This window comes from Dermacentor andersoni, chromosome 9, assembly GCF_023375885.2.
Source record: "Dermacentor andersoni chromosome 9, qqDerAnde1_hic_scaffold, whole genome shotgun sequence".
Lineage (NCBI taxonomy): Eukaryota > Metazoa > Arthropoda > Arachnida > Ixodida > Ixodidae > Dermacentor > Dermacentor andersoni.
Window position 1 is genome coordinate 2,928,145 of NC_092822.1, and position 72,089 is coordinate 3,000,233.

Here is a 72,089-nt window from a genome sequence, read left to right on the forward strand (position 1 = left end):
TTTTATCATTTTTTTCAGAGCGCTTACAGAAAGTCATTTAAACGCAAAACAAGAAAAGCCAAGAAAGCAAGGAAACCTCGGATTACTGACAGTACGTTGAAGCTGATCAAACAAAAAGATGCTCTTTTCAAGCAATTCCTAGGTACAAGGGATGCAACAGATTTAGCAGAGTTCAAAAAATTCCGGAATAAAGTTAATGGTACTCTAAGGGCAGCAAAAGCGCAATATTTCGAGAAATTATTTAATCAAGAAACGATAAAGCGAACCGATATCACCTGGAAAAAACTAAACAGTTTACTTCGTGTAAACAATCAGCCAGAAAATGCAGAAGAGTTAAAAATAAATAATCAGCCGACATCAGGCACGGCATTGGCTGACGCTTTTAACAATCACTTTTGTATCGCTGGTGAATAGTTCCTGCGATCCTCGTTGCACAGAATACGTAAAACCAAAAGTCGTCGAAAGTGCATTCCTAAGCCCCACTAACACTCGTGAAAACTACAGCACGTTTCTCAGCCTTCGACATAGCAAAAGTCGCGATATAGATCATTTGCAGATTCGCCCAGCTAAGCATGTTCTAGACCTAATCTTCCCTGTCTTAGAGCACGTGTACAATCTTTCATTGGTGAATGGTATATTTCCTCGGCGCATGCAAATAGCGAAGGTAACAGCACTTTTCAAATCTGGCAACAGAAACGAGCTCTCAAATTATAGGCCGATATCGATCCTGCCTATTTTTTCTAAATGTCTCGAGAAATTGATTAATACAAGAGTAACCTCTTTTTGTAAAAAGCACAATGTAATTACAGATTACCAGTATGGGTTTAGAAAAGGTTGTTCAACAGAAATAGCTTTACTGATGCAAAAAGAGATAATCTTGCGAGGCTTTGAAGACAATTTACTTACTCTCGGTGTCTTTATTGATTTTTCGAAGGCTTTTGACACCCTTAATCACGATACTCTACTAACAAAACTTGACATTTATGGCTTTAGGGGAACTTTCCTGAACTTAATTAGAAGTTATTTGCAGTACAGGTATCAGACCGTTGTCGTAGGTAACAACTGTTCAAAAAATTTGTCTATATTCGCTGGAGTTCCTCAAGGAAGCATACTAGGACCACTATTGTTTACCCTGTATATAAATGACATAACTATCAATACCAACGCCCAATTTGTTATCTATGCCGACGACACTAGTTGGTTCATAACTTCTAAGGACGTGAAAGAATTGCTATGTGTTGTTAATGATACACTAGCCCAAATAAAAAAGTGGAGCTTATTCAACTTATTAACTATTGATACTACCAAAACAAAAGGCGTGCTTTTCCAGCCAAAAAACAAAAGGCACAATATTGACGGACATCTAAAAATAGGTACTTCTTTCATAGACATAGTACCATCGGTTAAAAGCTTAGGTGTCATATTCCAAGAGAATATGCTGTGGAATGACCATGTTAACATTATTGCTAACAAACTTGCACGAGTGGTTGGAATACTAATAAGATTACGCTTCTTTTTACCATTAAGAGTGAAGCTCCTACTTTATAATTCTCTTTTCTTATCCATATGCTCTGGCGTTGCCCCTCGTTACGAGGCACAGAACAAAGCAATGAGGACAAGTGGTTCTCCGCTATCAAGAGCCCCGATGCCGGGGCGCAACTATGGGCTGTCCAGAGGGCCCACGATGCGGCGGTCGGGCAAGGCCTGACTGTCCCAACGTGGGAGCGGCCCGCAGCGCGCTGAGTCGCGTACCTCAGGACCTTATTAAAGTTTTGCATCCATCCATCCATATCTCATGTTAACTATTGTCACCTCGTATGGGGCAACACGACTAGCAATAACATCAACATTCTATATTTATTGCAAAACAAAAGCCATCCGCGCAATTTCAAACTCTTCATTCGATGCGCATACTGATCCTCTTTTTTGTCAATTAGATATAGCGCCGATAAAATCGGCCTACAATACAATTTTGCTGAAACGCTTTTTTACAGAAAGAAAAGGTAGCACTCATTTTCTCGTGTACTTGTCAAGGCTAACACTAAATACAAGCAGTTTCAATACACGTCACAGAGAAACTTGGCATATTCCGCACTCAATAACTAACTACGGGAATCAAATGCTGCGCCACGAACTACCATCTCTACTTAACTCTCTTCATTAATCGCCATACTTATTATCATTTCAATTAGGTGGCCAAACTTGCCACTCATATTGGCATTCACGTGAATGCTTAGTGTTTTTCTTTGTATTTTGTTCTGATGTATACGTATTCTAAGCTGTAATTGTACAGTTACTTATTTAGTTTTGTATTTCTGTGAATGTTACCCGTAAATGAAAAGGGATTCATGTTGTCTGCAGTTGGTCGTTTTCCTGTTCCTGTTTTTCGTAACTTGTATGACAATTACAACTTCTGCATTCATGTCAATTTTTTCGCCGCAGTGCGAAGTATCTTTGTATAAATAGTCCCATTTATCCACATATTGTTTATATTTTTATTGTTCTTTCAATACATCTGTTCATCTTGTACTTGTGCACGCATTGCTACGTGATGCCAAAGAAACCAATAAGAGACACAGACCTAGTCAAGCCGATTTTATGGCTTTTTGTCTGTGCCCCTGCTGTCTGTACGTTGTGTAGATACAAATAAAGTTCAAAGTTCAAAGTGGCTGATGAAGGTGATTCCCACAAAAGCGACTTGTCCATATTGAGACAAAGTAGGACACCAAGTGTGAGCCACACATTAGCGACCCTGAAAGAAAAGAAACGTGCAGGTTGGAAAGAAGTTAACGCTAAAATGCCGGGTAGTCCATGTCGCTGTGTTGGCTGCGGCAGCAGATGCCTGCATCACCCGGTTGCTTCGCAATGCAAGTTGCAAACAGGTGGGACACTCAGTCCAGTCTGCTTGCGCCGCTGGTTGTCGCTCGTTACCAGACTGCCATGTGCGACGACGACGGTGAGCCGTTTACGAGCTCGCATCAATGATTCCAGCGTATCTCGACATGCAAATTTCATTTCTGATATTGCACGAGAATGTACACTGCTTGTCTTCCACCAGTAAAGTCACACGTTCTGTTCACTCATTTGACGGGATCAAAGCGTCCGCTGTCCAGCTAGATAACGGGTCGAACGCAGTTGAACATTTAAAACAAACTTTAATTAAACCAAGAAGGTCGAGAAAGCAAGTCAAAAATACACAAAATGTTCAGTTTTAGCCCTTAAAAAAGTCGTCCTGTCTCTAGGGCCGGTGGGGCGAGTGTGCCCGTCCCGCGTTTTTCCAACCGCGGTTTCCATCCCCGTCGCCCTCCCCTAGGCCCGGGAAACATCACCCGACACCTCGAAGCGTCGTCACTGGGTCACTTCCAGGAACCGAACGGAGGGAGCGGGTCCTTTCTCTCGCGCACAGCTCGGTTCGATGGAGGAAAAAGCAATAGAAGTAAGGAAGGCCCTCTCGAAAGAAAAGTCCGGTCGTGCATTCGCGATGCGCACGCGATAACACACCGAGATCGCGCCGCCTTTCGACGCGAGCCGTGCAACGCTGTCTGCGCATGCGCGCGGCCGAGAGCTTGCGCTCAGAAATAGCGTTGTCCAACATGGCGGCACCTAGCTCCCACTTCAGCGTGGATTCTCGTGGGGACTACGTTCTCACTCGCGTTCATCGCCAGGCAATGTTGAAATGAGCTTTCATCATCATCATACGGATTTCTCATCCGAGCGAGGGGAGACTAAAGGCCCGAAGGCCTGACAGAGGTCCCAGACCCCACAGTTGCAACAGCGGTTATAATAAGTACATATAGAACGTACATACATTTCGCACAAGTGAGCAGAATTTCAGTAACAAGAATTATTACAATATTTGTTCATTGGAATGAGGAAGCCTCATAAACATTAGCACAAATGCCATCTATAGGCTCTCTTTGTTAGGTCATACAAGCATACATACAGATGCAATAAAATTAAAATATCAATAATTAGTGAAAGCAAATGTCATAGGCGAGCTCTTTTTTGCAGGAGCTTTTTGAAGCGCTAAAATTTAACAGTTCTCCTACCTGGTTTAATTTTTCTATCGACTGATATATGAATGTTTGTGTACCATAATTTGTTCTTATTTTCGGTGAGTGTCTGGTATTCTGGCGCAGTGAATAACGAGATATTTCATGGCTGTCTATATTGGTGAATAATTTTTGTTTATGTATGGTGATCAGAAGTTTCTTATAATATATTCTGTCTGCTCTGAGCAAGGAGTAGTGTTGAAATAATGTAGCTATATCAACGTCTACAAAACGGCCATGGTAATTGCAGTATATACGAAAGATTAGTTTCTGTAAAAGGAAAAAGTTGTTGTATTGTTTTTGAAGTTGTTCCCCAAACCAGGACCCCGTAGCGGAGCTAAGAGTAAAGGAGAGCATTGTATAACTGTTGTTTGAGCCAAAGGGGGATCAGCTGGGTTATACTGTTAATGATACCGATAGATTTAGAAAGGTCATTGCATCCCTATATGCGAACTCCAAGATCTTTATCAAACCGTACGCCTAAGAATTCTTGTTCTTGGACATGGTTAATTAGATTATGGGGTTTTACGTGCCAAAACCACTTTCTGATTATGAGGCACGCCGTAGTGGAGGACTCCGGAAATTTCGACCACCTGGGGTTCTTTAACGTGCACCTAAATCTAAGTACACGAGTGTTTTCGCATTTCGCCTCCATCGAAATGCGGCCGCCGTGGCCGGGATTCGATCCCGCGACCTCGTGCTCAGCAGCCCAACACCATAGCCACTGAGCAACCACGGCGGGTGACATGGTTAATTGCCGTACCATTATAGTTAATGATAATGTCATTGGGTATGTTCTTGTTACGAGCCCTGAATAATATGTGTGTTGTTCTTACAGTATTTAATTCGATACTATTTTCACTCAACACAATTGATAAGCGATTTAGATACGCATTAACGCTGACAGGAAGTTCAGAAGTGTCATTGAATGTAAAAAACACGTTGGTATCATCGGCACATATTGCCAAGTCAGGTGAGTCATGTATTCGTATAATATCATCTACATAAATTCAGAACAATAGTGGGCCCACTTCTGAGCCCTCAGGCACACCCTGTTTCGTAGGCAAAATGACAGAAGTAATATAATTTATCTGGTTTAAGAGGGGGGAACTTTGGGCCAGTTGGTCCGACATGTTTAAAGAACCGCAACTTCAGACGGGATGGGACGAAGGAGGGGACAGGACGAGCGGTAACAAGCAACTGTCTATTACAAAGAAACACATAGCAGCAAAGTGTCGCATCTGCGTGCAGCGTGCCTTGACATACTGATGAACAAAATGAAACACGTGGCAGAAAGCACCCTATATGACCATGGAAAGTGACAAGGGGCAAAAAAAATCAACTATCACAGGTTAATCAAAAACCGGGTTTCTTTATCTAGGAAAGCCACCGAAGGCTCACTTGCACACGTGTCTAGCCCAAGCCTGCGCACGTGTGCCGCTTCCATAATTTCTCGCTCAAGTCTAGAGTCTCCCCGTCCTACAATGATGGCTTGATTGAATTTGGGGTAGCAACCTTTGCATTCCCTAGTGTGTCCGGGGAGATTGGCGCTGCTATCACCCTTCAAGGAGCGGAAATGCTTCCGCAGTCCATCATTAATACATTGGCCAGTTTGGCCAACGTAAACACTGCCGAATTGCAGTGGAAACTGGTACACCACATTGGTGGCACAGGGCACGTACTGGTACTCGTGCTTACAGGCGACCTTGAGCGGACCATCCACCACACGCCTACAGAGTTGGGATAACTTGCAGGGGACTGAGAACACGAGTCAAATGCCCTGTTTAGCCGCCACCTTCTTCATATTACGGGCCATGTTGTGCCCATAGGGCATGACTTCTAGGGGGCCTCTGTTGAGGAGGGTGGCCTGCTCCTGCCCCCGCGCCTTGCGCTGCAGCTTCCACAACAGCGATTCACCCACTGCCTGAAGAAGGGCTGATGAGAAGTCTGCCTGTTTCAACTTATTGGGTCTGAAAACTTTCAGCTGTCTTGTGCTGGCATGACTTCAAAAGGGCTAACCTCAAACGGGTGATAGCTACGCCTCTCTTAATCGAGTGTGAAGATGAGAACGCTAAAGTGGACGTCTTAGAACGCGGCACATAGGCCCAGCACACATGATTAAGCATCTCAAACGAAATTCGTAAGTCTAAGAACTGAATGTTCTTGCTGCTGTTCGAGAGTAAAATTTAACGGTGTCGAACAATGTTCAAAAACTTGTCGTATTTCCCCAGCGACACTGCGACGACTCGCTTTTCGGTCAGCGTTGAACAGCACTCAAGCCCGGGACACGCGGAGCGGGCTGTCACGGCGAACATCGCCCGGCACGGCTCGCACTCACTTCGGCGAAAGACAGGCGGACGGCGCGCTAATGTCCGTGTTGCCAGACTCTAGGAATGTGTTTCTGGATAAGAAAAAGAATACTAAATAGGCGTTTTATTGTATTATTTGTCTTTAATGGATAAACAACTTGGAAAAAAGTTTCATACAAGTTCCCACAAACGATTTCCGCACATTTCATTAAAGGGACACTAAAGGTTACCAAAAACTCAAGTTAAAGTGGTAGAGCAATGTTCTAGAACGTCTAAGGCGTCAATGTAATCGCGAACAAAGCTTTAGTAACCGAGAAATTGAGGTAAATGCATGACACGATTTGAGACCCCCCAGCGACATTCCGGTACTAGCCCGATGACGAAAGCACTCCTCATAATTTGTGTTACGAATACTCAACTACTCGTATTAAAAATATCATTTCATTCGATTATAAGACGGGAAAAAATGCTACTTGTCTACGTCTACTCGATTCTAAGAAAAAATAACATTTTGACGTTACCCTTCAGTAATATGGGTGTTCGAAAGGTTTCGTTTTCGCTCGACTCTGCGCGCTCGACTCTGCGCCGCGCACACTTTGGAGTTTCAGTAGTTTCGTTATCGCGTCGTGCTGTGAGGGTTCTGCTGGCTCGCAAAACTTTCATTTGGAACAAGCAGCGAGAATGCCACGTCCATGTGATGTCGTGGGAAGCCCTCGTTGCTTTCCCGCTCCGGAGAGCCGGTGTCGAGACCGCCGTCGTAGTACGCAACGACGCCGGCAGTGCGAGCCCTCAGCAGCAGGTCGCGCTCGCCGGTGCTCAAATCGCTGAAGTTGAGCCCACCATCGCGAGCCAATCTGTCGGTGTCAGGGTCCATTGCGACGAGCGTCGAAGTTTGCGTCATAGAATAAAGTACCAGCTTCTGGGCGTCTTGCGCTGGAGTTTGAGGTATAGTAGCGGCGCCTGGTGGCAGTGCGGGAAACGACATCTGGTTCGTGCCAGCTTGGGTCGTATTGAGCCCTGGCTGTGGCGAAGCACGTTTCTAGGCCGAATTTTGCGTCGATTCGCACTCTTTTATGCCCTGTTGCGAGTACGAAAAGGCTCGTCACTTCTCACAGACCACGCCGACCACGCTGCGAGCTCGCCGCAGCCTATAGTTTAACGAAAACGGACTCTCCGTGTGCCGTGGGACGTAATTCGTTTCTCTTTCCGCTAGCCACCATACTCCCGCTTTCGCTCTGCTGTCGGCTCTGTCTTGGCTCTGTTTCTGGCCGCGCGTTTGCGTTTTGCGCAGAAAAGCCGTAGCGCCGTCTGCGGACGCTGTTCTACTCACCGATGGCGCAACGTCACTATGAGACCATGATGTCAGTACTCCTCGATCGGAGGGCGGGCGATTTGAACTGCGCTAGAGGTACGCGGACGCTTCAGAACGCATTTTCTCTTAAAATAAGTCTCTCCTTGGCACGAAACAAGCGTTTCGAGGTTTCTGTGATGGTATTTCAACAGTCCACGTTGACTTAATAGTAACCTTTAGTGTCCCTTTAAGCTGCAAGCGTTTTAGCGGACTCACTTTGCGCCGTCTGGCTACGTTGAGCGGTGGCAGCGCGGAGCGCAGGCACAAGGATTCGTGGTTTTGCAACTGTGACTTTACGTTGTGTAAAAGCACATTGTGGTTATTCATGTCTACTTCAGCTTCAGTTCCTGTTTTAAAGCCTCCTCCGCGTTTACTGTACAGCCGGATAGAATTATCGTTATGTGGCGTGAAATGGGTCTCTCAGCGGCTCTCGTTCTCGATGCCCTGGGCATTCCGTGCGTCGCCTGGGCTCAGAGATGCAAACAGCCACAAGACCAAGCGTGGTCGGCTTCTAGCTATAATCTGTCGTGGCTCATTTCCCTCGACGCACTCGAGCAGAAGGACTTGTGGTTGTTGTGGAGCAGGGGTAGTTTCTCACCGAAGAAGCACAAAACCAAGTTTTGTGAGCACGCGTGCCGACAGCGAAAAAAAAAACAGCTTCGGGCGCCGCGAACGAGAAATCGTTTAGTCCCCTATACTCGAACCCATATGGGCGGCACCACACACATAAAAAAGACGACAATGAGAAAAGCAGTCCAATGCACGTACATGCCATTTTGTGCCATGGAACCTTCGATCGGGTTGATAAGAAAACTGCACCGCACTTATAATTATTATCTGTTTCGTGAGCACCTCTCTTAAGTTTGTAGACGAAAAATAAGTTTACACCGATTTGCACTCTTACACATCCAATATCTGGCTGTAATGATCAACGGCTTCCCTTTCACGAGCAGAGGCCGAGAGTGCCCACCCGCTCTTACTCCCACCTGCCCACGCCCCACCGTGCCTACTAGCATAATACGCGACCGGGTAGCGTTTTTACGATTCCTAGTAGGTACAGCGGGGCGTGGTTCTTTTCACGGCGCTCGACGTTTCTGCGCAGGCGCGAGTAAGAGCGGGTGCGAGAAAGAAAATCTGGGTGCATTTGCTCCTTGAATACGTGAGTCTGCCTAGGCACAACGGAGGAGGTTTCTTAACGAGCGCCGCTCGCCGCCCGTGCGGTGAAGCAGTGGGCACGGACGCCCCATTTGATGATCGCTGTGTCTGAAGGGGCAAGGTTCTGACTGGTGTTGTATAAGTCGCGGGTCGCTTTTTTAGTCGCGACGATAGATTGCATTATTTACAAGCACTGCTCCAGCATGGGGATCAAAACTGGAAGCTGGGCGGCCCGTGGTTGGGGCCGCAGCGATCGCTGCGATTTTCCGTTGAAATTGCGCGGAGGGCTATTTCGCCGGTTTGTTTTGGGAAATGGCGCCTTGCTTAACAAGTGCAATGCACGGAGACGTCGATTACCGAATTTGCTGCGTACGAGAAACGATAATAAAAAACTTGTGCCGTAGATTCCATTCTCCCATTTCTACGCGTTCGGTGACACGCAGCAAATGAAGTGAATTTTCACGTTTGCTTCGTACACCTGTGTGAGTTGCCAGGAGACGACACGGCCTTTTGGGGTCTTTACAATTTTCTTTTGTTGAATAGCATATAAAAATCGCGCGTACGGAGCAGCTTATATAATTTCAACATCAGCAAGGTCAATTGACAAGACAGCGAAGTACCCGAAGTTTCAACGTTGTGCTGAACTCGGCACCGTCCAGTTGCATTTTCTTGTCGGTTTTCAAGCGTGAATTTCGCGATGCATCTTGAAACGTTATCATACCTCACTTATTAAATTTGTCAGAGCAAAAGTGTAGGCTATCGTAATGAATTTTCTACGATAGCATTAAATCCGTGGCTGGAATAAACAGCGTCGTTAATTTGTTTTCGAATATTACATGCATGTTAAGTTGCACCTCTTCTCTGGAGAATTTTCTTTTCTTGCACAGAAACCAATAAACATTGAATATGTTGCGGACTTTGTATCCTTACTGCACCTGTATCAACATTTGCTTTGAAAGGTAATTAAATCTACGGCTAGTAAATTAAGCAAATTATTCGTTGCTGCAGTGGCACATCGACAACGTACCCTCCTGCACAGTCATGTAAAACTGGTGCAACAATGCGAAAAGCAGGCAAACAGCCTGCTCTTGTGGGGATAAAACAGTAGAAAACGACACGTTCAAGAAAAGTAAACCAAACTGCAGTGAAGTCAGCCAGTTGCATCCCTTCCTGTGAAACCTTGAATCTTTTAAGTACAAGCAGTCCTTGCACGTTCACAGCTGATCAAGTGTACAGAAACATTCATGCCTTACATGTTTCTAATAGCAGTTTCTAATAAGTTTGTAATCACATATATTAGTGTGTGAAGCCATATAATGATATCCGCTGTGATTACTGTCTTTATAATTAATGAAATACCATGCTGCTTGCAAGAACATATCAACCGGGAATTTTAGAACAAATTGCTGCATTTTAACTATACACAATATGTGGTTTATTCAATGAAGGACCACAAACTGCTTTTTTGCAATCACAAACTTATTCCAACTTTTACTTACATACAGGCAAAAAAAAAGATCTATGGACAAACGTATTGCTCTTCAATTTATTCACCTGCCATTGTGGCTATAGCATTCTGTGGCGAACACAAGGCGAGGGGTTGAATTGCCAGCCATGGAAGTCGCATTTCGATGGGAGTCATAGGTAAAAAAAGCTCTTGCACTTAGATTTATTTCATCACCTTTTATTGAACCCTTAAACTTCCAAATACTATTTGCATAGAGGGACAAGCTTATGCAAAATCTAGCACCAATCGAAAGAAAAGGGCACAATTGTAAAACAACCATCTTTCGTGATAATTCGAGTGTGCAAACATTCATTGCATCAGTATGTATTGTTCAACAGCACTGCACAAATATGCATAATCAGTTATAGCAAGTACTCTATCAGGAAGCTAGTTCTACAGATGTATAAATGTCAAGACATGAATGCTCATACTACGTCGCACACACAGCACCAAGAAAACCTTTTTCAAGAGTTGTCCCTTCTGGCAGATAGGAGTGGGCCATAAGCAGCAGAAACTTTATTGCAGGGCATTGCGTAATACCGCTTATGAGAGAGTGAAGAGGGTGAAGAGGCTTTTAACAGCAGTATCTCATGCTACTCTAATAAGAGGAACGATGAGCAAGAAAGTTTCTGGTAGAGCACTTAAGTTAAACAGCAACTTCTTGAAAGACTGAAAACTCCAGGTGAGAATTGGAGGTACATTTGGCCCACCCACACCAACAACACAGGGATACTACAAGAAGTACTACAGCCTATGGTGTACTACAGTCTATGGGAATGCTATCTTATACAGAAATCAAGAATGACGCAACAAGCTCTCGACAACACTGCGGACTTTCTTGACCAGTCTGGTCTCTCGCTTTCTGATAAGTCAGCTTACATCGACGTCGGAAAAAAAGACTAGAATCGAGAACTCCACCAGATTGGACATCGTGCTCCACATAGCTGGACAAATTTACCTGAGGGTCCACATCCACGAATCATTAGCTAGTGTAAGACCATGACGGCGGAGCCAGCACGTGGGTGAAACAATTATGCCATGCCTGGACGGAAATTCTACACCTGGTGAAAAGAACAATCTTGAAATCATGGGGGGTGGACGAGTGTATACTACGGAAAATCGCAGACGCAGTCCTTGGGTCCAAGGTATTGTAGGGTATGAATTACCAGCAGCACACAAAAAAGACAACTCATCGAATACAGGCATCGGGTAATAACAGGTCTTTCCGACTTTACCATGCTTGAAGACCTCTATGAGAAAGAGCAAACGAACAAGTACCTAGACAGAGTAGAGTTGCAGCCTGCAGCACAAATTATTTGCCTCAAGAGCTCAGAACCTGGTCCCCAGATACTATGCCAGCTAGCATATGAGATGCAAAGGCGACTACACCTCCCTTCAGAAACAACCACGGGAGCACCTGAACTTGAAACACAACAGGCCCACACCGTGCAATATGGGGGTAAACAATTAGGCGAGGAGACTATATGCAACTGCCAAGCACACAGATGAGGTTGCTAATCATGAAGATGCAAGCAAACATCGGGCACACATAGTACAATGATGTGGCAATGGCAGTGAAACAGCAGTATGACACAACATAATATCAAACCCCATATAAGTGAGCACCATTCCAGGTCATCCTACACCTAGAAAAGGTGAACTGAAAGCAATCAAAGTAGCACTCGTAGGGCAAATTACACTCTGCACAACACCCTGCAGACCTGCATGGATTCACCAGAAACTGTCTGGGCCTGCACATTACATGAGATTGTCAAGAAAATCAGGAGATTGACACACAACTTGCAAGTACATGGCCAAGAATTAAATTACAGGACACATAGCCATGCAGATATTCCAGGACACAAGCGGGCTTATAAACCCGACATAAGAGCTGAAAACTGGACGAGTTGGTGTGTATTCATTATTAACTAAAACGCAGCAGATAGACAACGGACAAGAACGAAGCGCTCTGTGTGTTCATTTCGTTCTTGTCCATCGTATTTCTGTTGCACTATAGTTCATGAATTCATGAGGCTGCACACGAAAAGAATGATATCTCCGCCCAAGAGCCCGATTTCGCATCCAAATCCATGTATGCACATGCACACACACACGCACACACAAACACACACACAAATGCTGCAAGGGTGCAAGCCATCTATAAGGTTCCCACTATGGAGTCTGGCGTGTCTACTGCTGAAGGTAAGCACTGACGCTGTCCTTACTTTTTTTTCCGCAGTGTCTGCCTCACATAACGACCGCAAGACATTTTCGCATTTGCTGCAATTAAACAACATCACATTGTGACCTAACGGGAGTACCGCTACCTATTTGTGTCTGGAACCGGGCACTTCTCTCACTGACTCGGTATTGTTATAGCGAACTTTTTGCAATGCATTTCGGAAAGATGAATATGCATAATGTAAAGGTCCAATAAATTCAGCGTTACGTGTTATTGCGTTCAGTATGAGCTACAAGCCGCGAATAGTCTGTCACGTGCTCACCCGTTGTACCTCATGCTGAGCGTGATAAAACATCAAACAATCATATTTTTCTAAAAATTATTGGAGGTAAATCTGGCTCTAGTGTCTATGGGATCGGCAAACATAGGGGTTGAGACACGAGGGGAATGATGGTTAGTACATGAACAGCTGTAGCGGCGGCGTAGAGGTAGGGCAGCCGCCTCGCGTGCAAGACGACCATGCTTCAAATCCCGGTGCCGCGCAATTTTTCACCGGATAAAAAAAATTTAAAAATCCGCGTGTTGATAACATGCACAAACAGGCTTCCCACTTGAGAAGGGAGGCCTGAGCCTTGTGCATTTGTTTGTGCGACAATTAAGCATGCGATTATTTTACCTTAAAAACGTCCGTCATCCATTTCTTCTCGCAGTTCATCGAACACGTCTTGCTTCACACCTCCCCTTTCTTTTTGTTACGACAAATTTTGCTCAAGAACTGCCGTTATGGGGCCTCCTAAAGGAACTTGTCGACACTGTTCCATTTTTAAAAGCCAGATTCACTCTAGAACATTTGTTTACCGTTGATCGCACGTCGCTAAATGTAGCACTTATACATTACCTTTTCCTTGAACCTATGTACTGAAAGCCGTACCTGTCTCTATTTGGTCAAGACGTTGTTTGCCACGTCCGTAGAATGCGCATTACCCCAGCAGCGAAAGCGTTTTTCTTTAAGCTGCACACTGTTGGGCATAATGGCCTGCCAGGGCGGCAAAGTGCAAGTTACTTCAGCTGCACGTGTTTCAATCCAAACGTGGCGCACTTCAGAGAACTGCGGATAACCGGCAGCCACGCGGCGAGGGCTCAGCTCAGGGGAGTTCTCGAGGGGAGGTAATTGGCGGAACCTCCCCATGCGCTTTTCGAGACACCAGACAATGTGCAGCGGCGGAGGCAGCTCTGGAATGTAGAGGCGCCGGCTGGGTTCGGGCGTGACCAGCTGACTACGGGGACGCCAGACAATGGATACCACGACGACTGCGCTGCAAAGGTCGTCAGCCTCGGAGAGAGCACCGAAACCTGTGCGGCATGTGTGTGTGTGTAAAACCCCTACCCTCTTTTCACAAAGGCGACCACGAGGACTTTCTGCGATGACGTCGAACGATGACGTCGAACGATGACGTCGAACGAAGTGGTTATAAGCGGCTGTTGTCGGCTGCTAGTGGGTGCTCGTCGTCGTGCTCTGTGCTCGAAATGTACTCGTGAGCTGTGTGCTCGTTTGCTGTATGCTTCGTCTTGCAGGCTCCATTTGGGAGTCACGCTAGACTGCGTAAATGTATCACTTGTGCAAATGTAAATAATGTAAATAAACCCTGCTCGCCTAAGTCCCGACGAAGAGTCAAGTTCATCCCTACGACTACGAATGCCAAATCTAGTAACACCTAAACCCTGCCAGTTAAAACGTGTCTTCAGGAAAAAGGACTCTAGTACCCTGGAATACAAATTTTAGACTTTGCAATCAACTCGAGACAATAGAACAGTGCTTCATACTTTGTCGTGACGCATTTAATTTTTGGGACATATTACAAAGAACTATCAAAAAGGACCTTCCTCTCACACCTTATGGTATCCGGTTCCTTCCATTAAAAAAAAACAGCCAGTAATACACCATATGATTTGTTCATGTTATTAGGACTTCATTCATTATTGAGAAGCCGAATGATCGACAGACATGCCAAGACACCTTGCTCGACAAGGTCTATTTTTCGAGAAGAGGCTGCTCAAGTACGTAGTGCATTTGCTACCTTTGATCCCGTACCTGAAAGGATCTCGCGTCTGGACGCTTGCGTTTGTTTGCCGGAATTTTGAACTTTCATTGGACTGCGTACCATGTGTGCATTTGTTTCTCATGTATGTTCAAATGTAATGTAACAATATTGGTTTGGCACTACTCATAATTCCATGTTATAAAGAAAAAAAAGTTGGCGTGGCGTATTTGGTAAGGTACCGGGCATCTGTGGGTCCGACGATCGAATCTTGGTTGAAGCGTTTTTATTTTTACCTTATTTCTTATTTTTTATTGCACTAAAACGCTGTCTGTTGCTTTCTGTATTTGAAAAAATATATGCGGTGGCCAGGCACCGCGTAATTAACCTGCTACAGCTGTTTTTCGCACCGGTACCCAGCGCCTCCCAGTATTGGGGGCGAGCTCCACCACTAGAAAAGCTGGCACCACCGTCGGCATGACGTGGCATGAGGGATCACGTGGACACAGCGGCCACGTCGGCTGCTTCGGAAGCGCCGAAGCGAGCTGTAAACGAAAGTTTAAAGTCCCAGCTGCGCTGAGGTTCTGATTAAGTGGTGAAGCTTCACCGCCTTGGGTGTCTGCTTGACAACATTTGAAAGTACTATAATAGGTAGTGGCTTCCTTTGGATGCGTGCAGCATGTAAGGCTACTGCTCGGTGTCGCAGTGCCGGACGTATACGCAACGGTGCCCGGTGTCAGCCTTATTCAAACGTAGCCGCACGACAAGGAGCTGCGTGAAGCTTGGCTCGCGAAACTTAGAACCGGCAGACAGCCATCGGCTACAACTCGGGTACCCAGCAAGAACATACGCGAGGAAGATTTCTGCTACGGCGCCGGGACTGCGATGTTCGGTGAGTAGCAGAAAACGCGCACTGAGACGCTCGCCCGCGCCCACTACCCGGCTAATGGCATGACGGTTTGGTCTATGAACTTGCTGATGCTAGATACCGACAAGTTCACTGGAACGGAAAGGGAGCGGTAAGACGCACATTAAAAAAATGGCATTGCATATGGTCATGTTGGTGTTATAAATTAATGCACTGGCTTACGAAAAAGAAGCAGAGGGAAATCGCACTCTGCGAAGACCGATAAACACAAAGTGCGACGCAACTTGAGAAATAATATTGAAATGTCCAAGAATTTAGAAGACAAAAAAAATATTGAATCGTTGCGACGGCACATCACAGTCGCCGTAGGCGTCGAAGTCTCTATAACGAAATTATTTTTGAACAGTTTTGATAGCCTCCACGCAACAGTGGCTGCTAGTGTACTGTGAAATGCTCATATTCTCATATGATGCGGCCTAAAGCTCACCGCACGGTGCGAAAACGCGCTCACAGCGAAAGCAAAACATCGTGCGCGGACGTACATGCAGACGCACAGTCGGTTGCTGTGAACCCGTGCTATCGCTGCCTTGAGGCTTCATTCTGTTATGCCCCATTTGGTTATACAGACAACCCACTATAAGAACACATTTCACATAGTTCACTTTCAGCGTTCGCCTACCTTTCACGCAAGAAGCCGGTTCGGGAGACTCCACCGCGCGCGCTGCCGTTCACTGTACGTGTTCGGTAATGAGACGGCGTCCGTAAACGATTCTGTGCTTTTTCAGTTTGCCCAAGATTATTATATCGACAGCCAAAGCGTCCCTCGTATTTAGAGCACTTACATAAATGTCCAGGAGGGCTGCCGTGTGGTGTCTTTATTGAGCGCCGTAAGCGAAACCTATGAGGAGCGCGCCGCGTGATCCCTCATACTACGCAAGGGCGGCGCTTCCGACAGATGGCGACTCCGTAAGTCCTCGCCCCCAATACGCCGCGCCTGCCAAGCGCCCCAGTATCCAGCTCGCCACACTGGGCCCATAATCCCGCATGGCACTGGACACGGGATACTGTGTGTTGCAGTAGGACTTCATTTTTTCTTTGGGAGAAATTACTTTTTAACATCATGCCTAATAAAGCTTTCTTGCGTTCCCGTACGTTAACTAAGCCTTGAAGGAACGCGCACTAAAACATCCCGCAAAGGTTCTTGCGTTCAATGTACGCAACGCGACAAAGGCTAATCTAAAGCTCTATTTTCTGTAGACAAATATCGGTGCTCTGGCTGCCTCACAAAAATACGAAACGTTGTCTACAAAAGAGAAAATGTAAGCCAAGGTTGACGCGCGCGTCTTTTAGGTTGACACCGCTCGCGAGGCGTCACAAACGCAAGGCGCGCAGGCGCGAGTATTCAAGCGCCGTAAGTGCAGTTCGGCCTTTATGCAAATCATCCGTGAACCATGCATCCGGGCTAATTTCATAATATCAGGAACCTTCGAGATATGGTGACTCCTTCAACAACATATAAGCTTCTGTTCGTGCTAGGTGCTGCAATTCTGCATAATACTTAAAGAGGCTTTAATCATATTGTTTTCCTGCTACAATGAGCCTCGATAGCTGGGACTTTTAATGTTCGCTCTTCGTTCTTACATTTTATCGCCTTCGCATAAACAGACTATAAAGATACAGACAGGTCCGCACATCAGTTCTGCAGTAAAAGGAAAGGCAGACAAAGATTCAAGAAAGGTAAAGATCTACAACACAGTAGTGAAAAAAACAACCATACAGGTTCACTCAGAAAGAAACCAAATACTTTTCTTTGTATCTTTGTAATACTTATGCGCAGACGTTTTCCTGTGTTGTGCAAAACATTGGGCGACCCGACACTTGCTGTGTGAAACGTTTTCTGGCTTGCTTCATTTTTTAAATACTGACGGGTCCTTAACCTGCTACTGCTTTCATATGACGAGGGCCTATAACCTAGGGAGCGTGGCAAATACAAGTTATCGCACATGTATCCCGCTTTAGTTGATATTAAATTTAAAAGAAACTACGATATTGTTACTATCTACCTTCCTCGCGAGCAACCGTTTCGGGAGCACAGCTTGCAGCGCGCATTGCAGCCCAAGTTCGACAAATGCAATGAGAAAATCCTGCGTTGCACGTCCCGAAGAAATTCTCTGCCGATCACGCGAGCTCTGCACATTCCCACAATCTCGTATGACGTTTCGCTGTGGTGGCGCGTGGAATGTACCGACGTCGATTACTTGTACTGTGAAAAGGGCCAGCCCCAGTACATCAAACACTCGAGGTGCTTTCGCATTTTGTACACGCTACATTCATCGGGGCACATGGTGAAATCAGTGAAAAGAGAGACATTCACAGCATTCGCAACATTGTGTAAAATACGGTAACACAACTTATATGCAATCGCGCGCAACATGTGGAATCTGGGACAGAAGGTCAACCTCCTCGCTTCTCACGGGAGCGCCACACAGCAGCGTCCACCGAGTGCAACGCGTCTCGAACACGGGTGCACCTCTACAATTAAGGTGCACACGTGCGTTTGATGAAACAGCGTGGTTTGTTGAGCGCCGCTTGAGCAGACGATCAGACGTCGACGAGCGCTCGCCGCCTGACCGCGTTTCCTGGCCGAGGGAGAAGGCGCACGACTAGCACGCCTTGTTGGAGGACACAGAGCTCGCAAGGACACTGGGCGTCCTTGCCAAGGACGCCGCCGAGGCTCCGCGGTGCCCCAAGGCCTTCGTTCCGGCCGCTGCTCCGCACATAGCGCGCCACCTTTATTTCTGCAAGTGTACTTGGTCATCGAAAACGGTTCGGCGCCTCCGAGGAAATCACCGCCAGCGTCATCATTTAGGGACGGACCTTGAAGAAGAGTGTCACACTTGTATCTAAACGTCGTCGAATAAGCAGCAAGCGTTCTCGAATATATTAATCAGCAATTCTGTTTGCGTCGCGTGGACCACTGCAGCCCGGCTGCAGGATAAAGCAAAGTGGTGCGTAAGGAGGCTCTGTCGTGGGGATTCGCGGCACGCCAACGCGCGACGTCCAACACCTCGCTCACTCAGCGAAGCCGTTCCGAGCAGGACGGGGCTGCACCGCTCGTTGAAGCTGCAGTGCGAGACGTTTGCGAGCGATGCGCTTGCGGCTCACACTTTTCACACGGACGCATACCGCGCTGCATAACGAGGTTCGTCCCGGAAGAACGCTCGCGCGGTATTTCAGATTGCATTGCTAGCATTCAACAATCAAATTCTGATTTTCAGACACTGTCCGACCATCAGTTAATTACCTTATGGAGCTCAGACCAGTAATATCTGAACGGGGACGTTATTTTGTAATTATGCCAGATGCCATGTTTTCAGAAAAAGCGATTTCAGCCATAGAAAACAATTTACAGCAAGTAAAACTGTAGCCTTCGGCAGTTAAGCGACGCGCGGTTGACCTCCTGTCAAGACATAATCTTGATAGGGTTGTCTCTAATGTCAAGAAAGCAAAATCGCTCACCTTGGAACTGTTTTTCTCAGCGAAGACCCATAAGCAAGAAATTCCTTTTCGTGCTATAGTGTTAGAGAAAGGGACGTGGCAGGTATGTGTCGAGTTACCTACAGAACTGCTTAGCTTCACTAGTTTTTTCAGACCCCTTTTGCTTGCGTAATTCTCAGGCACTAGTTCAGTATTTGAGAGAGGAAAGTCCCGCAGATTGTACAGTTTTTAGTATGGATATCGAAGACCTGTATTATTCCTTGCCGCATGGCGGGTTGCTAAATTCCGTAAATGAATGCATTAAAGAACAAGTGCAAGAGTCGGCTTTTATTGACAGATGCGCTGTATCCACGGGCGCTTTTCTAGAAATTCTTTCAAAGTACTTGAAGTCGACGCTGACTGGGTGGAGAGATGGCGTTTTTCTGCAGAAATCAGGTATTTGTATTGGCTCAAAGGTTGCCCCTATTCTTAGCAATATTTACCTGAATAAGGTTGACAGCTGCTTAGACAAAGCTTTAAGTCATAGCGTTATCAAGCTATTTCGTTACGTTGATGATTACCTGATTTTCTGCAATAGGGAAGAATTCGATTCCGCTGCTACCTCAGTAAGTGCGCAATTTAATCTTTATGGAAGAGGATTAAAGTTTACCAAGGAATTTCCTTAGCGACACGTAATTCAGTTTCTTGACATTTCCTTGGTCTTCGAAAAAAATTACGTTTGTTGGCAGTACTCCCCAAGATCTTCGAAGCCGTTGCTAAACATTCAATCCAAACATTCCAAAGTAGTAAAAAACGGAATTGCCATGTCGTGCCTTAAGTCTCCTCTCACCAGATCCTGCATGCACAAAATGAGCGCCAGCTTTAATGCACAGGCCCGGCGCCTATTTGAAGTAGGTTATCGTAGCGTAGCAGTGGCCACTGTGGCTGAACGCCTAAAAAGTCGGTTTCGAGGGGGACGGACGTGATTACAGAAAGCAGTAATAGCAAAAAAAGAGTAGTGGCTATTCCGTACATTCATTGAGTATCGCAAAGGCTTAAAAAAGTTACAAGTAGATATGATGTTAATGTTGCTTTCACTGCTCCCAATAAGCTAGGTAAGATATGCGCTGCCGTGCAGAGGAAAAAGGAGCAGGTAAAATGCAAAAAAAATAACAGATATTTCTCCAGTGAAACACAATAACAACAACAGTTTTACTGACTGTCGTATGGGTGTGGTTTATAAAATTCCCCTTAGCTGTGGCCAGTTCTACGTAGGGCAAACGGGACGGTGTATCAATCAGAGGCTAATGGAACATAAAAGGTCGTTAACCGGTGGATCGCCTTCTAATCTTTCCCTACATTGTAACTGCACGCCAGAGTTAGATAAGTGCGCGATATTGTACACGCATAAGAATGCAGATACGTGCCCTATGGTAGGGGCATGGCATATATATAATGGCGGAAGTGCGTGCGTGAGTCAGCGTGCGATTACTTTACATAAGGAAGAGATTAAATGCCTTAACAGTTATCTCTCACGTAGACCGACATATGTACCCGACTGACACGTGGTGATACCATTCCTGAGCTTGCGCAGATGAGTTTTGTGTCTTCTTTCTTTTTTCGCCTCAGTGCTCCCTTCAGTTGATAGTCGGCGTTCGTGTTGTCCACTTCTCTACTCTTGTGTCCTGTCTGCACGCCTCACCCCTTTTTTGCATAGTGAATCCTTACCAACTAGCTCAGCTTTATGTTGTTCTCAACATAGAAACGCGCACTGGCAGTATAGCACACGCTCGAAGAGCTGTTCTTCGCAAGCAACAAGCGCTTTCGCTCAACACTCAATTTGTCACAATCTAGCTTCCTACACGAGAGACCTCGTGGGCTACATTTCTTGAGCATAAATCGAACAGTGCAACAGCACATGTGCCATGTTTATTTCCTCAGAGGTCTCTTGTTGATACATTACGTAGGGAGTGGGCGGTTAATGACAGACAAAGATAATACAAGTCACAATGGTACGTTTTCGATGAGCCGCTTGAATGCAAGTGGGTTGATGATAGTGGCAACTTCGGTGGGCAGGCCATTCCAGTCTCTTGTTGTGAGCAGAAAAATATGACTGCTGAAATGTCACGGTATGGGCTTGTGGGCGATATACTGTGAGATTGACAGGTGAGGGCAATACGATGGGCTCTTTTTATGTACATGTTATCAAAAGCCAAAGAATGGAGAAACTTATTTAAAAGGTTATGACGTGATATTCTACGTCGCGAGGCTAGAGCGGGTAAGCTTATTTGGACTTTTATTGCCGAGGTGCTTGAATTGTACGAATAATTAGAATAAATCGTGTCGCGCGCTTTAGAGCCGACTCGAAGGCGCTTGTAATGTTATTGTTGTGGGGGTCAAAAATAGCATTGGCATATTCCTGCTTGGGTCGGACAAAAGTTTGGAAGGCAAGTTCTTTAATAGAGGGAGGAGCGAGGGAAAGGTTGCGGCCTAGAGTACGATTAGCAGAATTTATTATGTGGTTAACATGATAGGTCCAAGTCACGCGAGATATACACACCAAGATATTTGAATGAATCAGTTGTTGCAATCTGCATGTTATTAATGCTATAATTAGGCACATCGTAATTACGGCAACGGTGAACAGACGTCAACATGGTTTTAGATACATTTAATGTCATGAGCTAAGCGGAGGAGTAGGAGGAGGAGGAGGAGGAGGAGGAGGAAAAAACTTTATTCTAGTCCTGTACAAGGCGTCGCCACCTGCCTGGCTAGTCCCATGTTGAGACCGGGAGGTCAAGCCTCCTAGCCCTATCACGGGCGTACTGGACAGCCAGGGCTTGAGGAATATGATCTGGAGATCTGATCATTCCTAAAAACCGATTCCGGGAAATGCCAGGGACAAGCGACCCACACTCCCAGAGCAGATGTTAAAGCGTGCATATCTCCTTTTCGCATGCTTTGCATATAATATTCATGTCTGTAATGTCATACCATTCCGTTATTTGTGCAGGTGAATAATAAGACTGTGTTTGTAATTGCCTAAGTGTAACTGCTTGTGCTCTGTTTAGCCTGTAGTGAGGGGGTGGAAACTCCCTCCTTTCCACGTAGTAATGTTTTGTAATTTCATTGTATGTAATGAGCGTCTGTAGGTTCTCCAATTCAGCAGAATCAAAAGCACATGTAAAAGCGGCCCGGTCTGTAAGGTCGCGGGCGACGCTGTTGGCCAATTCATCTGGATTGACAGGAATGTCCTCAAGTGAACCAAGGTGTGCCGGGTACCAATAAATGTAACGTGTAACATTTGTTTGCATTTGGTTAATTATTCTCGCAGCCTGTGGGACAATCTTTCCCCTATTGAAAGCTCTAATAGCTGTTTTCGAGTCACTGTATATTTCTGTGAACTAAGCGTTTTGTATGCGCGATAGGTCACTTTGTGATGCGAAATGGCCAGAGGGGGTCAGTAATTGCTCGGTAAACCACACAATCTGTGCTGTTGGTATTGCTAGTTTGATTACAAAGCTATGTAAAAATATCTTCTTGTGCAGGAATTGATCGTATCAATTCCAAGTTTCTTAAAAACACGGTGATGTATTCCTCTTTCATACTGTCGCACATATTTGCGCAGTATGACCTATATACACCTTGCCTAATGATTGGAAGGGAAGGAATTAATTAATTAATTATGGGGTTTTACGTGCCAAAACCACTTTCTGATTATGAGGCACGCCGTAGTGGAGGACTCCGGAAATGTCGACCACCTGGGTTTCTTTAACGTGCACCTAAATCTAAGTATCTAAGTACACGGGTGTTTTCGCATTTCGCCCCCATCGAAATGCGGCCGCCGTGGCCGGGATTCGATCCCGCAACCTCGTGCTCAGCAGCCCAACGCCATAGCCACTGAGCAACCACGGCCGGTGAAGGGAGGGAAGGTGGTTCCACTGCAAAAAAATATGGGCCCATACCATAAACCAGCGTACCCTGTAAGCAGGGGCGTAGCCAGAGGGGGGGGGGGGGGGGGGGGGTGGCTTATGGGGCTTCAGCCCCTGCGCTCCCCCCCCCCCCCCTCAAACTTTTTTTGGGCTGTTATGCGCCGCCGACCAAAACAACCCCCGGCGCAGGAAATCATGCTCGATTTTGTCTATATAGAATGTCCTTTTCACGCTCGCAAAGACATTTTAGAGCGAACATTGCGAAATCGGGCTGGATTTCGCGGCAACGCCCATGCGCCAGGAGTCACATATCGTAACGCAAGGAGCTCCATCCGAACACAAAGTTTCAAAGGCGTTTGGATGCCAAGCGGGCTCGTCGTGGCATATCGCGGGGGCCGTGGAATCTAGGGAGCGCTTGAATTTCAATTCTGAAACTTTATGGGTATAAAGTTCTATTAAGCTTTTTTATGCGAAAGGTGTACTGACATTTCCAAAGTCGTGCTTTAGATTTTCAATTTCGGAACTTTGTGGGTTTAATGTTGTTATAAGCATTTCACGCCAAAGGTGCACTGACTTTTCTAAAGTCGTACATCGGACCATACAACGAGACACGCCAAATCATCGCACTATCAGACAACTTGACAAAATTAAGCACGCAGCGAGGTCCGATGCGACGGAGCGTTGTGGTGGCTCATTTGTGCCATCATGTCACAGAAAAGAATATCAACATTTTTTGCACCTTCGCCACAGCATCCATGTCAAAACACTAAAGCAAGCAAAGGTAACTACGTTCTTATTTATTTTTCTACTTGGACTTTTATTCGCAAAGACACATTGAGGCTCTTCTTTTCTTTTTCTCGCTACCCGCGGGCTGCAGAAGCAGCCCGAGCGCATGAATTTTTCTCGTGCTGCATTGCTCACCGCGCAGCGCATTTCGATGCGCGTTCGTTTTTCTCTGGCCGAGTGTATTTTCGCCTGGCAAAGTTTCGGACGCTTTCTGACTAGCAGACGAGAAAAAGAAACAATGCATGGTCGCTCGCCGCCATCACTGCGGGGACTCGATGAATTGCAACGCGTTCGCTTGAGCGCAACCTCTCCGGAAAATGTTGTATTGCCGGTGTAGAATACCGAGAAGTATGCGTATGGTTTTTTGAACACCAAGCGTCTCACATTTTCTTCAATATTCCTTCGGTAGCCATACTAGGTGCCCCAAGTAGGCATTGTAGCCAACATGCTTTCCTTTCTGTTATTTCATTTCGGCGCCCCCCGCCCCACACAAGAAAAAGACATTGTAGTGGCGCAGCGAATTGTCGCACTGTGAAAGTTCGGTTTAGTTACTTGTTCTTTTGCGGAAAGTAATGGGCCGCGGGAGGCTTCATTTGGCGGATACTATTAGATTATTGCGATAGCGATTATATGGACACCCCAGGCGAATTACAGCCGTCGCTGTCACCCTCATGTTCCGTATGAAGTCCAAGGGCGATAACATCGTGACCGCGCGCCGCGTGCTGTATGTGCGAGTGAAAGCGTAAGGGGCGGAAGGGGTGAACCGACGATGGTTGCTCAGTCATGTGTGCGCAAGGGAGAAAATCGGGAAGGAAGCGCGCCGCCGTCCGTCGCGCGCGATACATCGGGGGATTGGAGGGAGGAGGGGGCGGTGATCTCTGAATCTGCGGTTGCGCAACATGTTTATTGGCCTTGGTGGACGCATCATATATAGTGACTTTTGCTTAGACACGTAGGTTTATTGGAGAGTTATACGTATATTTAAATATCTTATCGCGACGTTTTGTGTTTATGTGCAGCTAACTTTGTTTGCAGTTACACTTTCTTGTCCTTTATCAAGGTGTATCTTCGCATTTGTGTATTCCATTGTATCTTCGTATTTCAAATGTACGAAAGCGAGTCAAATGAAAGTGAGCCAACTCACCCTGCGCAATAATGACTCGGTTCATTATCTGCGACGCATGCGCGTGGCACAGAAGCATCTCTCATTTACAAAAGTGACACGCAGGTGTGAGGATCAAGGTTCTTTAATGCTCTCATGCACTAGGTTGAACATGGTTGTGTCACGTAATGGACATTCCAAAGTTGAATGGTGGGGTATCGTGAGGTATCTCACAGATGAAGATGTTACCCAAAAAGAAATTAGTTGCCGTATGGCTGCCGTGTACGTTGAACATTGCATTTAATTGGCCACTGTAAAGCGTTGGAGCAAACGGTTCAAAGAAGGACGGGAAAGTTGCGAGGACGATCCAAGACCCGGCTATAGCCACCGTGCAATCACCCCCAACACAATTGCAAAGGCTCATTAGGAAAGAACGGATTATAAGCATCGATGAATTGGCAGGGCGTGTGAACATCAGTAGCGGTTCGGGTCCCACCATGATTCATGAACATCTCGGTTATCAGCTCATGTGTGCCACCGCCGCCTGCAACCACCGCCTGAAGATGGAGAGGTTCGGCGCTGCCTTGACCCATCGTTCATAAGGCATACAATTATAGAAATAGAATATTTCTACACTTTGCGCCTTATAAATTCATTCTATTTCTCAAATACTGCCATCAAAAATTTCCTAGTGTCTAGTGCATCTTTAACACCAAAATTCAATTCTTCCAATACAAGAAATAGTGATACGTGGTATGTTCCGAGGTTTTGTAATAAATATAGCCTACAGTCATTACAGCATAATCTACCAGACATTTTAAATAAATGTTAGTAAACATATACTTCTTCATCCTAGGAACTGCGAATGCATTTTGTAAACATGTGATCACTGATTGTCGTTTTTCAGAGCCAACTGTGTCACTGATTTTGTTTACCCTGAGAAGAGGTTTATTGGCGGCTCCTAAGGCAAAAGCGCAGCGACCGGGAACGGCGAGCCAGCCCGAAGCACTGTCCAAAAAAGGCGACAGTAATCAACAGCGCGAGCGGAGCCGAGCCGCGCGTTGGCGATGTGTCTGTGCCGCGAGGCGCGTCTTCTTCTTCGCAATCTCCCCCCGGACAAAAAAGAGCCATCCTGGCGCCTTAAGAATCAGGAGGCAGAGGGTCGTGGTAGGGCTTGAGACGCGAGACGTGAACAATGTCACGTCCACGCCGGCGCAAGTCTTCAGGTGGTGACAGTGGCTCAATTAGAAAATTCACCGGAGATGTTTGCTCCAAGACTCGGTAAGGCCCTTCGAATTTTGGGACGAGTTTCGAGGAAAGCCCCGGAGTCTGGAAAGGCACAGACAACCACACAAGAACGCCTGGAGCGTAGGTGGTGTTCGGAAGCGTGTCGGTGCGGTTTTCTTTCTGGCGCTGCTGTTGCTCGGCCGTAAAGGAGCGCGCTAGCTGGCGGCATTCTTCTGCCTGTCGGGCGACGTCGGACACAGGTAGACACTCGGAGGCGTCAGAACGGTACGGAAGGAGCGTGTCGATGGTATGCGTAGGCTGGCGGCCATACAGGAGGAAGAAAGGTGAAAATCCCGTAGTCGCCTGGATCGCGGTGTTGTACGCGAACGTGATGAATGGAAGGATGCGGTCCCAGTTACCATGATCAGATGCCACGTACATCGACAGCATGTCACCAAGTGTGCGGTTAAATCGCTCTGTGAGTCCGTTAGTCTGGGGATGGTATGCCGTGCTTGTCCGATGAATAATACGGCATTCCGAGAGCAAACTTTTGACGACTTCGGAGAGGAAGGCTCGACCCCGATCGCTGAGGAGTTCTCGAGGTGCGCCGTGTCGAAGCACGAAGCGGTGTAGAACAAAAAAGGCTACATCCCGTGCCGTAGCACTTGGTAAAGCAGCAGTTTCGGCGTAGCGTGTCAAGTGATCAACAGCAACTATGATCCACCTATTGCCGTCTGGCGTCATAGGAAGCGGGCCGTATAGGTCGATGCCGACGCGATCGAAGGGTGTGGCAGGGCACGGGAGCGGCTGCAAGGCACCAGACGGGCGTAAAGGCGGCGATTTGCGGCGTTGACAGTCAAGACAGCATCGAACAAATTTTTGTACAAAATTGTACATGCCGCGCCAGTAGTAGCGGTGGCGAATTCGTTCGTACGTCTTGAAGACTCCGGCGTGGCCACACTGTGGATCGTTGTGGAAAGCGGCACATATTTGGGACCTTAAGCTGCGGGGAATCACCAGAAGCCACCGACGGCCTTCAGGCGAGTAATTGCGTCGGTGGAGCAGCTGGTCACGAATGGCAAAATGAACTGCTTGGCGTCGGAGGGTTCGGGATACAGGGATGGTCGATGATCCAGAAAGATAGTCGAAAAGGGAAGCGATCCACGGGTCACGACGTTGTGCGGTGGCAAAGGAGTCCATGTCGAGAGATGAGATGGAGTGTGCGGAAGTTGTTCCGCAGGCCGAGTCTGGAGGTAAAGGTGAACGAGACAGGGCGTCGGCGTCGGAGTGTGTTCGCCCACTGCGGTATACGACGCGAATATCGTACTCCTGGATGCGTAATGCCCAACGGGCTAGGCGGCCAGTGGGATCTTTCAAGTTGGCAAGCCAACAAAGCGCGTGGTGATCTGTGACCAAGTCGAATGGGCGCCCGTACAGGTATGGTCGGAACTTGCCAAGTGCCCATACTAAGGCCAAGCATTCTTTTTCGGTCACGCTGTAATTGGCCTCAGGCTTCGTCAGCGTGCGACTCGCATAGGCGACTACGTATTCGGGGTAGCCTGGCTTTCGTTGGGCGAGGACGGCGCCGAGACCGACCCCGCTGGCATCTGTGTGTACCTCAGTTGCAGCCGACGGGTCGAAATGGCGAAGAATAGGTGGGGAGGTGAGAAGACGACGCAGCGTAGCGAAGGCGGAGTCACATGCAGGGGACCAGGAGGAGAGGGTGGTGTCACCGCGCAGAAGCTGAGTCAATGGCGCCATGATCGATGCGAAATTCCGAACAAAGCGCCGGAAATATGAGCATAGGCCCACAAAGCTCCGAAGTTCTTTGATGGTCTGAGGCTTCGGAAACTCAGCGACTGCTCGAAGTTTTGCAGGATCGGGTAGAACACCGTGCTTGGACACAACGTGGCCTAAAATCGTGAGCTCTCGCGCGGCGAAGCGGCACTTCTTGAGGTTGAGTTGGAGGCCAGCGTTCGTTAGACAGGTCAAAACAAGTCTGAGGCGGAGCAGGTGAGTCGGAAAATCAGGCGAGAAAACCACGACATCGTCGAGGTAACACAGACATATGGACCACTTGAGGCCACGCAGCGTGTTGTCCATGAGTCGTTCAAAGGTGGCAGGGGCGTTACAAAGCCCGAACGGCATTACGTTAAATTCATATAAGCCGTCAGGCGTAATGAATGCGGTTTTCTGGCGATCGGATGCAGCCATCGGTACCTGCCAGTACCCCGAACGCAAGTCAAGGGACGAAAAGAATTCTGCTCCCTGAAGGCTGTCGAGGGCGTCGTCGATGCGCGGCAAAGGATAGACGTCTTTGCGCGTTACCTTATTTAGCCGACGGTAGTCGACGCAAAAACGAATAGACCCGTCCTTCTTGCGAACGAGAACGACAGGCGATGCCCAGGGACTGTGCGAAGGTTGAATAACGTCACGGCGCAGCATATCTTCGACTTGGGTGGTAATGACACGACGCTCTTCGGCCGAGACGCGGTAGGGTCGTTGACGTAACGGCTGATGTGAACCGGTGTCAATGTAGTGCTGCACTTCCGACGTGCGGCCCAAGTGAGGTTGTGAAACGTCGAATGAACTTCTAAAGTGGTGCAGGAGATCAAGAAGGTCGGCGCGTTCGGCAGGTGTGAGGGTATCGGCGATGGCACTCGAGAATGCATCCTTGGACGTCTCGTCAAGCGCGGAAATCGAAGACGACGGGCCGGAGTCGACATCAAAAGAGTCTCCGGGGACGTCAACCAAAGACGAAGAGTCGAGGAGTTCCACGATGCCAAGGCATTCACCAACGAGCAATGTAATAGGCGCACAGAGGGGATTGCAAAAGTATATATTGCTGCAGCCGCCAGCCATGCCAAGTGTTGCGAAGGGTAGTCGGAGAGATTTACGGCTCATGAAGACGTCGGAAGGTGTGAAGAGGACCGTTGCATCAGTGATGGCATCGCAAGAGACGGGTACGAGAGCGAAGGAGCCAGGTGGAATATCTGTGTCCTCGCGCACGGTAAGTTTAGAAGGGCGGTCACAATCTTCGTGCAAGGGTGCGTCACAAGGGGAAAATTCAACTTCGGCGCGTGCGCAGTCGATCACGGCTTTATGACGGGATAAGAAGTCCCATCCGAGGATGACGTCATGCGAGCAGGTGGGAAGAACAATGCACTCGACTATGTAAACAATGCCGTGAATAAGCACACGTACAGTACAGGCTGCGTGCGGAGTGACGTGCTGAGCGCTTGCCGTACGAAGCGACAGTCCAGAAAGCGGCGTGGTCACCTTGCGCAGCGAACGGCACAGTTTGGCGGCTATCACAGAAACGGCTGCGCCGGTATCCACAAGAGCGAATGCAGGAACACCTTCTACAGTAATTTCGACCACGTTAGCAGGACAGGCGCGAGGACTTAGACAGTTCGAATGGGGCGCAGTTCTTGCCTCGTGAACTGCGACGTTCAGTTTTCCTGGTCAGGTGGTGCGGGTCGTCGACGCATTGGGGAGAGCGAGCGTCGGCGAGGGGATGGCGAGCGACGCGAAGGAAATTCTGGAAGGTCAGTACGAGCATACGGTTGAGGGGAAGGAGTGGCGTATTGGCGAAAGGGCTGGCTGCCGTACTGGAAGGGCCGAGAGGCGTCGCCGAACGCTTGAGGCCGACGTCGGCAATATCGGGCGACGTGTCCAGGAGTGCAGCAAGAATAGCAGATGGGACGATTATCCGGCGTCCTCCAAGGATTAGCTCTCGGTGCGGTCCAAGATGCAGCATGGGCTTCCGGTGGCACCGGTTGGGAATGGGTCGCGAAAGACGCAGGCGGAGGCCTGCGTACTGCCTGCGCGTACGTAAGAGGCGCGGCCACAGGCTGGACTGGCTGCGCATAGGTGGGAGGAGTCGCGACAGGCTGCACTGCCAGAGCAGAGTTGAGATTCGTGGCTGCAGGCGGCTGATGGTGTGCGGAAGGGACAACTTGAGCGACCTCTTCGGAGATGAGAGTGCGGAGCGTGTTTGGAAGACGGGAGGTGGGCTCCTCAGTGAAGGGGACTAAAGAAAGTTGGCGGGCAACTTCCTCACGCACGAAGTCCTTGACCCGTTGAAGTAACGAGCATGGGTCGTACATGCTGTCAAGGCTTGCCACCAAGTCGTCGCTGCCCAGAGCACGCCGAGTCGAAGCGCGTTGCTTCCGTAACTCATCATAACTTTGGCATAGGCTGACGACTTCGGACACAGTGCGCGGATTCCTGGCTAGAAGCATCTGGAAAGCGCCGTCATCGATGCCCTTCAGTATATGGTGAATTCGCTCAGCTTCGGGCATTGCCGCGTTGACTCGTTTACACAGGTCCACGATGTCTTCAATGTAGCTCGTGAATGTTTCTGCCGTCTGCTGTGCTCGGGTGCGCAAGCGTTGTTCAGCGCGCAGTTTGCGAACAGCGGGTCGGCCGAACACTTCTGTAAAGGTTGTCTTGAAGATGGACCATGTGGGTAAGTCACTTTCGTGGTTGTGAAACCAGAGTTGGGCAACACCAGCCAGATAAAAGATGACGTGGGTTAACTTGGCTGGATCATCCCACTTGTTGTGCGCGCTCACCCGTTCATATGACGCCAACCAGTCTTCTACGTCTTCGTCGTCTGCACCGCTGAAGATCTTGGGGTCGCGTTGTCATGCAACGCCGGTGCAAGTGACGGACTGTGGCGTCGGCGCCGTCTGGGATGAGCTGTCGGTCATGGCGGGCGATAGGTTTCTTGATCGCAGCTCCAGGGTTACAAGCGACGGGGTTTGAGTCCCAGCACCTCCACCAATTGAGAAGAGGTTTATTGGCGGCTCCTAAGGCAAAAGCGCAGCGACCGGGAACGGCGAGCCAGCCCGAAGCACTGTCCAAAAAAGGCGACAGTAATCAACAGCGCGAGCGGAGCCGAGCCGCGCGTTGGCGATGTGTCTGTGCCGCGAGGCGCGTCTTCTTCTTCGCAACCCATACACATATATTTCTATCTTCTGGTGTATCGGATATGTTTTCTTTAGTCTGTCAGAGCGAATTGTGTTAGCTTTTTAATAACCCTTGCACACATACTTCATTTTTTTCTGAAGCATCAAATATGTTTTGTTTTTGTTTTCTCTTAGTCTCTATATTGTTTTCGGTCTCGTTATTGTGCACTCGTGTAAGTAATTTATTGTGAGTGTCTAACAATGTTACGACTTTTGATGCAACCACCCTGTATGCCTCCGTGTGCGGTAAACCTCCCCCGTGGTCTCACCCGTGCAGAGGAGGTTGCGCTTCGGGGGATCCGGGTCGGGGTTGCCCTCACTCCTGCCGTGACTCGGAAGGGGCCGCACTTTCGCCCGTTATATCCTCGTCCTGAGTGTCCACTCTGCCAGTCGCGAAATGCTGAAGCCGACATCCACCACCTGCTGTGCCCTGCACTGAAACCGACGAGGCTCCGGCACCTCGCAGCAGCGGGACTCCCGCCGCATAATCCGAGCGATTACGCTGCTTGGACGCAGGGACCGCATTATCGATCCCTCTTGGACTTCATTAGGTCAGCAAATCTTTTTTCATTCATTTAATCATCCTTATTCACCCCCATCCCATACCCCTGTATGCCCTGAGGCATTTACCCTCGCATTAAAAAAAGAATGTATGCCTTGTAACTGACCATCGGCCCAGTCAAGCTGTTTTTCCAACAGTTTTTAGCCTTTGGTATCCACCAGAACACTTGCATTTCTGGAAATAAAATCTATATCCATCTATCTATATCCAATCCGGTATCACGATAGGGGTCACAACTTTTGGTCTGCAATTGTGACCAGGGTCGAATCATGGTGCCGCTACTACGAGCCTGAAACACGACGGCAAATCTTACAGTCGAAACATTTGAATTCACTACTTCCAAGGAAAGCAGAGGCCGTCATTTCTGCAGGAAAGGTGTTGTTGACTTTTTTTCGATTGTCAGGGGCCATTATTCATTGAATTTGCTAAACCTGGAGAGACTGTCAATCGTTTCCAATATCGTGAAACGATGGATCGGCTGCGTGTTGCAATCAAGATCAAACGACGTGGAAAATTGAGGGATGGCGTCATCTCGCTCCACGACAATACCCGTCCCCATGTCGCTGATGTAGTTAATACAAAACTGGCAAAGTTCAAGTGGGAAACGATGCAACATCCGCCATACAGCCCAGAGCTGTCGCCTTGCGACTTCCACATTTTGGAGCATATGAAAAAAAAATTGCTCAGGGGAACTAGATTCGTGTCATACGATGACGTGAAAGAGTCAGTTACAGACTTTTTGAAACAGCAACCCAAGACGTTTTATGAGACGGGAATCACGCGACTTGTTAATCAGTGGGACAAATGTCTAAATGCTCATGGAGACTACTTTTAACTAAAGTACCCCGTTTGTCATATATTCGCATTGGCTCACTTTCAAGAAAGTTTTGTTAAAATATTTGTCCTCAACTTGTTCATTTCATGGCCTATATATTTTTCATATCAGCGGCATGCACAGCTTTGCTGGTTTCAAACCGATATAGTTCTAAAGTTCGTGTGATACTTGCTTTACTTATTGACCATAAAGAAAACATGGAAGCATTGATATCAGTTATTTCGGACACAATTTTTGAGACATGCGAGTATATCCTTTGATGAAAAAGTACTTATTTTACTTGTCTTGACAGTGCGTAGCGTTCAAGAACTAGTTTGCAGCATCTTTGGCAATGGCAACGCAGTTATTAATAATGTTTAATTTATTTGATCCCTCGACAATTTCTATAAGCAGGAGGCCGAGCTGTAAAATGAGCCCCCCCCCCCCCCCCCCCCCGAACAAAATGTCTGGCTACGCCACTGCCTGTAAGCTCATAGAACATGTCATTTACTCGCACCTTATTACTTTTCTGGAATCAAACTCGCTTTTCACTGTACGCATGGTTTAGAATTTTTTTTTTATTCGTGTGACACTCAGCTCTTGGTGTTTACTAATGATTTATTTAGTGCTGCAGACCAAGGACTATCAATAGATTGTATATTCGTGGATTTTGCGAAAGCTTTCGACTCTGTGTCTCACAAATGGCTTTTGCTTAAGTTGCGTAAACTTAATATCAATACTCATATATTGCGCTGGATTTAATGGTTCCTTTCTAACCGCTTTCAATATGTACCTGCAACGGACGTGACTCTTCCATCGCTGTTGTGCATTCTGGTGTACCTCAGGGATCTGTTCTGGGTCCACTACTCTTTCTTATTTTTATTAATGAACTCCCCAAGTTCGTTACTTCTATAAAACTTTTCGCCGAGGACTGCGTAGTTTACCGCGTCATCACCAAGGCATCTCATCATGCTGTCCTGCAATCCGACCTTACCACCATATCTTCTTGGTGCTCCGATTCTTTAATTACCCTTAATATTAATAAATGTAAAAGCATGCGTGTCTCACGGACTTCCTCTTGCCCTGTTTTTCTCGACTACGCCCTCAATAACACACCATTAGCCTCTGTAGTACCTTACAAATGTCTTTTCCCTCCTCTCTCTCTCTCTGTCATCTCTGTTTTCCCATTCCCCCGGTGTAGGGTAGCCAACCGGACGTTATTCTGGTTAACCTCCCTGCCTTCTGCTTTTCTCTTTCCCTTCGTTCCCTACAAGTATCTTGGTATACATTCCACTAGTAATCTCTCGTGGAGCATACATCTCCAATACATATTTAATAACACCTACCGCGCACTCATTCACACGTTGCAATTTTTCCAGTGCTACTGTTCACGTTAAGTCACAACCTTATAAAACATTGGTACGTTCCAACCTCGAATATGCCTGCTCCAATATAACAGATCTTCTTGAATCACTTCAGAACAGGGCCGCAAATTTCATTTAATCAAATTATGCATGTCACGCAAGCGTATCCTCAATGAAACTGGCGCTCGGTTTGCCAGACGTCGTAACTTATGCCTCTCATAACATTTACTACACTAATCCCGTTCTTAAAGATGGGCTCTTCCTTCACCCATTTTAGCTCGCATCGATCACCACATGAGGGCAACCGCCACGCAGCTCTTACTGTCAATCATTCGCGCACTGCCGACGACCGGAACCACGTGGCCGCCTCGCTCGCTGCCATCTGTGACGCCGCTCATTTCAAAGGATTGCCGGCGACTACGTGTGTAGGTGCCACTCCTTTCCGTAATGCCCTCTGGCCTTGAGAGTATGTAAATAAATAACATGGCTGACGATTCCGCGGACGCGGTTTACAATTTGGTCTCAATGATGGCTCAATGACCTGGTTAGAAGTGCGGTCGAAATAATAGGTTTTTTCACCTCTGATAAACTTCTCGTGCCACAACTTCTTTTATCTGTCCATCTCAATACTACTTACAATGTGCAATAATGATTTTCTCGGAATCAGACTATGGTCCTTTCTGTTTATCTTCGATGACATAGAAAACAAGGTTATTTCTTCTGGATCTATTTTTAGCGTCGTTTAACCGGGCAGGCAGGAAGTACACCTATCTGTGCTTATCTCATAAAGTTTACCCAATTCAATCTGCATGTCGTCGATACCAGCACAGGCTATGTCACTTTTGTCTAGCCGTGCCTTAATTTCACTCAACGTTTTATCATGATCCACTAGTTTCTTTTCTTCAGTAGACTTTAGTTGTTCTAGCAGATTGCAGTTGGTTCGTTGTAGCTTTATTGCAGATTGCAGTTGCTTCAAAACATTCAGAATCGCGTTGTCGAGGTTAGATTCGATATCGCCAGGTAGCACGAGAAGCTTTACCAGCATATGCGCACACTCACAAACAATGAAAAAACACCGTAGGGCCGGCACCATCGAGAGTGCACGGTGGCTACTTCGCTTTGCGTAGAGACGAGTTCGTTATCTGCACCAAGAAGAAGCGTGGAACGTTAGCACGGGCCATCGCTAGCTTGCTGCCGGGCCCACTAAAGAGCCTGTTGCTCGGAGCTAGCTTTTTAACACAATTCCACTCATGCGTAGAATGTACAGGGGTGGTTCTGGCGTTCAGATGGCTGAGGGAAAACCACGGTGCTCGCAGCTATGGCCGTCTACAAAGTATTGTATTCGTCCGCCTTGACACATAATGAACAAATGAATAGACCATTCATTGGCAGGATGGCTTATTCGCCTAAGTGACCAAGGGGATGGCAGGGTTATAAAAATAAATAAATAAATAAATAAATAAATAAATAAATGGAAGGGGTTGTAAAGCTAACTATGTGGTATCAAATCGCACGTATTATTCCCATCTCTCGTGAACTCGTAGAGGGTCGGGAGACGTGTCTGGATTTCTTGTTTTGTGTTTTATTTTTTAATAAACGAAAATGAAATGTATATCCACTTGCGGAGCGGCCCGTTCGTCCAGCTACAATGGAACGCCAATGCTGTAAATATGGCGTACGCTTGACCCCGCTGCTGCCTTGCACGAGGTGCAGTCAAGTACAAGCAAGCAAGCTATCAGTGCCATCTTGTCGGTGTATCTTTGTCCGTTTGTGCGCCTGCCAGCGTGCAATAACGTCCAGCGTAAGGGCGACACCAGTTCGGGCTTTGTAAACTATGATTTCTAAACTCCTTGGCAAGCCAGGGGATGGGCGTGGCTGTCCATCGTGTACTTGCGCAACCCACACCTAGTCGGCCGGCGTGCAGGACGGACGCTCAGGAGGGAGGCGTCGCCCGGTGTGTCTCTTTGTCACCAGGGGCCGGTCCGTGGCTGATTGTGGCAGCGGTGCACTCGGTTCGGTTTCCCCTGGCGGTGATTCGCTTTTGTTCCAGTGTGCGGCTCGCTTGCGGTAAATACATGCAATCGCGGAGTTTGTGGCGGTCTGGCCCGGGCAAAGCGGCAGGCTTTCAATATGGCCAGGAACTGGACAACGTAAGGAAGGTCTTCTTCCGCCACTGGCTTTCGTCGGACAAGTTTCGAGCCGGCGCACTGCTTATACCGCGCGCGTGTGAGCAGCGTCCGTGCGTGAATCTGCGTGGAAGCGCATTGCGGTATGTGGCTCTTCGGCACCTAGGTGCCGTCTGGCGTAGCATTTATCTATTTATTTATTTCTTTAGGCACTCAAGGTCGCGAGGCGTTACACAGGGAAGTGGGGTGCCCACAACAACAAAGTATAGGAGCAGGCACATCTTATTACAAAATACTGGATGCGGCTTAGCTCAGTTAACCCTGGATATGCAAAGCGAAAGCTTGGTTGCACACTACTACACCAATCGAATGGTGTAGTTGACGGACCGTTCGTTCACTTCCCCGGCTGTTGGGGCTGACGCGTCAAAATCCTGTCTTTGTCTACGGTTGTGGTCTCGCTTCCGGCGTTTTGCGAGCCGAACGCTCTTCCTCAGCTCATCGGGCTATATCCGCGGAGTGGTCAGACGCCGCTTGTCGACGACGGCTCGAAGCCCCCCGCGCAACGCGCAGAGAAGACGGCCTCGTGCATGGTCAAGCTCGCACTGACTAGGCAAGTCACGTGGACAGGCGGGGACCCAGCTGCAGCATGCGCCAAGCCGGAGCTCGGCGCGGCGAGTCACGTGATGCGTTGCCACGGCTACGGCGCAGCTGCTGTCAAATGAAGGTCAAATTGCTGACCAAAGTGAAACTCGGCTCGACTGAGTAAAGCTTTCGCTTTAAAATTCCACTGCACACTTGAAGATGTAGGTACTGCGAGGGAGACGACGGAGGCAGGCAGACGATTCCAGTCGACGCTGGTCTCTGGGACAAAGGATTCGTAGTAAGGTGTAATGCGGCGATTCGGCACACGAACTTAGAGGTGATGGTCAATCGTTATGATACGTAATGGTGGAAAGAAAAAGGACATTTACTCTTTAAACGTACGCGGGAAAACCAAATGTTTTCCTGTCGGTGATGTGTTTCCACGGAGCAGTGGTGCTGACGCTACACAACAGCTCGGGACCGAAAGTGCTGGCGGTGCGTACTATACTCGCAGACAACTTTCTGTGGCAACGAAGGGAAAGCTACGGAGGCAAAGTGAGCACAAGTGAGACCGCTTCTGAAAAGAGCCCCGCGTTTTCCTCCACGTAAGCAGGGAAGGAGAAAGCATAAGCCAGTAACAGTCAAATAAGGCAAAACACACTACTGAATGTAACAGTTTACTTATTTTGCGGCTATTCCCTCCCGCGTCTGGGTAAACGCGAAACCATCGTATGTGGAAGCTGCGTCGATTCAGCGTCTGTTCCGAGCCACCAAACTCACTGTTGGCGGACTACTTGGCACAGTAACACATGGGCAGCAGCCACGCCCCCATAGCCACAGAGAGTGGTCCGCGAGAGGCTCTTCCCGGGACGGTGCTGCCCCTGCGAAGGTTGTTCCGTTGCCGTTTGGTTCGTGCTTGTCGCCATGGAGGACGTTTGTGCACAGCGCTGCACTTCCCCGCTGGGTATGTCCGCGAAAACTAGCGAAACGCGTAGGAATTCATTGTGGAGACGTTCGAGTTGATGTAATCGAGCATGGGTCATTTTCCAGGCGGTAGCTCCGTATGGGCGTCTTGTGCTGGAGTTTGAGGTATAGTAGCGGCGCCTGGTGGCGGCACGCGAAACGTTATCTGGGTAGTACCAGCTTGGGTAGTATTGAGCCCTGGCTGTGGCGAAGCACGTTTCTAGGCCAAGTTTTCCGTCGATTCGCGCTTTTTTCTACCCTGTTGCAAGTGGGAAAAAGCTCATCACTTCTCACAGACCATGCTGACCAGGCTGCGAGCTCGCCACAGCCTATAGTTTAACGAAAACGGACTCTCCGTGAGACGTAATGCTGGAAGCAAGGAATCGGCGAAGCCGATCCGGAGAGACCTAGCTCAGCCTCGAAAAAGCGTCACCGTCGTTACTTCTGCGTCGTGGGCTGCCAGGAACAAGAAGGCCTGAATCCCAACATCAGATTCTGCCGTTTTCCTTCAAGGCCTCACGAAGCGGAGCGTCGGGCGCGCTGGATAGCTGCAGTTCGTCGCGCTGGGTAAGCGAAACTTCGCGCCATGCTGACTGCTTCGCCTGTCTTGAAACTTGCTTGATTATCTGCGTTGCTAAAATTCGGTCTTTTGCACCTACAGTCCCGGCGGCAGACCGACATAGCAGCAGGCATGGCTGGTGATTCACGATTCGAGACCCGGCCTCAGCGGCAATTAACAATTCGACTGGTGCGAAGAGGTGAAGTGACCAGGTGTGTGCAAATGACCACAAATGGTTGGGCTGATTCGGTGTCAATCCCCTACCCCACTACGAGCAGCACAGGTTAGAGAGTTAAATGTGCTCATCCTTGACCTCAAGCCAGCACGTTGAGGCAGCGCAGCAAGGTAGTATTGATTGCAGCACTTCGATGTTCGAGCACTGTCATTAAAAGCTACATCAAGCAAGCAGCGCACGAGCTCGCGCTGCAGCGCGATTCGCACCTACATTACTGCGAGCTCATATGCATTGCATCAGTTATTTATCAGTTGCTAAAGGGACAGATGGCCGCTACTAAAGTGCAGGCATAACTACTTGTCGAGCGGCATGCAGTCAACAAAGATTGCAGGAGACCCGCCGTTTCGCGGCATGCCGAAAGACCGCTGCCGTCGCGGCGCGTACCGTCGTGCGCTCGAGCAGTTCCGCACACATGATATCTGCTTATCGCTGCTGTGAATTCGTTTATAGCAAGCATTTCCTCGCGTTTGTGCGCCTGAATCTAGCAGCGTGCAAACCGTACCTGAAGTACAACTTCGTACGCGATTCGCTTCACTTGCGATCGACACCGCGCTAGAACTGCGCCGCTTATTTCTTCAACGGCGTACACGTATTCGGCGCTGCATAATTTATTGCCTCTACGCAGCGTGCCGCCCCCGAAAAAATCTTCGGCGCCCGATATTCGCTGCAAGCCGTGGTACAACAAAACCGAAAGTGGCGGGTCCATATTGTAAACGCGCTTTGCGAAGCAGACGACCGAGCTTGGTACTACCCAGTTCGGGACAGAGGGCGCTTTTTAGCATCATTTTCGCAGCGCCGCCTGGGCAATGAAAGAGGCCCATGTGGCCCGGGACAGCCGTGTAGCTTCTAGGAGGCGGCACGCAATTAACAGTCTGCGCATCCCAAGCACCACGGCATCAGGGATGTGAAGTGTTGTGCTACGTCGGGGTCAACTGCTTAATCAGCTATTCGTTTATCGATGTCGATGTATGGGAAGCCCAAATGCGAATGTAACCGTCTTCAAGCGGTGAGATGGCTATAACGCTGAATATTACGGCACTGGCCACGACTTGAGTGCCATGAATAACGAGTAGTGAGTCTTCGTTGAAGACGGGCCCACGCCAGTTGGTTTAATGAAACTTTCAATGTAGTCCAGCGCAGACTGCACGAATGCAGACTATATTTATTTATTTATTTATTTAAAATACCTTGCTGGCCCTTTGAGGGCATTGTGTCAGGGGGGTTAGAAAATGAAGGGAATAAAAAAAGGAGTAAGCAGCCTTCTGAAGTCTGGTGCAAAAGATACGTCCCAATGCAGGGCTCTTCAACATTGCTAAATGACTGAAACATGAAAAACCAAAAACTCAAGTAATAAAATGCCACAAAGGCACACTTCAAAGAAAAAACACGAAAATTAACGTAAGGCACTGATACTAGAAAGTACAATACAGGAAAAATGAACGGATCAAGGAATACAATGCTTCAAGGGATACTTCGGGGAAAAGAAGGAAATAGCGATATTATATACAGGGCATACAAGTGAACATGTGAACCAGCATAAAATTCCAATTGATATGAGCGAGATAGCAGTGCATCAATATATTTATATACGTGCGTGCGTTTGTGTGTGTGTGTGTGCGTGTGTGTGTGTGCGTGTGTGTGTGTGTGTGTGTGTGTGTGTGTGTGTGTGTGTGTGTGTGTGTGTGTGTGTGTGTGTGTGTGTGTGTGTGTGTGTGTGTGTGTGTGTGTGTGTGTGTGTGTGTGTGTGTGTGTGTGTTTGTGTGTGTGTGTGTAATAACGTACCAATACGATGAACATAATAAGAACATAACTTCGCCCTCACGTCGAACCGCGCTTTTCATTTCTCCTTGGAAAGTCCTCTCCCTTAATGTCGGCAGCTTTCGAAGACTGGCTTACAATGCTTTCACCGAGACGCGGCCGGTCATCATCAATTACAGGCTGGCGAAAATGTGTGCTCCTTAGCAGAGGAGTCTTCCCAGCGGTGGCCAAAAAGACACCTTACCAGCTCTGGCTTCCGTTCGGCTGTTTCAGACCTAGCTGTGTTTTTGGGGCTCCTCTTCGCAAGTGTCAGCCTAGAGAATGCCGTCAGCCAAGCACAAGCATTTCTTTTAAACCAAAAGCTGTCATTCAGGAGGGGATGGAACGCCTTTAATTTTCGCGCGTGCCACAAACCTCCCTTCTCCGCGGCCTGACAAAGGTGGCCGCGAGGCGCGTGTATTCCGCGTCCGAGTTGAATAAGTGTGCGCACTCTACGAAGGACACCGTACCAGCGGACAGACGAGTCAGTGGCGCCTCCTGGTTGGCGCAGCGGTGGCCTTGCCTTCGCAATCGCCATTGCGTCACCACGCTGCTGTCCCCGTTACCGCCGGTGCATGGAGGGCGACTTCCACGCGCGCGCGGCCAATCGCGAGCCCTTGGCACAAAATGCCCGGCTTAGCCTTGGCAAATCGTCTTCTGAAAAAGAACTGTGTAGAAAGGTTGTGCTCTGTGCATTTTCGCTATTAAGGCTTTCATTTCTCCGTTTTTGTCATGTGCTTATTGAACGACGTTCGAGGCGCGCCAATGTCAAGGCCCTGCAGAGACTAGAACCTTCAGCGTTCAGGTCAAAATTTATCGGTGAACCAGTGCTGCATTTTGTAAAGCGAAGCTGTCCAATCGACAGTCATGTTGCGGCGATCGCGGAACGCGGCCAGTGCGCGGACCGCCACCAGGTGGCGCAACGTGTTCAGGAGGTGCGTCTCGCTGCTACTTGTGGAGTGGACTTCGGAATTTAGTGTTAGAAAATCAGGTGTTATGGTAGTCAATGAAAACAGTGGCAATACAGGGCAAGGAAATACTTCGGGTAACAGAATATAAATACCTTGGTATATGGATAAACGACGGCAATAGGTATATGGAAATACAGGAAAAAACAATAACAGTGAAGGGGAAGAGAAATGCAGCCATAATGAAGCACAGAGCGCTATGGGGATACAATAGGTACGAGGTCCTCCGAGGTATATGGAAAGGTGTGATGGTTCCAGGAGTTACTTTTGGAAATGCGGTTGTTTGCTTTAAATCAGGGGTACAATTAGGACTCGATGGGAATCAAAGGTCAGTGGGTCGCCTCGCAATGGGCGCTCACGGGAAGACTACAAATGAAGCTGTGCAGGGTGATATGGGCTGGACTAGTTTTGAAGTGAGGGAAGCTCGCAGTAAAATTGAGTATGAAGAACGCCTGAGGAATATGGAAGAAAGTAAATGGGCTGGGAGAGCGTTCAGGTATCTGTACAGGAAAAACATTGATTCACAGTAGAGGAAAAGAACTAGGAAGCTTACCAGCAAGTATGCGGCCTGTAGGCTGGGCAACACAGCAACAAAGAACGTCAAGTGAAAAGTCAGAGAGGCTGTAATAATCTCATGGGTGGCGGCAATGGAAAGGAAACCTGCCATGAGTAACTACTTAAGAGGAAAAAACGAAATTAGGAAAGAAACAATTTGGGATAACTCAAAGGGAAGCTCATTACTTGTCCAAGCGAGATCGGGATGCCTTAGAACACGCACCTATAAAGCGAGATATAAGAAGGAAGAAGAAGCATGAGCTTGCTGCAGTAAAGCTAGGGAAACGATGGAGCATGTTTTATTAGAATGTGAAGACATTTGCCCACCCGTGGATTTAAGCACCACTGGTTTCCTTGAAGCCCTTGGGTGCTGCGAGAGCAGAGAAGAAGTAAACATGTCCACAATAGAGATTAGTAAGAGGCTATTGGAAGATTGGTGGAAGAAAAGTAGGGAAATGAGAAAAAAACGGAGACGTACGAAAGCACAGTTCAAATAGGGGGTCAGGAAATTTGGTTGTGGGAGTTCGTCGTGTTTTCTTTTTCTTTTTTCTCCTCCTAGGTAGGAAATTAGTCAGTATAATAGCAAAAGCTTGGTGGTGCATCCCACCGCCCCGTTCCAAAGGGGACGCCCACAACGTCCATCCATCCATCGTGCGTGCATGTGTCTCAACGGTGGTCATAGAGTTAATATAACCAACTCTTCAGGAAAAGCTGGCGCGAAAAAGTAAGACTTCTTCGCGTTATGTTCATGGTTGCGTTATTTCCGTGCAAATACGGTAATTACTCAATTTTAGTACCCAACATTACCAACCTGGTTTACAGAAAGCTCACGCACGCTATATGTATATAGAACTTGAGCGATGCTACAAGGTAAACAGCATTGAAATGTATTACGTATTTCAATTAATCAGTTGTTCTTATTACATTGTAGCATCGCTCAAGTTTCTTACGTTTAAAAGGAAGCCTGAAGAATTTCTCTCTCTCTCTCTCTCTCTCTCTCTCTCTCTCTCTCTCTCTCTCTCTATATATATATATATATATATATATATATATATATATATATATATATATATATATATATATATATATATATATATATATATATATATATATATATATATTAGCATCCTGTACAATTTGATATTCATATGTTTAAGCTGCAGCTTGCGTCACGAACATCGCCGTGCACAGTCTCGTATATATCGTATGTGCTCAAAGATGCTCGCACTTACAGGGACCCTCAAACGATAGGGACCTTCAACGATTGGGACATAAGGGGACATGAAACTGAGTCGTTAGAGTAGGTCCTTCTGATCATTAATTGACCCGTCTAAGTGCTCCGCGTAAAGCGTCTAATTTAGTGTAAGGTTTTAAAAATGTGCGTCGCTGCCGATCGCAGCACACTGCTCGGCGGAATTCTTAGCCGCCCCTGCCGTACAGTCAATATAACCAACTCTACATGAAAAGCTGGCCCGAAAAAGTGGGAACTGCTGGGGCACCGCCCTGTTGCTACTGGTCAGTGTGGCCAGCGCAGTTACTATTGAAAGAGCTGAAAACAAGTGCAGGTCACCTTAGGCTTTGTCATTTAAAAACACATACCTGGTGGCTTTATGAAGGTGATACGTTAACATTAAGTTTACAGAAAGCGCTTGCTAAGTGCGTCACTTATGTACGTAACGATGTGCGCATTCATGTAATAAAGCATGGCGCAAATTTCAATTTTGAATCTCTCTTTTTTTGGATGCGTAGTTCTTTCGTACAGTTTAGGTTTGACATGTGATCGCGCGAAGACATCGGACGCTATGGCACATTCGTGCCTTTTGTGCCACCCAAGCCCCGAAGTGCTCTGGCATATACCTTCACATGTAAGTAAACGAATGTATCTTCTTGTTCAGAACATCGCGCGAGTAGACAGTTCTTGTGATGCATCACAATCGTTTGAGAAGCTTCACAGTAGAGTAGTTTTTTACATGCGGCGTGGCGTTCTTATTTGCAGGTTTCCCTTCAGTAGGGAATTGCTGTACAAGTGGACCAGCGCACCGGAATTGTACTGGCGAATCCAAAAGCATGTCATAGAATCTGTTTAATTGTTGCACTTTGAACAATCATGCTTCTACAAAGGCCACAGCAGAAAAACAGCCTGATGCCTAGTACTTCTGAGCCACGAAGCAATGAAGAGGCGAGTGCCTAATACGGACGAAATCGAGTGCATGAACCCACATATTGATAGCGTAGACGTTTTATTCTTCGCCCACAATAGCAGGCGAAGTCACGCCTCATTTCGACGAGGCAGGGTGAGAAGGTCGGTTGAAATTCCTTTCGCCACGTGGTCTCAGGCGCCAACCCTAACATAGCCTACAACCACTCAACTCAACCCACATATTGACAGCGTAGGCGTTTCATTAACTGTGCAATATTTTCAACACTTCCTTGCATGTTATTTCATGTGTCATATTTTTTCTGGTCACAAATGTGTGCAGCGAATGTATTTGCATGATCGACTTCGGGCGTGTGGGATCGTTCACTTGCACTTGATGCTGAGTCTTTTACATGTATCCATAGACTGCAGATATGCACACAGATCACTACGAGCATTTTCAATATTCAATTATTTTAGACAACACGCACATATACAATACTGACATAATCTTAAATACCACTAAGCCGCTGGGACACATTCTTGTTGAGTATACTCGCAGGTAATAAGTAGATCATGTGGACAGCTTCAGCTCATTTTCCTTAAATCAGTGTGTACTTTGAGCCAAGTATTCTCTTGTTGTATTACGCGTATATGCACAGTCATATTTCATATTGCCTCTCATCATGGGGTAATACATACTTCACTCGTCTTCACCAACTAGAAGCTTTACAAAAGCAAGCGGTACGATTGATGACATTTCAACCTTCTACGTCTCACTATGCTCCCATTTTTCGTTCCCTAAACCTTCTCCCCTTGCGCATGTTATTCAATCATGAGCTGTTGCTAGTAATGTTCCGCCTCATAAATACGGATCTACGTATTGAAAGTTTTACCCTTGCTGACCTCACTAATAATAATAAGACAAGGTTTTCCGCCGTCACAATTTGCTCCTTCCTAAAATTTGAACTAACTATGGGAAATATACTGTCATGTTTTCACACATATCATTGTAGAATTCAATTCTGTCCGATATCAAATCATCTGCATTTGAAACCTTCAAGCGCAAAGCTAAGGCGTATTATATTAACTCGTTACCGAACTCCTAGTATGTTTATTGTGCCATGTAAACACTATCAAATATATTTGTACTGTACTGTTCCTAATTTTCTTTTTATATATATGTTTTTTATTTTTCTTCTGTCCCTGTTAATATTTTACAGCATTGCTTGTTCCCCATGCTACCACCATCAAGTTTTGTATTAAAACGCTGTTTCATTGTTTTCTTTTTTTTTTCTTCCCTATGAAGATTTTTCCGCGTTGCATGTTCCACACACTACAACCCCACTTTTGTATTCAAAGCTGTGTTTTTTTTTTCTTCTTTTCTTATTCAGTTTTTTTTTCTTACAAACACAACCTTTGTATGATAGCCTGCTACTGTTGCCACAATTGTACTAACACCCATTTGTTTCCTGTTTAGGAGGTACCCCCGACAGTTTTTACTTCGGGACCTCCGATTGTGCAATTATACCTCACCTGTTTGTACTACTGTTTGTACCTACAAGGGGTATGCAAGAATAACTTTTTCTCGCCCACCGATTATTTTATTTTGCTGTATAAGCAAGATAACCCACCACATTAGTGTGACATACGTATGTTGTACATCACACTAATATGTGCTTTAATTAATTACCAAGTGAGATGAGTTACTTTTATGGCTCATTCAGTCAAATCACACTGCAAGCTGCATTCATCAATCTTCTATTTGATTTTGCAAATGTTTAATGAAACATGTTTCCCTGTTATGCAGATATGCAATGGCAAGCCCTTCTGTGTGTTTTTCAAAGATAAAAACCTAAGCTCTAAATTAAAGAAGGCATTTCTAGTCAGAAACAAGAAGCAAAAATGGTGAATGCAAAGTATCAGAAGCCTAACGTACAGAAATTCTGAGAAGTGTCGAATGATTTTAAGGAAAGAAGAGTATTTGAAAATGCAAGACTCTTTAGTGAAGGTCAAGCAAGTCAATATAGGTAGAATACTCTGCAAAATTATGCGTGTAATAGGATGGCAAACAATGGGTAAGGAAATGCGTTGTTCTTCTGCAAAACAAAAGCTGATGATTGTCATTGCATGAGTCACTTTAGCATCATGAGACTGCTGATCGATAAATTCAGAAACAAACCAAAAATTAATCCACGAAAAACAAAAACAATTTAATGATGCTCTCTCCACACTGGGATAAATAAAAAGAAACGGATCACATCTAATGTGGACATATCAGACGCCCTGTGAAACACTTAAGTAAAAATTCAGTTTCGAGCTATGGCACTTGCCGCATAGATGTGGGGGGCCTTGCACCAATAGCGATAGTAACTACTGCATTTAGAAATTGAAAGCATTCATGTTGACAAGGATGATTCTTTATGTATGTTTGGCTACCACTTCAAATGCCTCCACCAAGTGTTACAATGCTGCACGCAGCCATACTAAGGATCTCACAGCAACACCTGCAGGTAAAGAAGCAAAAGCAGTCAAAGTGCTGGTATATTCTGGACACTATCTTTGAAAACTTTTAGGCAAGCACAGTGCAAGAAGCAGACATAAGAACTGCATTTATTTCCATAATTTCCGATTTAAATCGCCTTTTATTTTTGCTTAGACAATGCGTACGCCTAGCCACAGCAGCTCCCTCATGTAGACTCCGCAAGCCAAGAGGCCGTGGAGGCAAATGTAGGTCAAAGGCAAGAAGCGGTGGCACTGGTGTCGACATTCCCCCAATTTCTTTCTTTTTCTTACGCTGAGGCAGCCAGCACAACTCGAACAGTCACCTTGACTGCGGGTGTGTCAGCAGATTCCTGTTGTACATGTGCTCATAATAAACTTCAGTAAACTTTAACTCGATAATGAACTTGAAGGCAAATGGGACATTGACGCATTGCTTTTTTGAACATTTAGTGTACGCATACATGTTATACTTTGCAGTGCTACAGAGCGTATTTTGAAGCTTCCCTCTATATTTTTTTATTTTTATTGCGTATGTGTTGTGTGGCCCTCAATGCAGTTCATGTTGTAGCAGCTGCTTTGTCTGTGTATTGCACACTGAATTAAACTTGTGATATCCACGTGTGCAAAAGGCACACACTTCTCTCAAATATAGAAAACAAGGTTCTATGTAGTTTTCAGAGTTACAGTAAAAAATAAAAGTAAACAATCCCATCGTGGAATTGCATATTACAGTAATTCCTATGACAGTTATTGACAAGTTGACAACTTGAACTAGTTTGTCCGTCACGGGAAGGAACTGTGTGTATACATATAGAAAAACAGGGGTATGTGTGTGTGTTTGTAGGGGGGTATAGGATTAGGGCGGTACAAAAAAGCGTACTAACACCGCCCTCTAGACCCATTCTTTAAGGTAGCGTAACAAAGCGTATTATGTATAAAGTTCACACAACTAACTCTGATATTATGGGGGCACGCCACCGTACGGAACAAGGTCATGCAACTGCCATTCTTTCTGCAGGCCGCCCTTCAGTGGGCCATCGCCCCTCTGCCCAACTGCTTCGTGCGTAGCGAGGTAGCCTGGACGCTCCATCGCCACCTGCCATCCCATACGGAATACCTGCCCGTCCAACCCAAAGCGGATCATCGTCTTTTCACTTTACCTCCGTTCCTGGCCACGACCGCACTTTCCGTCTGGCAACGTGGCTGTACTATCAGCGAGGCCGCCGCTACTAGATAACGTTGAGCGAGGCCGCCCCGTCCCAGCTGCTCGGCCAGTCGGGGCACGCCACCGTACGGAACAAGGTCATGCAACTGCCATTCTTTCTGCAGGTTAGATACCTTGCAAACGCAAGCTGCTTACGCGTGCCAATGACCGTTTTCTAATTGCGGTGTCGTGCCCCCCTGAGTTGATTAACAGTTGTCGCAATCATTTATGCAAGTTGTTATACTCCTGTTACGTTACTTCTCACAATGTATCCCTTTTGCTTATACTGGCGGGCGACGTGGAATTGAACCCCGGCCCTGTCACAGGCACTGCTTCTTCACTTGACTCTGGGCCAAACAATGAAATCTTCCTTACCTCAGTAAGGAAGCCTTCATTGCGGTGAGGCTATCTTATGTCACTCTGAAAGCTTCCTTACTGAGGGGCCCTCGGTGAAAGCTTCCTTGGTGCTTCCTCAGTATAAGGTAGCTCCAAAGCTACCTTCATGCGTCCTTACGCCGCTCCTGGCCCTGAACGAGCGCTTCACTTCACTGCTTAACCACGTGACGTTTGCTTGCGCATGCGCGCTGTCGCCCACCTGCGGAGAAGCGCGAGCACGGTACGTCTTGCCAGGCATGTTCGTTTCAGTCACGCGTGCGGCATGAAAGCGTTGCTAGGCGCTGCACGACGCCGGCGTGCCAGCGTTGATGGAGCACATCAAGTTTTGCACTGTAATGCGCTACTTTTTTAAAGTTTAGTAAACAAAACTAGAAGAAAGCGTCCGCGCTTCTTTATATTAGCTCTTTAATTTAAAGACTGTGCGACGATACAACATTTTTTTATTGAATAATGGTGTTCGCGTAAAGCTTTTAAGAGATAATCTCGAACCCAGGCATGCGGCAACCGTTCCTTACGTGAGGACGGGCGAAGGGAGCTTTCAGAGTACGCTTGCTTCCTCTCCATCGGTCCTTCGCTATAAGGAGGCCTCACGTAAGGTTAGGAAGCGCTCGAAGGAAAGGAACGTTTCATTGTTTGGGCCTCTATTTCGAAAGCACTAACTCGTTTAGAATCTTCCCAAAGCACCGTGCTAAATGAACTCGCACTAATCCGCACTTCCCAAACTAACATTGAAGCTACGATCAGTGCTCTTTCTGCTCGTGTTGATATGTTAGAAAAAAGAGTTGATGAAGTTCAATCGCTGCACTCGCAGCCTTCTTATGGCACAAGTGACTACGTCACTAATCTGGGCTGCCAATTAAAAGCGCTTGCTGAAAAATGTGACGACGCGGAAAACCGACAAAGGCGTTCTAACCTGCTGTTCTTCGGAATTCCCGATGCTAACAACGAAAGCTGGGCACAATCAGAAATGCATGTAACCTCATTCTTATCCGAGAAGCTTAAAATTTCCATTGCAGCGGCTGATTTAGAGCGTGCACACAGACTAGGTCGCTTCCAGGAAAACAAAAATTGTCCCATCATCGTCATATTCGCACGTTTTCAAGATAAAACCGCCATCCTTCAAGCAGCTTACAAACTTAAAGGCTCTTCTTTTGCGGTTCGAGAGGATTTCTCTATGCGCGTGCGCGCCGCGCGGCAAAAGTTATATTCGTTTGGTATACAAACGGGTTCCCAATTTAAAATCCGTTTTGACAGGCTCATCATAGAAAACAAGCAGTTTGTCTATGACGCCGAGTCTGATTCAGTCATAGAACTAACAAAGTAGCCATCAACTCGAATTGAAAATCTACCATTTTCGCACTCTACCCTCCCCAGTTATGCGCCGTCAAGGAGCCCCACGTTTCACACGGTGAAAGTTATGTTAACCAATGCTCGAAGCTTCATGCCGAAAAAGGAAACACTGGAAACGATCATCACGGATGATGACACTGACATTGTTGTTATCACAGAGTCATGGCTAAACTCTGATATCGAGGACCACGAACCCATCGTATACCGTTCAAAGGCAAGATAGGACCGGTCGTCGGGGGGGGGGGTCTTGGTATTTGTCAAACAATGGCTAGTCTCTTCTCGCTTATCTACTGAAAGTCACCGCGAGATCCTTTGTCTCAAGATAGTACTGCCGACAAGCACTACCATACTGATTTCTTGTTACCGTCCCCCTGATTGTGACATTACATTTACAAACGAACTTGATTCCATCATATCCAATCTAATCTCCCGTTTTCCTCGGGCTGATCTCGTGCTATGCGGCGACTTCAACTTTCCGGATATTGACTGGAAAAGCTGCATGGCTTCAACCCGCGCGTCTAAAGATTTCCTAGCAGCAGTTCTTACGTACAATCTTAGCCAAGTAGTTACCAGACCTACTCGCAGTAATAACATTCTTGATTTAGTACTTACTACCAATAATGAACTAATAAATTTATTACAGTATGTTAAAGGTGTTAGCGATCACAACATTTTGTTTTTTAACATAGCTATTGAACTTCCTACCCGCCAGCCGTCTACTGAATACATCCGAGATTACAATAAAGCAAACTTTGCAGAAATTAACAATGAGCTAGAATTATTTTTTGTAGACTTCCATCAATCAGCCCCTTCCAGAACAGTTGAGCAAAACTGCTTACTCTATAAACATAAACTTTTGTCTCTTCTTGATGCCCATGTTCCTCTTGTACGTATTCGCGGGGATGCCGGCAGACCCTGGTATTCGAACAACCTTAAAAAACTATCTAGGAAAAAAAAGCGCATTTTCCGCGAACTCAAACGACGCAACAATCCGCAAAAATGGGAAATATACTTGACGGTATTGCGGGAATACACAAGTTTGCTGAGACAATCTAAACGCAAACACTTCCACCAGGATCTGTTGAGCATTCTGCATGTCAGCCCTCGCAAATTCTGGAACTCATTATCACTTAAACGTACTTCATGTCATAGTATTGCATTAATCAACTCGGACGGGTCTCCTGTTTCAATGAATCAGCGTCCCGATGTCATGAACTCTTATTTTCGCTCGGTTTTCACTAATGAACCTCCCACTGATATTCCTACGTTGCCATTTACTCACTTTTCGGAAATGCCGGCTGTTAATATAAATACTCAAGGAATCTCCAATTTAATCGATAACCTTAAACTTTCCAGTGCGCCAGGCCCAGACGGCATAACGGCCAAAGCTTTAAAGGGCACCAAATATCAATCTAGCCGCTTCTTGAAATTGATTTTCACTCAATCTATTGCCTCTTCCACTATTCCGAATGAAAGGAAAATTAGCAGTATTGTACCTGTGTACAAATCTGGTAGTCGTTCTAGTCCAAGTAATTACCGCCCTATTTCCCTAACTTGCATACCTTATAAAATTCTAGAGCATATATTGTACTCCAGCATTGCATCTCATTTAGACAAGCAATCTTTCAACAATCAACATGGATTTAGACGAGGCCACTCGTGTGAAACGCAGCTGTTCGAATTCACCACAGACCTTCACCTCCACCTTGACTCCCGTTTCCAAACCGACGTTATCTATCTTGACTTCGCAAAGGTGTTTGATCGTGTCGCCCATCTACGTCTTAACGCGAAACTTGCTTGTCTTAATCTCCACCCACTTGTATTGTCCTGGATTGAATGTTTTCTCACAAACCGCTCACAACACACTGTCATCGATAACCTCAAGTCGACAAGTAAGCCAGTCTTGTCAGGTGTACCACAGGGCTCTGTGCTCGAACCTCTTTTGTTTCTAATTTTTATAAATGACCTCCCTAATAGTATTCTTTCATCAATTCGGTTATTCGCTGATGACTGCGTCTTGTATCGGCGCATATCCTCCCGTAATGACCAACTAATACTCCAGGAAGACCTAAGAAAAATAGCAAATTGATGCTCTATTTGGCTCATATCCCTCAACGTTTCCAAGTGCAAGTATATGTGTGTAACTCGCAAGCGGGACATCATTAACCACCAGTACTTTAATTCCACACCCTTGACTAAAGCTTACTCTTACTGTTATCTAGGCGTTACTATCACTAATCAGCTTACGTGGTCTGCGCACATAACTCAACTTATAAACGACTGTTCTAAATCACTTGGCCTACTCAAAAGATCGATTTTTCTGTCTCCTGTTCCCGTACGCAAGCTCGCCTATGAAACATTCATTCGGACTAAACTTGAGTATGCCTCAGCAATTTGGAACCCTCACCAGTCCTATCTTACTAACTCGCTCGAAGCAATGCGGAATCGCGCAGCACGTTTTATCGCCTCAAACTATGACTGGCATACAAGTATAAGCGGCATTAAATCATCCCTCAGCATCCCTAGCCTAGAACTTCGTAGGAAGATTTCACAACTTTCCCTTTTCGACAAACTCTATTACAATTTCCCCCCCCCCCATCTCAGGAACACTCTCTTACTTCCGCCCAACCGCTTTTCTAAGCGTCTCTTTAACAACCTGAGTCTACAACGTCTCCATGGTTCCTCTAATGCCTTCAACAACTCTTTCTTACCCAGTGCTATTGAATTGTGGAACGCGCTACCCAACAGCATAGTAAATGAAAGTAATCCAGATAAATTTAGACACCTCTTGTCATGTTTTCTAAACCCCTAACCTACCAGTACTATGCTGTTACTCTAACGTCTAAGTTCTTTTTTTGTTCACTTTTCTGTTATATTGCCGGTTGTGTTGCCATTTCTACTTCCGGTTCGTACCTTACTTTGTTTTTTTTCTTGCCCGTCGTCTACTAGCATGTATACTAAGTTTTGTTTACCGTTGTACTAATGAGTTAACCATTGTATAATAATGACCATAGTGTTTCTTGATACTTTTGCCCTCCCCCTTATGTAATACCCTGAAAAGGGTCCTTAAGGGTCAATAAATGATGATTACTACATACGCTAGGCGACGCGAGCTACATATGTCATAGCTCGCATTCGCGACTGCACCGGATACCCTCCCTGTTAGTCTGGTTATTCGTGCTCACTGCACCAAGGCAAACAAACGAAAAAAAAAAAGATCGTGGGCGCAGGTGCCCTTAAAGTTCCTCGACCTTGCGAGGGAACGCTGCGCGTGCCAGGGAAGCTGTCCGTGCGAACACTCCCTGGCACACACCTGCCTCGGCGGCCCCAACCTACGTACCGTTCTGCTTCGAACTTTGATCCTCCCACTGCCCCTTGGGGGCCCTGGAGTTCCTGCGCCGCCTGCTTTATTATAATCTCAGGTGTTCTCCTGAGACTTACGTTTTTCGGTTACATGTGCCCTACAGCTCGATCAGTACTTCTAAAAAAAACCCCGATCTATCGTCGCGACGATAGACAGCGACAGCGGCTTCTGCAACATACCGCGCCCGTGCGAAGAGAATTCAAATTCAAGTTCAAGTTCATTTATTTACCACATACATGGAGTTTCACATAAGTGGTTGGAACAAGGGGAAAAAAAGCTGCATTAAAAACAGCTTGACTTGCCCCACGTCCCCGGTTCACTAAGCCAGCATGGCAGTGAAATAAAAATACATTTCAACGTCGATGTAAAATAAAAAAAAGCATGATATCCACAGAAAACATATTTTACAAAAAGTTAAATTTAACTGTGAACATATTTAACACAGCATGATTAAAACAGAAGTGTTAGAAAGTGTGCGAACGTTTTCAAAGAAATCTTGAATCAAAGAACCCCCAGGATCCCTAAGCCGGGGAAAATGCGATCCTGGCTAAGCCGAGCACGGTTAGACGTGGGAGAGTCCAACCCTCGTGTGCTCGGGTACGTGGTGTCGCAACACACCAAACGCCTGCTGACGCAGACGCCCCTGCGGGGGCAAATACGCGACAAATCCAATCAAAATACTATCAAAATACTTATTAGAATAGATATCAATAACGCTAGCAAATATAAAATAACCCTGCAAAGCAGCTTTCGCACATATAAAAGGATGATGTTAAAGGCTTGCGAGGATGCAGCAGAACCAGGCCTTGGGACCAGCGGCAGCAGAAAAGCACGACCCGCAAGCGTGGCTGGCGGGATGCGTACTGAATGTCACGTGCGAACAAGCAAAACCACGCGCCCTCGAAAAACCGGAAATACACATGCATGCGCCGTTGTCATTTAGTGACGTCACTTCCGTGCGTTGCAGGAGGCGATTGTGTGTGGGATCGTCTAGGGAGCTGCGCGTTGCACCAGTCTTTGCCTTTACCTTAAACGGCCCCTGAAACGGTTCGGGCAAATTTTGTAGACGCGTAGGGTACAGATAAGGTTAATCATTCGCACCACAATTTGTGGGAAGCGTCTCATTTTAAGAGAGCTACGGACGATTACAGGTTACCCTCCTCCATAGTCATGCATTTTCTCCTCAACTTGTTCGCCGAGTGATCGCGGCTAAGATCCGCCGATCCGCCTTCACTGGCTCTGCGTCATGATGGCACGTCGTGTCGTCGACTTCCGGTTCTTCAGGAGCGAGCGCGCGAAGCCTCTCCAAACTCTCCGCCAGGTGCTTGGCAGTCGACCCCAAGCGAGAGCTATCGAAGCAGCGTGCGTTGCGAGCATTCTGTCGCAGCGCCGAACGTGTCTGGTATTCCGCTAACCACAGGCCTGTTGGATGTTTCGCCGGAACAGTGGAACAGCACTCAAGCTGATGAAGAAACTGTAACGTAGACGTACGTGAGCTGCGTGATCGGTCTCTACGGTGCAGCCACCGGTTGGCGCAGAGATTAACCAGCCAAACAAAGAGCCAGTATTGCTCTAACCAAATGTAAAACATTTTGAACATTTACAAAAACAACGTGTTAACGATTACACTCCTGCGAAAAATGTACGCGAGCAGCAAAGAATACATTTCGTTACTGCTACTGTGTGTGCTTGAGCTCTGTGCCACCAGGTGGCTGCACCGTGCTGACCATTCTAGAGTCACTAGAAAAAATTTCAGAGTACCGCAAACACGGAGGAAGGAAACTAAGGAGAGGCCCTACCCCCTCCGCGCGCTAGGAGAAAAGTGTGGCGGAAATGACGTAGTAGGTTCTCATTTTTTTGCTGCTTTTTTATTTATTTTTTGTTGTATGGCCACGCCTTTTGGGCCACAATGGCGGCGTTGTTATGGTTTTGAGCGCTCGCACGTGTTGCTCTGGTAGGTTTCGGGCCGTGGCAAAGGCGCTGAGTGGGCGAGTTTGCGTTAGTTACCGTGTCTTGTTGCGCTGTGTTACCTGCACCGTGCTCTGCCAGATGTTGCGCGAGCGCGCGCGCTCCGCGCGCGACAACACGCGCAGCGCGGCGTGGTTTCGCGAAAGATGTAAACAAGCGAGGAGGGTGGCCCAAAAGGCGGAGCATCGCCATGAGCAACGCCAAATTCCGGCTTCACTTTTGCTTCACAAAGAGTGACGTCAGGGCCTCTCCTTAGTTTCCTTCCTCCGTGACCGCAAAGGTCGGGATTTGACTGGCAACACTGAGCGGCCACCGCCATATACCTTCCAAGCCGACTGCGTCGCGGGAAGGCCGCCGTGTTGGAAGAGCTTGATATTCGCTGACACATCGGGTTGAGTGTTTACTGAAGTACAAATACTTTGTGGCCGGAGATAATGGTTGCTAAGAACGAAAATAAAATGCTATGTTGTGCGAAGTAATGCAGCCGGTGGTTGTTTTGCACGCCGATCGTGTTTACTGCTGGAACTGTGCTACGATTGTGGGCAGCAGCTTACCGCCGCTATCGGGAGCTTATGCACGCGTTTTTTTTTTTTTTTTCTTCCGCGGAGCGAGCTACGAAGGAAACATTTCGTCACTTCGAGCCGGAATGAGGGAAGCTTGTGCTTTTGGGCATGAACATCGTGGACCGCCATAGGCTTCTATTGAATGTTTCCAAGCAGGACGAAACTAACACCGGACAGTGTCACAGGCACGTACGTTCATTGTATAATTTCACAAGCTAAATCGCATACATCTAATTTAGTTTGTAAACGGATACCGTGCGTCCTCGATTCTGCAGGGCGACTTTGTCCGCCGTATACGCACGACACACTGCGACTGCCGCGTGCGCACCGGAGTTTGGCCGTGATCGTAAGACGATCTGTGCACAGCAGGCGTAAAAACCAACTTCGATGACCATTTTGCGCACTACATCTTGTGGAAGGCCAATATGAGCCATTTGCGTGATTACAGCAACGTATATGTACTTCTGTACACTGATAATGAGCGAGAGTTTGCTACATTGCGATTTATGAAGGCGGCTGCCTATAGTGCGTTCATGAGCGGCTACTCTTCTCAACTTATTTATGACTGTTTTCTTAGAATGCCAAGATTTGCTGCCTGTGTAAAAAAAAAAAAAAAAGCAGGAACGCCCGCTGGTGACGCAGCACTTTTTTTTCTAAGTTACATAGGCGATGTATGAAATTCTTGTGCTTTTAGAGCGGCTTATATAACATGCATAGTGACAGAGTGAAACTAAAGCTACTGGGTGTTCTGTTGTTTTGTATTTCTTGTTATGCATCAAGCACAACATTATTTGGGTATGCACCGTAGCATTTCAACATAAAACATAATATGTATGCTGACTTCAGTTCATTGCATGTGCTCGGCTTTCAAGCTCAATATTTGGAGCATGTGTTGTGAATATCACCTGGCCATTGGTTTCAAGCTCGAAATGCATATGTATAAATGAGCAAAGGATAAGTGGAAAAAAGGAAGTATCATGGGCCTCGTATTGACCATGTTTTTATTGACTGCGATCGTCACGATCTGCGAAAAACAAGTATACCATATGGGTCGAGCGACTCGAGGCGAGGGCGCGCTCACGTGCGCGGAGAAATCATACGAGTACCTGGTGCACGTGAGGACGCGGAATTCTCGCGCGACCAGTGTGCCTTCGCGTGCCACGAGCACGGAATAACCACGTGTGTTGAGCAACAAACGCGTACACTTGTACCCGCGTCAAGCGTGCAAGACGCGAACGATCCCTGCAATGAACTCCTATTTTCGTAGCATCGCTAACACCGCGTGCACTTCGCCTAAATATCTTCTAAACAGTGCCGAAAAGCACAAGCAAGGTGTACTTATATCTCGCACACGCGGGTGTTTTCTGTAGGCTTGAAGTTCTCCCGGCCGATTCTGTGCAACCACGCAGAATGACGCTCTCGGTCGTTTTTCCCGGTCGGAATCGAGAAGAAAAGTCTTTCCAGACTCAGTTCGGTTGCTGCATACGAAGGCGCAGCAGCCAGGCATGATTTCCTTGCAGTCAAATGCGAGCGCGACAATCGGAACACACACACACGCACGCACACACACACACACACACACACACACACACACACACACACACACACACACACACACACACACACACACAAATACGTTGGGAACCTGCGCTGCCTGCGCTCTAACTCAGCCGGCCCGCCCGGCGCTTGGAAGGTATATGGCACCCCAGAGCTCACATGGTACGGTTGGGCCAATGAACGTGTCGGCAGCGCGGGGAAAACGAATGCGGTACTCTGAAATTTTTTCCAGTGACTCTAGACCATTCCCATTTGCGCTTCTCATCCCGTGAAACGACGCGGTTAACGGCCTGGCCCTGTCCCCATGCGCTTGCGTTTACCCTAATACCGGAGTCGCGATACGCTATTGCATTAGTAATCTTCCGGTGTAAAGTGACGGCCGCAAACGCGCAAATCCTGGCGCCGATCGGATAGCGGCAGTCCGATGTGCTGCAGCGAGTCCGCTCGTCTGCTGCCTTGCAGAAGGACACGATTTCGCAGCTTGACATATTTCCAGTCGCTACGTTTGCAGTCCACAATGCAACAAAGTCGAATCATAGTACTCGTGAAAAGACTGAGACCGTCTCTGACCACGGAGCACTCGTCAAAACGAAGGAAGCACGTTATAACACAAGCAGACGACACTTGCTGTGTGCCGGAAGTGCATAAGTGTACTGAGAAATTGTTCTTGTGCATTCTCTTTCTGCTGCTTTTTCCGTTCTTTCTATAGAAACAAATTAACTCACATTCCAACTATTACGAACAACATTTGTTCACCATAAAGTTGGAAAAATTATCGATGACGCGCCCTGGGCAGACAATCGGATAGCTCGCCCAACGACGTCAATTAGGTGAGTGACGTCAAATGGGTACGGGCGGCTGAAAAATCAGCCGAGCAGTGTGCTGCGATAGGCAGCGATGTATACACTCTTAAGCAAAAAACACTCTTTTGCCACGCAACGATAATCGTCATCTGTCTTGTCCGCATTTCCTTTCTTTAACGCGGCGAGCCCGGAACTTTCAAGTCACGAGCGCCATGCCCGTTATTAGCATGACAGAGCATTCTCGACAGGAAAGCGGCGAGCGCAGCGTTTTCAAGGAAGGAAACGCAAGCAAGACAGATGACGATTATCGTGTGGCAAATATACACCCCAAAGGGTGTACATTTGCTTAAAAGTGTACATTTTTAAAACCTCATAGTAGATTACATGCTTTACGCGGAGCACTTAGGTGCGTCAATTAATGATCAGAAGGACCTACTCTAACGAATCGGTACGTTTGTAGAAAATCGTCAAAATTGTTTCAGGGCCCCTTTAATTGCTACGATTTCTTTCTCTCTTTTCCAGAATGGACAAGACCGCAAGTATGCAGCGTAATCTCCATCGCACTTTACGCAGTGTAGAGGTTTATCGCAGGATTCAGTGCGATGTTCGTGTGCGCCGCATTTAGCACAGGTCAGTCGGCCTCGGCACTTTTGTGAACTGTGGCCGAATCTTTGGCATTTGAAGCAACGGAGAGGGTTAGGGATGTACTGCCTTACTCGGATCTTAATGTAACCTGCCTCTATCTTTTCTGCCAGGACACTGGAACCGAATGTGAGAATTAGGTGCTTGGTATCGATTTCGTTCTCGTCGCACCTTGCTCTAATTCGTTTTACGTTGACAACATTTTGTTCCTTCAATTCATTCAAAAGTTCAGCCTCGGTCAGGTCCATCAAGTCGTCCTCAGAGATCCCACCACGGATGGTGTTCATGGTGCGGTGTGGGGTCGCTGAAAATGGGGTGTCCCCAATCGACACTACGTTGCTGAGTTTTTGGTACTGGTTTTTGTCATTCAGTTCTAAGAGGAGGTCGGCACTTTCTAGTCTAGATGTCTTATAGTCTGGGCCAATAGTCTGAGTTCGACATTTGGAAACGAGGAAAGGCAAGATCATTCTAGTTGTCCTTCCTGGTTTCTCAGAGTGAATTACTTGATAGCGGGGTAAGTTTTCAGTGTGTCGGGCAAAAAAATTTATATACTTCTTCGATGCGCCCTCGCTTCTGAGGGCGATCAGGGAGTTTTGGAGATGAACAATCCATAAGAAATCTTCAGTTTTCGGCAGTAACGGCAGCCGCCCACCATGGAGCCCAACAAGGGGACGCCGCAGGTCTTATAAAGAAACAAGTCCTGCGGACGCCAACTGTACGTTTCCGCTATGACCAAATATGTACAACCAAGGTTGATTGCAGCACACATGGTTAACCTTTGCTGCCGGGAAGAGCGGAAGTAAAAAAAATGAAGACAGGAAAGATCAAAAGTCAGAGAGAAAGACGAAGATTGGAGAGGAGGACAGGAAAAGGCAACTACCGATTTCCCCCGGGTGGGTCAGTCCTTGGGGTGCCGTCTACATGACGTGCATACGCCACAGAGGTGTGTTGCCGCCGCCGAGGGGCCGTAAAGGTCCAAACACCCGGCATTGGCTCAACCCCCAGGATCCCCTTTTACCCGGACACGGCTAAGCCCCGCACGGCTACACGCGGGAGGGTTCAACCCTCGTGTGCTCGGTATACGTGGTGTCGCAACACACCAAACGCCTGCTGACGCAGACGGCCCTGCGGGGAGTGTTTAACTGATTGTGACATGCTTTTCCTAGGGCATTACAACACCTCAGCAGGTCATAACTGCCCCAGTCGTGTAGAAATGACGCCAAGTGTTACGCTTGACTTGTAACATAAGATCTCGTCGTCTGCTCGACCGTCATGCATCGTGCGTAGGTTTTCTTCAGTTGACAACGGTTGGGAAGACGCTCGTAAGTACGTGTATGCGAGTCATAAGCTTGCGTCCTGTACACGCTCGTTGTATACGTTACTGCGTGCAGTTTTTATGTCGCGCACGCATGGGCTACCTGTTAGGATTTCGACGCTGTCTTGCAGCGGTCTCGGGTTGTGCTGGAATACACGTGCGGTGCGCTTGTACAACGACATATTCTGCAGTCTTTGGTTTGTGCCGTGTAGCTTCCGCGCAGCGCCTGTGTATTAATAGAGGAACCAGCGAGACAGACGCTTACACAGGATAAGGCGTGGACACGACGAGCGCTGTACTTTCAAATGAAAAGTTCAGTGCTCCTTCCGACCACTTTATGTTTCATAGATTTGTTGCTCACCAATTTGCACCAACTCGCCCAACAATAAATTTTGTTCTAAAAGCGGGGCTTGAACGCAAGAGCGTGAGCGCTATGACAAGAATATTTCAGAATGCTTACACCGCATTACTAAGAAAACTAAATGAGCAGATTGTCGAGAAGAAGTGTGAACACGTCTTTCAAGATTGTAATATTTAAAAATCAATGAACAAAGAGCCTGAGTTAGAAACTGAGCTTGTAGGTGAATATTTTGCATTGTAAAATTTCAGGTCTAAATTGGAGATGTTTTCTGCTGTGTAGCATTTCTGATTGATATGTTTCAGTTGTCGCGTGTGTTGCAATAACAAGTTCTGGACGGGATGGATGAGTGGCACAATTTTTTTAATGCGAAAGCTTTATATGCCCCATTACGCGAAAATCCGGCGTCATAGTCGGCGGCTTGACCGAATGATGGTACCAAGAATGGTCGGCGGGGCAGAGAGCAAGAACACGTCAAAAAATGCTCAGATTGACGTCAAATTTCTAATGGAGGTTCCTGCAAGCAAAGTAAATTGATTCCTTTGAGAAAAAAATTTCGGTCTGCGTGGGAATCGAACTCGGGCCTCCTGGCTGCTAGACGAGCACGCTCCCCGACGCCACGGCGGCTCCACGGTTCTGGAGTAACGTTATATAGAAGGCATGCTGTGCCCCTCAAAGGCGCACGAGCAATGGGCGCCCACTCCAGACTGACGCCATGAGCTGGACGGCCTATACGGCGAACATGGCAGCCTGCGCTTCGAAATGGGCCCAGTCGCGTCAGCGGGACTATTTCTTTAGTCGCAGAGGCCATCGGCTGCCGCGTTTCGGTCATCTGGGCGGAGCCTGTCCTGCCTTCTTAAGTTGTACCCAACTATAGCTGACTAATGGCGTGCCTAGTGCGTCCGTCATTGCACACGTCACGTCGCAGCATAACTAAAGGTGTGGCCTAGTGCATGCGTCAGAGGGGACGTGACGGCGCAGCCAATGGGGAAGAAGGGGCGCCACGTCATGAGTGGTCAAAATGAGCGCGTTCATGGCGTTCCGATGTCTGCAAACGGTATAATGCTTCCGCATTCGCAGATGTGTATTAAAAGGCCCCTGAAATGGTTCAGACAAATTTTGTAGACGCGTAGGGTACAGCTAAAGATAACCATTCGCACCACAATTTGTGTGAAACGGCTCACGGGTGATTGCAAGTTACCCTCCTCCATAGTTATGCATTTTCTCCTCAACTCGTTCGCCGAGTGATCGGGGCTCAGCTCCGCCTTCACTGGCTCTGCATCATGATGGCACGTCGTGTCGTCGACTTTCGGTTCTTTAGGAATGAGCGCGCGAAGCCTCTCCAAACTCTCCGCCAGCTGCTTGGCAGTCGACCCCAAGCGAGAGCTATCGAAGCAGCGTGCGTTGCGAGCATTCTGTCGCAGCGCCGAACGTGTCTGGTATTCCGCTAACCACAGGCGTGTTGGATGTTTCGCCGGAACAGTGGATGCATAAACTCAAGCTGATGAAGAAACTGTAACGTAGACGTACGTGAGCTGCCTGATTGGTCTCCACGGTGCAGCCACCGGTTGGCGCAGAGATTAACCAGCCAAACAAAAATCTAATATTGCTCTAACCAAATGTAAAACATTTTGAACATTTACTAAAACAACGTGTTAACGATTACACTCCTGCGAAAAATGTACGCGAGCAGCAAAGAATACATTTCGTTACTGCTAGCTACTGTGTGTGCTTGAGCTCTGTGCCACCAGGTGGCTGCACCGTGCTGACCATTCCCATTTGTGCTTCTGCTCATCCCGTGAAACGACGCGCTTAACGGCCAGGCCCTGTCCCCTTGCGCTTGCGTTTACCCTAATACCGGAGTCGCGATACGCTATTGCATTAGTAATCTAGTAATCTTCCGGTGTAAAGTGAGGGCCGCAAACGCGCAAATCCTGGCGCCGATCGCATAGCGGCAGTCCGATGTGCTGCAGCGAGTCCGCTCGTCTGCTGCCTTGCAGAAGGACACGATTTCGCAGCTTGACATATTTCCAGTCGCTACGTTTGCAGTCCACAACGTAACAAAGTCGAATCATAGTACTCGTGAAAAGACTGAGACCGACTCTGACCACAGAGCACTCGTCAAAATGGAGCACGATCTAACACAAGCAGATGACGCTTGCTCTGTGCCGGAAGTGCTTAAGTGTAGTGAGAAATTGTTCTTGTGCTATCTCTTTCAGTTACTTTCTTTTTATAGAAACAACTTAACTAACATTCCAGCTAATACGAACATAATTTGTTCACCATAAAGTTGAAAAAATTATCGATGACGCGCCCTGTGCAGCCAATCGGGTAGCTCGCCCTAATGGCGTCAATTTGGTAATTTACGTCATATGGAGAGTTACTATACTGCCTCTAGAGGACAAGCTACCCATAGGGCCTATGCATTGAAATCGGGAACCGCAAGAGCACCGCTATGGTGGCTAGAGCTACTAGCCACCATAGCACCGCCATGTTGCTATGCGCTGAGGTTGCCAGCTCCTGAGACGCCTGCTAGACTTGGCGACAGTAGTCAGTTTTAATCTGGCAACCGATAGCTATTAGCACTTAGCAGCGTAGCCCACGTAGCAGCGTCTCGCCTGTAGTGTGGTGATGTGGTGTGCGTGCAGCCGTGTGTTTGGGATTTGTATAAGCACTGCAAAGTGTAACATGTATGTCTACACTACATGTTCAAAAAAGCAATGCATCAATGTCCCATTTGCCTTCAAGATCATTATCATTATCAAGATCATTAGTTTACAGAAGTTTATTATGAGCATATGTACAACATGTTGGAAACTCAGCGCTGACGCCCGTTGTTGCAAATGGGTCGCAAGCCCCAAGGGTAGCGGTGGCCTGGGGCACAACTGGAAGCATCTGAAGGTCCCGGCAAAGCATAAGTCGACTGGTAACAGAACAACTTGTTTATTCTAGCATCGCAAAAGAGCGGCCGGTCAGGTCGACCGAAGTGGAGAGACGGGAGAGCACGTAACTCAACGGAAGAAATCGGAGCCTCTCTCTTGGCGTCCGGGGGCAGCTGCTCTTATACTTTCGCAGTTGAGGGCAAGAAGGAAGGCCTCGTGACGAGGCCACGTGACGGCGGGCACGGACACGCTGAGAGACATGTTGAGACGAGTGTAGTGACGCATCCGCCAACCCGGCGCCTGTCAGACCTCCTCGCTTCACACTCGGGGAGCTCCTCTCCCCGGCTGCCGCGCTTTGACAAGCGTGGGCACACACACACACACGCACACACGAAGACACGTGGCACTGAAACACGCCTGGACGCGCTTGACGGGGAGGCTTTGCGGGAGCTCCGAACGGGCCAAAATGTCCGCCGCTTTGAACGAAGCCCCGGCGTCCGTTGCATCCGCGCCGGCTATACCGCGCGTCGTAGGCGAAACGTAACAGACCGAGAAAGGCTGTTGTCAAAGCGCTCGTAAACACCGTGCCCTGATCTGACTGGAATTCCGCAGGAAAACCAACTCGCGCAAATATGGACAGTAGTGCATTGACTATCTCAACTGAGCTGAGTTCTTTAAGCGGCACTGCTTCAGGGAACTTTGTCGCTGGGCAGATCACAGTCAAAATGTGCCTGTACCCCGTGGTTGTTACCGGCAGCGGTCCCACTGTATCAATAACGAGCCGTCTAAAAGGCTCCGTAATGGTAGGTACCAACTTCAACGGCGCCCTCGATTTGTCCCCTGGTTTGCCCACCCGCTGACAGGTGTCACATGTCTTCACAAAGTGGTCTGCGTCCCGAAAACATCCTGGCCAATAGTACTCTTGCAAGAGACGGTCCTTAGTTTTCTTAACTCCTAGGTGTCCGGACCACGAACCCCCATGCGACAAGCGCAACAGATCCTGACGGTAGCACTGAGGCACGATCAGCTGATCGAACTCCACTCCCCTGCGGTCTAGATACTTCCGGTAGAGGACCCCACCTCTTTCCACAAAACGAGCATTTTTCTTGGCGATACATTCCTTGACATTGCAGCGTATGTTTTCTAGGCTGCCATCCTTCTTTTGCTCGGCTATCAAAGCCGACCGGCTGACTTTTAGCAACCTATTAAGTCCGTCTGACGTAGGCGCGATGAGCAAATCTGCAGATAGCTCTTCTAACTTTCCCGCATCGCGAATTTCCTCTCCAGTATCTAGTGCCTTTAACGCTACAGGCTCAATTTTATTCAGTTCGGGCGTGCTCTGAATATCAGCTTGCTGCGCCTCTGACCCTTTCTCATTGTTCAACAACGTCGGTCCCGCAACTACCGCCTTTGCAGCGAGCTCCCGAACCTTCGATCTGGTTAAGGCCTGAACGCTAGCCTCACCAAACAACAGCCCTTTCTCGCGCAGGAGGTGATCCGACCTGTTCGAAAATAGGTACGGGTACTGGGGGGGCAGCATAGATGACACTGCGGCCTCCGTCTCAAGCGCTCCGAAAGGTCCCTCAATAAGCACTTTTGCTACGGGCAGACACACGCTATGAGCTTCCACGGCTTGCTTGATCCATGCGCACTCGCCGGTGAACATATCGGGTTCTACGTAAGAGGGGTGAACTACATCCATTGTAGCTGCGGAATCGCGAAGCACTCGGCACTCTTTCCCGTTCACGAGGAGGTCTCGCATGTAAGGCTCGAGAAGCTTCATGTTCTCGTCAGTGCTGCATAATGACAAAAACACGACTTTTGTTTTTGTTTCTGGACACTGCGCTGAAAAGTGACCCGGCTTCTGGCACGTATAACAAACGCGCGCTTGCCTCGTCTCGAACCGGTTTCTGCGTTCGGCTTCGGTTGCCGCCGTCTCCTTACGTTCGGTCGGACTGCTTTTACTCGCATCCGAACTACGTGTGTCCCCCTTTGCTCTCATGGGCGTGAACTTTGGCCTCTCAAACTTGGAGCCAAATTCACCCTTTTGACCGTCCTTAGCTCCGCGAGCCCGACGCGTCACAAACTCCTCGGCTAGCTCAGCGGCTCGAGCCACCGTACTAACGTCTGGCCTATCCAAGACCCAGTACCGCACGTTCTCAGGTAACCGACTATAAAACTGTTCTAGCCCGAAACACTGCAGAACTTTCTCGTGGTCACCAAACGCTTTCTCTTCTTTGAGCCACTCCTGCATGTTTGACATAAGCCTGTAGGCAAACTCTGTATATGACTCACTTTTGCCTTTCTCATTTTCCCGAAACTTCCAACGGAACGCCTCCGCGGACAGCCTGTACTTTTTTAGCAGACTCGATTTCACTTGGTCGAAATCCTCTGCCTCCTCTCTCTTCAAGCGAGCGACTACGTCGGCCGCCTCGCCGGGTAACAAAGTGAGCAAGCGCTGTGGCCACGTTTCCCGAGAGAACCCCTGCTTCTCGCACGTTCGCTCAAAGTTCACCCAGGAACAAACCAATGTCCTCTCCAAGCTTAAACGGCCGCATCAGGTCAGTCATTTTGAACGATACTCGTTCTCCTGCACCGTGTGCCTGACTTCCATTACGAGCGCGTTCCATCTCTACCTCGAGACGCTTCATTTCCAAAGCGTGTTGACGGTCGCGCTCTTTTTCTTTTAGAGCGCAGCTCTTTGGCGTCCGTTCCTGGGTTTCGCGTCGTCGTCGGCGTTGTCGTCGGCCTCGTAACCAGCTCCGCCCCCCTTTCATCCCCCCAGCGCTAGCAGCGACCGACTGATACCGCTGGATGCCGCTGACGCCGCTAGAGAGTCAAGATAACGTGACTGCATAGAACACCGTCGCCGCCATGCAGAAAGAGGAGGAAAGGGTCCCCCCCCCCCCTGTTCTTGTGTGGCGGATAGGGTGCTCTTCAGTTGCCGACGTGCCGGTTATTTCACGTAGGCCCCGGCACGTCGACGAATACGTGACCACCTTCCCACGGCTAGACCTGGTTCTTAGCGCTGCGGAAGCGAGGGTATCATATTGTTTGTGTCGGCATCGGCGGCGTTGTCCCTGAAACCAACTCCGCAGCTGGGGTTGACTCACTATCGGCGTCAGCGGCATCAGTCAGTCGCTGCTATCTCTTCCCTCCTCCCTTTATCGTGTTGTCCGCTTGCTGCGCGCGCTTCTGCCCCCATCGTTTGCCGCTGGGTGTACACGCCGCCCCCCTCCCCCCTCTTCCTGCGAGTCTCCGGTTGTCAAAGCGCCGGCTACCGCACTCACGAAAGACTTCGTGCACTTCCTGCAACTCGCATTAACCGTCCATCGATCCACACCGATGTTAGTAGTGGGGGACTTTAATGTTGACATAAAGACAAACAGCAATTTCCTAACACTTATGCGGGAGAACATCCCGTTCCTCTCGCTCGTAACGCGTCCCACGGCTGTGACAACCTCGCGAGGCACTTGTATAGATCTCGTCTTTGAGAATCAAGCATTGGTGTACCAAGTCGAACATATATCAGTCTATTTCTCCGACCACAAAGCTTCCTTCATGACTGTCAAGAACTGTTAGTGGAGTCTTTGTTAAAGGAATACGTGTGAAAAAAAAAAAAATTCTGTGATAGCGCATACATGTGTTGCTCGATTTCTTTGCCTCAATCTATCGAAAAGGTGAAACAGCTTATTTGCTGCGCTCAAATTTCGCATTAGGAAGTAACGTAATCGTCGGTAATTTTTTGTTCTTTTCGTTCGCGCTCATCTTTCTGCTCTTTAAGTTCGCGCTCCTGTTTCTCTTTTTGCTCTTTAAGTTCGCGCTCCTGTTTCTCTTTTTGCTCTTTTTGAGTCTTCCTCTCCTCAATGGTCTCAAGGCATTCCGACAGCTCGTCATCCTCAGCTTCTAACTCAAGAATAGCCCTCAGCAGTTCTGGTTTTCTGAGTTTGTCTGAGACATCCAGACCCAACTCTCTTGCAAGCTCCAGCAATTTCGGTTTGCGCAACGACTTCAAATCCATGGCTGCTCTGAATGCTGCTTTCTCTACTGCCTACTATTGTCTTGCCGCAAACTAACCCGGCAGCAACGACAACCACAATTACCAGCTCTGTTTCTGACACTAACAAAAGCCTGGCAAAACTCAGAAGAAGAAAGTCCCGCACTCACCAAACCTCGCAGCCAAGAATTCAGCGCAGTCGTTCCGCTGCAGGCAACCAGTCATCACACAGGGCTCGTTGCACTGCTCCCGGATGGTCGTTGTGCTGCTCAGCATACAGTCAACCGCATATCTTCGCTGCTGGCCTCCGTTGTCGCGATCTCACCGCTACCAGCCAGTTGTTGGAAACTCAGCGCTGACGCCCGTTGTTGCAAATGGGTCGCAAGCCCCAAGGGTAGCGGTGGCCTGGCGGCCTGGGCACAACTGGAAGCATCCGAAGGTCCCGGCAAAGCATGAGTCGACTGGTAACAGAACAACTTGTTTATTCTAGCATCGCAAAAGAGCGGCCGGTCAGGTCGACCGAAGTGGAGAGACGGGAGAGCACGTAACTCAACGGAAGAAATCGGAGCCTCTCTCTTGGCGTCCGGGGGCAGCTGCTCTTATACTTTCGCAGTTGAGGGCAAGAAGGAAGGCCTCGTGACGAGGCCACGTGACGGCGGGCACGGACACGCTGAGAGACATGTTGAGACGAGTGTAGTGACGCATCCGCCAACCCGGCGCCTGTCAGACCTCCTCGCTTCACACTCGGGGAGCTCCTCTTCCCGGCTGCCGCGCTTTGACAAGCGTGGGCACACACACACACACGCACACACGAAGACACGTGGCACTGAAACACGCCTGGACGCGCTTGGCGGGGAGGCTTTGCGGGAGCTCCGAACGGGCCAAAATGTCCGCCGCTTTGAACGAAGCCCCGGCGTCCGTTGCATCCGCGCCGGCTATACCGCGCGTCGTAGGCGAAACGTAACAAACAGGACTCTGCTGACACACCCGCAGTCAAGGTGACTGTTCAAGGTGTGCTGGCTGCCTCAGCGTAAGAGAAAGAAAGAAATTGGGTGAATATCAACGCCACTACCACGGCTTCTTGCCTCTGACTTGCACGTGCCTCATAGGCATCCTTGTTGGTGGAGTCTGCACAGGTGAGCTGGCATGGCGAGGTGTAGGAGTCATCCGACAGAAAGAGTATCGGTTACACGGAGAAGTGGCTGTTCACACTGCCTGTCGCTTTCCCTCAAATGCTTCCTTGGGGACTAGGGTGACACACCCGCAGTCAAGTTAGCTGTTCGAGGTGTGCTGGCTGCCTAAACGTAAGAAAAAGAAAGAAATTAGATGAATGTCAATACCAGTGCTATTGCTTCTTGTCTCTTACCACCATTCGCCTCCACAGCCTCTTGGCTTGCGGAGTCTACATGAGAGAGCTGCTGTGGCTAGGCGTAGGCATTGTCTAAACAAAAAGAAAAGGCCATTCAAATGAGGAATTATGAAAATAAATGCAGTTTTATGTGTGCTTCTTTCATTGTTCTTGTCTAAAAGCTTTCAAAGATAGTGTCCAGAATACACCAGCGCTTTGACTGCTTTTGCTTTTTACCTGCAGGTGTTGCTGGGAGATTCTTAGTATGGTGGCGTGCAGCACTGTAACACTTAGTGGAGGCATTTGAAGTGGTAGCCAAAAATATAAAGAATCATCCTTGTCGCATGAATGCTTTCAATTTCTAAATGCAGTGGTAGCTATCACTATTAGTGCAAGCCCCCCCCCCCCCATCTATGCGGTAAGTGGCATGGCTCGAAATGGAATTTTTCCTTTAGAGTTTCACAAAGTGTGTATGTCCACATTATATGTGATCCGTTTCTTTTCATTTATCCCAGTGTGGAGAGAGCAGCATTAAATTTTTTTTTTATTTTTGCGTGGCTTGCGTTTTGGTTTGTTTCTGAATTTATCAAGCAGTAGTCTCATTATGCTAAAGTGACTCATGTAATGACAGTCATCAGCTTTTTTTTGCAGAAAGACAACGCTTTTCCTGACCCATTGTTTGCTATCCAATTACTTGCATAATTTCGCAGAGTATTCTACCTAAATTGACTTGCTTGACCTCCACTAAGGAGCCTTGCATTTTCAAATACCATTCTTTCCTTAAAATCATTCGACACTTCTCATAATTTCTTTACCTTGGGCTTCTGATGCTATGCATTCATCATTTTTTTTTCTTGTTGTTTCCGACTAGAAATGTCTTCTCTAATTTAGAGCTTAGGTTTTACCTTTCGAACACACAGAAGCGCCTGCCATTGCATATCTGCATTTGCAAAATCCAACAGAAGATTGATGAATGCAGCTTGTAGTATGATTTGACTGAATGAGCCATAAAAGTAACTCATCTCACTTGGTAATTAATTAAAGCACATATTAGTGTGATGTACAACATATGTTACACTAATGTAGTGGGTTATCTTGCTTATACACCAAAACAATCTGTGCGCGAGAAAAGGTTATTTTTGCATACCCCTTGCACACACTGATTTAAGGAAAATGAGCTGGAGCTGTCCACATGATCTACTTATTTTACCTGCGAGTATACTCAACAAAAATGTGTCCCAGCTGCTTAGTGATATTTAAGATTATGTCGGTATTGCATATATACGTGTTGTCTAAAATAATTGAATTTTGAACATGCTCGTAGGGACCTGATGTGCATATCTGCAGTTTATGGATACATGTAAAAGACTCAGCATCAAGTGCAAGTGAACGATCCCACACGCCCGAAGTCGATCATGCAAATACATTCGCTGCACACATTTGTGACCAGAAAAAAGATGACACATGAAATAACATGCAAGGAAGTGTTGAAAATATTGCACAGTTAATGAAACGCCTACGCTGTCAATATGTGGGTTGAGTTGAGTGGTTGTAGGCTATGTTAGGGTTGGCGCCTGAGACCACGTGGCGAAAGGAATTTCAACCGACCTTCTCACCCTGCCTCGTCGAAATGAGGCGTGACTTCGCCTGCTATTGTGGGCGTCCTGATCGACGTGCAGAAAGAACTTTCTCTCACCGGACTTTTTGCCAGGGCTCGTCGAAATGAAGCGTGACTTTCTAATTCACCATGACCGTTTCGAGTGTGCCTGTCTGCCGGAAGCCCCGCGGTGTACAGCCTCTTGTGTGTGTGTGTGTGTGTGTGTGTGTGCATGCGTGCGTGCGTGCGTGTGTGTGTGTGTGTGTGTGTGTGTGTGTGTGTGTGTGTGTGTGTGTGTGTGTGTGTGTGTGTGTGTGTGTGTGTGTGTGTGTGTGTGTGTGTGTGTGTGTGTGTGTAGAGAGGCCCTTTCCTCGAATTGGACCTAGAAGAGAACTTCCACGAACCCGCAAAGCGCAGAAGAGGCGGACAGGCGTCTACAATTCTGGGAGGCGGGACGACTTCTTCCTTCAGCAGGCTCGGTATAGCCAGAGGAGGAGGGGCCCTCTTTCTGTGCCTGTCACGTGACATCGACGGAAGCAAGATCCCGCCCACGATTGTAGAGAGCCTATTTAAGAGGCTCCGAAATGTACTTTTACTCACTTCATGCTCTTCTCATTTTCTTTCATCTACCTTTGAATAAACCGTGCAAGTTTCGCACTAGAAAATCGTCTCGCCCTTCCTTGGTCGCCATGGTCTACCGGGTAACTGCAGCCCGCCGACAACGCCACGCTACCCAATGAGTAACGTCGGTCGAGCTTCGATAGGCAGGCGCCGCTACTTCTCGGCAGCAGTACGATACGCTACCCTGGAGTACGCAACAGCTACTGGTGGGATTAGCCTTGTAGTTGCTGCCGGCAATTGCTCCACCGTAGCGACACTTAAGATACATAAATCACATAAATCAGACACAGACCTCACAACTACGCATAGTTACTCCTAAGGTCACCATGTAGAGGCTAAATCCGTGTCCTGTAGGTAATGTAAAAGAAGGCGAGAAACCTCCTTCCTACACAACCGGTTCCCGCGCGGGAAAACAATGTCCTGAAGAGAACTGTGAGGAATTCCTCTGTTTTTGAGGGACCCGAATAACACACTCCTTTCCACGTTATACAGAGTACAGCACATAAGGTAATGTTCTATGTCACCGCACACGCCACACGTTGAACATAATGGAGACAACGCCAGGCCAGTCTTATACATCCACGCAGTGGCACGAGCAGAGCCCGTGCGAATGCGGAGCAGTAAAGTGGCTTGGTTTCTTTTGAGAACCTTGGTCACAGATGGCTTGTGAGGTGAGCTCCATAAAGAACTGAAGTGGCACAACACCGCTTCTCTGAAGAGTCTCTTGTCCTCTTGAGGCACTTTTCTCAATGGGTTTCCTGACAGCGCACTATGGGCGAGGCTGTCCGCCATCTCGTTGCCTATGATACCTATGGGCGAGGGCACCCATTGGAAACGTATGGAGAAGCCTTTGATATGGAGATTGTGCACCGAGCGTAGGAAACTAAGACATAAGGCATCAGTAGGGAACTCATGCTCTAACCTTTGAAGGACGGATTTTGAATCTGTAAGAATGACAACAGATTGAGGCGTACAAAACCGTAGCTTCTTTAGAGCTGCCTCAATGGCAACGCTTTCGGCCGTTGTGGAGGACACGACTGTAGTGAAGCGAACCGACCAATCATACTTCAAAGAGGGAATGTGAAAAGCAGCTGCACTAGATCCTCTGACCTGGTCCACAGAGCCATCAGTAAAAATTTGAAGATGGCGTGCATATTCAGTCTCAAGATGTTCCAGTACGAGCGAACGCGTTGCCGCCAAAGGAGAACTCCGCTTAGCGCGAACGTGAGGAATTGTCAACGAACCATCGAGACTCCCGAATGACCAAGGTGGTTTCAACCTCTTAGTATGACCTCTAGCGTCAAGACCCAGGTAACCAAAGTATTAAGGGCCAAGTATGCTCGGGGCTCAGATCTCTTTCGAAGGCTCTGTAGAAGGGCTCGCCCGGCTCTCGTCTGTTTGAGGCGGCCAATTTGCATCAATAACCTTTGTGAAGCGACTAGGCTAAGAGGTCTCGACAGAGACTCATAAAGTACTGCATTGTTAGGAGCAGTCCGCGGAACGCCAAGAGCCCTCCTTAGGCCCTTTCTGTGCAAAACCTCAAGTCGTTCCAGCTGTGATTGCGAGGGGGAAATTAAAGGGAGCTGGTACATCGACTCGTCAATAGTGCATTGTGCAGCCTGATCATTGAAGAAGGGTGATTTCCCCATTGCTCACTTGCAACTCTACGGATCACATTGAGACGCGGAGATAGTGATGTCACAATAAAGTTTACAGCTCGTCGCCACTGTAGACGGTAGTCAATAATGACGCCCAAAAAGCGCTTGTGCTTCAATTGACGAAGGCAAGATTGATCAAGGTCTATCTTCAGCCGCGCATACCGTCTTCCTCTACCAGGAAACATGATGAAGCCAGATTTTTCCACCGATAGAGTCAACCCAACAGCTTGAAGGTAATTTTGAACTGAAAGTAATGCCTGTCGAGCTATCAGAGCTAAACGCTTCTGTTGATATCCGATTAACCAAACACAAATGTCGTCCGCATATATCGACATATGG